We start from the raw sequence: 72,089 nt of genomic DNA, 5'->3' as shown, positions 1-72,089 counted from the left end.
GATCCAACTGATAAGATATAATTGCCCACCTAAACATACAAAGTCGGGTACACATCCATCTCTTAAGAATATTCCTAACAACCTGTAAAGGCAAAGCATGGAATCTTAACATCAGCTTCCACGTTCTCTCTTGGTGGCTACTTTTCCATAGTCCCTCCTCTCTCTTCCTCCTTTCTGTTCCAGTCTCCTCCTCTTCCTTCAAACTTTTCTCCCACCCACCCTTCTTTCTCATCCAATGACGGTCCTTGTTCTATCCTGTACTGGCACTCACCTGTATGACATCCTACAGAGAAATTATGAGTTCAGGCTATCTCTTGCCTACATAGAAATATGTACTTAGAAAGAAAGAGAGAGAGAAAGAAAGAAAGAAAGAAAGAAAGAAAGAAAGAAAGAAAGAGGAAGGAAAGAAGGAAGAAAAGAAGGAAGGAAGGAAGGAAGGAAGGAAGGAAGGAAGGAAGGAAGGAAAGAAAAAATGGAAACAATATTATATAAGTTCACTGGGGTTGAAACTCTTATCCCACGTGGGGGTAAAGGAGTTGACCTCAAATGGTTGGGAGAGGGGAATTTAAAGGAAAAACCATACCAAATCACAAGGAAGAACCTATTGTTTCCCATGATTGTTACTGAATCACAAGGAAGAACCTCCTGCTTCTCATGATTGTTCTTTAAGATTTTAATCTAACTTTTTGGTTAACCAGTTTCTGCTACTATGGTGAGCTGCTATTATGTTCAGCTGCTATTATGGTTAGATACTTTCTGGAACAAAGTGGCTGAACCAGCTGGTGCAATTACTCTTTCTATGATCACCTAGTTCCTGGAACAGGCAGATCCAGGGCCCGACTATGTTTCTTTCTTTTGGCTTCAACATTTGTCTAGGGAGCAATTTCAAATTTTTTCCCTTCATTCCCCACTTCTTTTTTTTTTATTTTTTATTAACTTGAGTATTTCTTATATACATTTCGAGTGTTATTCCCTTTCCAGGTTTCTGGGCAAACATCCCCCTCCCCCCTCCCCTTCTTTATGGTTGTTCCCCTCCCCATCTTCCCCCCATTGCCGCCCTCCCCCCAACAATCTAGTTCACTGGGGGTTCAGTCTTAGCAAGACCCAGGGTTTCCCCTTCCACTGGTGCTCTTACTAGGATATTCTGGTCTCTTCTTATTCATCACTAATTTCTTAGCTCCAGCTGACCAGCATCAATCATCTCAGTAATGCAAAGGTTCTTTTTTAGTAGTTCTAGTATCTTGTTAATCACAGCTGATTCTTCAGTCATTCTGTTTCCAGGTAAATTATACACATTTCTGAGTGGAAGTATTATAGGTAATCTAATTTAGTGTAAATTAAGTTATACCACTTATACTAGCAATTCTTCTAACAAGAGTCATAAACTTTCTAAGAAAACCCTCTATACCAGTCATGGCAACCTGTTAATCATGTTGCTGGTCATAGTAATTCAGGTGATTCCCAAAATCATATAGAATATCTCTGTTGCTTTGGTATCCTCTCAGAAACTGAAGGTAGGCCACTGTTAGTAAAGACCCTGCAGACTCCAGGCAAAGGACATGAAGAGCTAGATTAAACCTGAATACTTCCTTCCTATGGCCCACCTTTCACTTAACAGAAAGCACTATGTAAGCTATCATAAAGGGATCCAGTCAATAGTCTTGACCAACTGAGATGCCTATAAATCACATTAATGACATGTTGGCTTGATATCTATAAAGATTTAACTTATTTCTTGGCAGTAACCAACACATATCTAAGTAGACTAAAAACAAGCAAGAGAGTATCTTCATAGAAATAAGGGGAAGGGAGGAGGAAAGGGAGAAGGGGGAAAGGGGGTAACATTTGAAATGAAAATACATAGAATATCCAATAAAAATAAATTTTAAAAAATCTTAACAAGGTTTCCTGGGCTAGTTACGTGATGTCTCTAAGAAGAGAAAATGTCTTCAAGTGATCTTGATAAACATTGTCAATACTCCTCAGGAATTATCTGGTTAGTGATTCTCCAGCTGTGGTATAGTAGATTGTTAATTTCACACTTTAATATTCTCAGTAATAAGAAAGAAATTGTTTGCTTGATGGTGCTTCCAGAATTCTTAACTAATGCCAGAAGATCATACTGATAACTTGTATCACTTTCATACTTTGAGTGGACACCCTTTTATTGTGTTCTTATTGTTGTTTTTCCATACAAGACTGTTTATTTTCATTTCAATGGTTAAATATTTAAAGTGCCAAATCTGGACTAAGCACATAAGAGTTCTTTCATGAGCTGAATGTTCATTTATAGAAACACTTTACTGTTTAAATAAACAAGTTTATGTATATCAGCTTCATCATTAGCTTAGCATACTTTTAAGGCCAGAAAAATGATCTCGAAATATTGTCAAGCGTATATTTAAAACCTTAGTATAAAAGAACGTATTGCCTGCTGGCTGAAGAGATGGTTCAGCAGTTAAGAGCACTGACTGCTCATCCAGAGGCCCTGAGATCAATTCCTATCAAACACATGTTGGCTCAAAACCGTTTCTTATGGAAACAGATCCCCCCTTGTGGTGTGTGTGAGGAGAGTGCCAGTGAATTCACATACATAATATAAATAAAATCTTAAACAAACAAATAACAACCTATTAATAGGAGAGGCATATAAAAGAGTAACTTACACTGCAGGAAGCTATATGACATCCCACATCAGGTGTTTTTCTTGTTTGTTTTCTTTTTTATTTTCCAATTTGAGCGTTCTTATTTCTTTTTGTTTTGTTCATTTTTCTTTGCTTTTGTTTATTGTTACTTTTCTGTATTTTTTGGGGGGGGATTTCATATAATTCACTCCAATCCCAGTTATCTCCCTGTGTTTCTCCATATCTGCCTTTTGAATTTGAAACCTCTCTCACAAAATAAAATAAAAACAAAAACAAAACAATATAAATCCTTGCTGTGGAAGCTGTGGTTTGTCACTGTGTTTTACACAGTATACCCTTTTGTCCACCCATCTTTACTTGCAAATTTTCACTGCAAATAGTCCTTGGTCTGTCTCCAGGTATTTAGCTTTGAATACACCATCAATACTGGATCTTTACAGGGAAATACCTGGGCTATCCTGTTGTTGCCCTGTGGGACCCTACAGGTTTGGTTCTGTAGGAAGATCAAATTTTGTTTTTTCCAGAAGTTCATAGACAGGATGGATGCTGGAATGGGCCATCTCGGAGCCCTGGTTTCGGGTGGTAACTGACTTGCTCGGACTTATAACTCTCCTAAACCTGTGCCACTAGGGTCAGTCAGCCTTTTACTTGTGTTGTGCAGGCGTGGCCAAAGGAGAGATGACTCTGACCCTCTCTGCATGGGGTAGGCTGGAAATCTGTTTACACTTTAGCATTTTAAAAAGAAAAATTCAGAAATTTATGAAACCCATGACTTGAGAAAATAATAGAACAGAAACAAAACAGATGTTCAGGCTTCCACAGACATACTGTAGTTTCTAAACTGCAGTACAAACTACAGCGAATCCATGAGTTTGTGATTTCTTCATCTTTAGAGAAAATAGTGATTAGGGACCAAAAGTTAAAACCCTGAAACATATGAACCACAATGCCAACGAACCAGACTTCCAGGGACTAAGCCACTACCCAAAGACTATATGTGGACTGACCCTGGCCTCCAACCTCATAGGTAGCAATGAATAGCCTAGTAAGAGCACCAGTGGAAGGGGAAGCCCTTGGTCCTGCCAAGACTGAACCCCCAATGAACATCATTGTTGGGAGGAGGCCGGTAATGGGGGAAGGATGGGGAGGAACACCCATACAGAAAGGGAGGGGAATGGGTTAGGGAGATGTTGACCTGGAAACCAGGAAAGGGAATAACAATTGAAATGTAAATAAGAAATAAAAAAAACCTGAAACAATGACTACTTGATCACTGACATTTTACTTCAATACATGAGATTTATTCTGTTATTTAAAAGTAATTAATCACAATTAAGTTTTCCAAACTTCTCTCTTTCATGAATTTATGAATTGTCCTGTATGCCGAAAATTGTACCTGTGTACTTATCCTACAGTCAGTTTTAGAAATCTTATGCTTTTATTCATAAGAAGAAAATTTACCTCCATTTTATTTTACTTATTTATCACTTATATATTTCTACATGAAAGCAAATATTTAATAGGCATGAAATGCTATGAATCATTATTGATTAATTCTGTAAGTGTTATCTAGAAATCCATATGCCAAGTACATCTATAAACTTACATTTATTATTCAACTGACATGGATGGTGACAACAATAGTTCAATGAGAGGAAAGAAACAGCCAACAATCAAAAAGTAAAGGAAAGTTTTATGATATATTAAACAATATCATGAATAATAGGGGAAAGGAACAAGGAAAGGCAGCTGAGCATCAGGAAAATGGGGTGCAGTGTGAAAGAGATATAGGCACTTAATCTCTTTTTTTTCCATTTTTATTAAATTGGGCATTTCTTTTTTACATTTCAAATGTTATTCCCTTTCATGGTTTCCTGTCTATCAGCCCCCTAATACAAGCAAAAATTTTTTGCATGTGGTAAGTTTGGTTGACTAATTATCCAACAAAAGCAAAGTCCAGAGTGTTGCAGAAGACTAATGCTTAACCTGATAATATCTGGGGGTGAGGTTTTATGAAGGTAATTTCACTTTGAGTGGATAGATCTTCCCTTATTGGAGTAATGTCTGAAAGAACATCATTTCTGTTCTGAAAATATATTCATGGGAAGGGAATTCTGAATATTCTGAGAAATCTTGAAGAAAACAAAATAAGAGTCTCCCGATCTCAATTTCTTAAAAACAAAATAAAAACAAAGCAAAACACAGAATTGTTCTTGGATATGTTTTCTTGGCCCTTGAAGGAATAGGGGATCGGAGTGAGTTTATTTTAGATTATCCATAATTGGCTATTGATATTTGTTTGTATGACTCTACATACAAAAAGTATTTGCCAAGTGCAGCTTGTTCTTGTAATCATACAATTTACTTAGATGATTTTTCTTAACTCTCATAGTATAAATTGTTTCAAGGAAACTTCACTGTTTTTTGAGTTTTCTGTTCCATTTTCTCAGGCTTTGCTACCTTTAGAGTGGTAAAAATGTCTATTGTTTATATATATGAGAAGTCTAATAACTTTGACCCTTTTGGCTCCTACAATTAAGTGTATGGATGGAAGACTAGGGCTGGGATGTATTATATAAGAAAAGAAATTTTAAAAATGGAAGAGTAAAAAATTGTCTGATGTTTCTTTTTTTATATCACTGTATGCATGGATCCAGGCATTTGCCATCATAGTACACCAAAATACCAAAAACTTCACCTAGGAAAGAGAAGTCTTCAGAATTTTGAGGAAACACATTTATGTTGTTCATAGTTCATAATTATGAAATCTTCATAATAACTGAAATAGACTAAGATAGATAGTTGATTATATTGGCTTCATGCTTCATAAAGTTGATTCTACCACTTTAGAAACATCTAAGAATTTAGGGTACATGCCTAGCAGGCCCCAAGCTCTGCATTGAGTTACCATTACTTAAAACAAAACAATAACATAAATTAACCAAAGTTAATTTGTGATTGTTTATGTAAGCAATGACTTCCCTTATTAATATAATTTTTGCTTAATGTTACTGCCATAAACTTCAAATAATTATGGGTTCATTTAATTAGTTTATTTTCTACTTTAAGTCTCCAGCGTATAGTTCTTCATATAAGTGTTAGAGAAGTGGGGATATAGTAGAGCATATTTTTTGCTGTTTTATTTACGATAGTGACCTTCAATGTTGACTAACAATGATGACCCAATTCCAACATTGGCTTTTAAAACTTGTTTCCTAAAGGAAGAACTCAATGTATTAGCTAGTCTAGTAACACTTCTGCTGTTATTAACCACCTACAATATGGTATGTAATTCAGCTTAATAACAGTATTTTCAATAATGAAACAAGATCACTTTAGAGAGCCATTCTTCTTCTCATGGTAAGCAGAAAATATACTCATGAATCATGAATTTTCTTCCTTTGCTATTTTGTAATAACAACCTCCACTTCATTTGATACTCTCCCATTACATATTATAAGTGGATAGTATTCAATTAATAAATTGCAAAGTCATCTCTTCTTATCACTCTCATCTTGAAAGTTACATAATATTTTTGAGTTGTAAATAATTATTATTTGTGATTTTAATGGACCTATGGCTCCAGCAATATATAACAGAGGATGGCCTTTTTGTGTATCAATGATCCTGTCAAGATTCAATGCCTGTATGTAGGGAAATGTTGGAGGTATCTGGGGTGGAAGGGAGTGGGTGTGCAGATGGGGGAGCACCCTTTTAGAAAAGGGGGAGAGAGTGGGTTTCTGGAGGATAAACCAGAAATGGGGATAACATATGAAGTTTAAATAAAAAATCGAATAAAAAAATAAGAAAACAAGAAGAATGTAAAAGAAAGCTACATCAGTTAATAGAAAAAGATGCTGTTTCTTATATAAAAATAATAAATAAAAGTTTCAAATGTCAACCTTCTGATTGTATAAATTTTTATTATTTTTTTAAAAACTATCAACAGGAATATAAATTTATATGCCAGCATTTTTGATATAACATTATTCTAAAACAATTTTGGGATTGATGGTTATTTTTTTCTGTTTTTCTTCCATTTTGCTTTATTTTCTTTTTAGTTGCTTGTTTTCTTTATTTACATTTCAAATATCATCTGTCTTCCCAGTTTCCCCTTCACAAATCCCCTATTCCATCGCCCCTTCCCCTGCTCGTATGAGGGTCTATCCCCACCCACCAAACCATTCCTACTTTACTGCCCTAGCTTTCCCCTTTACTGGGCCATTCAGCCTCCAAAGGACCAAGGGCCTCCCCTCCCTTGATGCCAGATAAGGCAATCCTCTGCTACATATGCAGCTGGAACCATGGGTCCTTCCATGTGTATTCTTTGGTTGGTGGTTTAGTCCATGGGAACTCTAGGGGTCAGGTTGGTTAATGTTGTTCTTCTTCCTATGGGGTTGCAAACCCCTTCAGCTTCTTCAGACTCCTAACTCCTCCACTGAGGTCCTTGCGATCAGTAAGATGGTTGGCTTCAAGCAAAAGTAACTGGGTTTGGTGTCTGTTTATGGGTTGGATCCCTAGGTGGAACAGTCTCTGAACGGCCCTTTCATCAATCTCTGCTTTATTCTTTGTCCTTGCATTTCTTTTATTAAACCTATTATACATACATACGTATGTACATACATTCATATATGTATGTATATATAATATGTATGTGTTACATCATCAATCATAAAATTAATCATCCTTTAAAATTTCTATGCATGTATTCAATGAAATTTGATTGTGTACCCACTGCATTTCCCCTTCAAGCTCTCCTTGAGATTTCCTTCTCATATGTCATTAGTTTTTTGACAATCCACTAATTTTAATTAGTACTACCCATATTGCATGACTGTGAGATTGCTAACTGAAAGATAAGTAACCTACCCGTGTCCATATCTTGAATAGTTAATGACTCTTCTTCCCTAGAAATGTTCCTCAGTTTAAGATTCGATCTGGGATCATAAATCACTTCTGTTTAGATTTGGGTTGGCTTGATCTTCTGTGGCTTTTGTGCTATGATGAGTTTCATTGAACTAGTAATGATAACAATAAATTGAAAAAGAGGGAGAGACGACAGACAACAAGAAAAGACTCATAGTAGAATATTATTCATCAGGAGAAGCAAAATTTTAAAATTTATAGGTAATTGAATGTAGCTGGAAATAATATTTCTTATTAAAATAATTCTAACCCATTAAGGTAATTTTTCCAGGTTCTTTCTCATATATGTATGATAAATTTGAATATTTGGATACATATGCTAAAATTATAGTAGTCTTAGAATTTAGGAATTACTAAAGTACAAGGGGGTTATAAATGTGGAGTGAGAGAGACAGAGACAGGGAGAGCATATAGATGACAAAAAGAGGAAAGAAAATAATGTAATATGAAGTTTTATACATGATGGGAAATATGAGTTATAACTGAACCCAAGGCTTTGAAAAATTACATATAGTTACTGATTACTATAGAAAGTTTCATATATATATATATTCATATATATATATATATTCATATATATATATGGGAAGTTTAAATGGATTTACTTACAACGTGAGTAGTGATTATATTGCCTTTTCAGACACCATAGGCTATTTTATATTGGGCTAGAAATCTTTAGAATTTAGTATATCTACATAACATTTAGAATTTGATCAATGTCCATGAAATGGATAGATGACATATTCCATTAAGTAATTTGTTTTTCCTGAGACATGAAACAATATTAAAAGTAATAACTATGGTGCTAAACATTTGTAAGTATTTTAAGTGTTAATGATAGTTGCAACTCTGATACATTTTCAATGTAGCAAAATATGTACATTGCTGAAATTATATTTTGAAAACTCACTTTTTCTTGTTAACTAAATAATTATTTTTCTAATCCTTGGAAATCTCTGTTGCTGCTGCTGAATTGACATATGTACAGTTATACTCGGGAAAAATAGTCAAAATATTTGTTACTAAGAAGGTGGCTAAGTAAGTGTATTTAATTAACAATACCCTCGAAGGAGTGAAGGCTATTGAGTTTATAAATATACCAGTGGGAGTATTTAACTTAAGATATTTCAATGAAATTTATATTAATATTTTTTCTTTTACCGAGATCTTAATCTTATTCAGAAAGTGAACAGGGATGATTTTTAGCTAAAATGCATCCAGTGAAGGGGCTATAGAACCTGTAGAGAACACATTCAGTAGATAGGAATGGCCACTCACTATTTTTAACCCAGAAATGTTCCTGTCCAAAGGAAAGACAGGGTTTAAAAAAATGGAGCAGAGACCGAAGAAAGGGCCATCATTGGACTGCGCCAACTGGGGATCCATCCTGTCTGCAGACACGAAACCTTGGCATTGTTCCTGTTGCCAAAAGGTGCTTGCTGACAGGAACCTGGTGTGGCTATTCAATGGGAGATTCAGCCAGCAACTGATCACTGCAAATAAGAATGCTTGGAGCCAACCATCAGAAAGAGCTCGGGGACCCTGGTTGGGGAGATGGGATGGTGGAAGGACTGTAGTAATGTAGGGAGATTGCAACACCATAGGAAGAACAATGTTGGCTGGCTGGACCACCTAGTGTGTCCGTGGAGTGGACCACCACCCAAGGAGTGTACAGGGCAGGATCCATGATTCCAGATACACATGTAGCAGAGGATGGTCTTCTCTGACATCGGTGGGAGGAAATGTCCTTGGTCGTGTGGAGGTTTGGGGTCCCAAAATACAACATAGGGAGATGTTTGAGCGGTGGGGCAGGTATGGGTGGGAGGGGGATGGAACACCCTCACAGAGGCAAAGGGGAGGGGGAAAGGACAGATGTGGGATGGGGGATTGTGGAGGAAAAATCGCGAAGGGGATATCATTTGAGAAATATACAAATGAAATGATTAATAAAAACAAACAAACAACAACAAAAATGAAAAAAAAACAACAGAAAAAAAGCACTATATTCACTTGGTTCTTACCATCTTGCTCATCATTATAAAGAGCCAATTATATTTTCTTTTAGCATTATTTTGGGTTCCCAGACTAAACCTCCCCTCCCCATTTCTTTATTTTTCAGTTGTTTATTTATTTTATCCCCTCTATATATTCGTAATTTTTTTTTCGGAGCTGAGGACCGAACCCAGAAATATATAGGAATATATATTCTTATTCATGCTGCCTGTGTAGACCAGGATGATCTCTACTCACAGAAACTACTCTGTATTCTGGAAAAATATATGTATATATTAGCAAACCTTGGATGCACCATTCCTCTATTGTCCTTCTTGAATTCATTTCTTTTTGATTTTCCTCTCTGAAGTATAATTCTATGTACATAAAAATCAACTGTTCCCCTAATGGAACTCTTCTTCTCCTGTTGTTTTGTGATGGGCTCTTTTCACCTTCTGGAGTTACAAGCAATGTCAACCGAGTTTTTTAAATAAAATTGCATGAGTATTCTTTTCTTAATGCATTTTAAATTAGCAGAGAATTGTGTAATTTTCCCCTTTCTGTTTCTTGCTTTGATCACAATAAATCAATTTATATATATGTGTGTGTATATATTACATATGATATATATGTATACAAATATATACTATATATATATAATCTTAAAGAAATAACACAAAATGAGTACATTTTAGGTACAATTAACCATGATTTTTAGACAATGGACACTTTTTTATTCTCCATCTTTATTACCTTTGGTGATTCTTATTTACATTTTAATTGTTATTCCCTTTCCTGGTTTCTAGGCCAACATCCCCCAACCCCTCCCCTTCCGTTTCTGTATGGGTATTCCCCTCCCCATTCTCCCCCCATTATCACCCTTCCCCCAACAATCACTCTACCTGGGGGTTCAGTCTTGGCAGGACCAAGGGCTTCCCCTAGTGCTCTTACTAGGCTATTCATTGCTACCTATACGGTTGGAGCCCAAGGTCAGTCCGTGTATAGTTCTGGGTAGTGGCATAGTCCCTGGAAGCTCTGGTTGGTTGGCATTGTTGTTCACATGGGGTCTCAAGCCCCTTCAAGTTCTTTCAGTCCTTGCTCTGGTTCCTTAAACGGGTGTCCTATTCTCAGATCACTGGTTGCTGCTGGCATTCGCCTATGTATTTTCCATATTCTGGGTGTGTTTCTCAGGAGAGATCTACATCCTGTCAGTCTGCACTTCTTTGCTTCATCCATTTATCTAGTTTGGTGGCTGTATATGTATGGGCCACATGTGGGGCAGGCTCTGAATGGGTGTTCCTTCAGCCTCTGTTCTACACTTTGCCTCCCTATCTCCTCCAAGGGTATTCTTCTTCCCCTTTTAAAGAAGGAGTGAAGCAATTGCATTTTGGTCATCCTTCTTGAGTTTCATGTGTTCTGTGCATCTAGGGTAATTCAAGCATTTGGGCTAATATCCACTAAACAATGAGTGCATACCAGTGTTTGGGTTAACTCACTCAGGATGATATTTCCCAGTTCCATTCATTTGCCTATGAATTTCATAAAGTCATTGTTTTTTATAGCAGTGTAGTATTCTATTGTGTAGATGTACCACATTTTCTGTATCCATTCCTCTGTTGAAGGGCATCTGGATTCTTTCTAGCTTCTGGCTATTATAAATAAGGCTGCTATGAACATAGTGGAACATGTGTCTTTGCTATATATCAGGCATCTTTTGGGTATATGCCCAAGAGAGGTATAGCTGGGTCCTCAGGTAGTTCAATGTCTAATTTTCTGAGGAAACTCCAAACTGATTTCCACAATGGTTGTACCAGTCTGTAATCCCACCAACAATGGAGGAGTGTTCCTCTTTCTCCATATCCTTGCCAGCATCTGTTGTCCCTTGTGTTTTGATCTTAGCCATTTTGACTGGTGTGAGGTGGAATCTCAGAGTTGTTTTGATTTGCGTTTCCCTTATGACTAAAGATGTTGAACATTTCTTTATGTGTTTCTCAGCCATTCGGCATTCCTCAGCTGTGAACCTTGTTTAGCTCTGAACCCCATTTTTAATAGGTTTATTTGTCTCCCTGCAGTCTAACTTCTTAAGTTCTTTGTATATTTTGGATATAAGGCCTCTATCACTTGTAGGATTGGTGAAGATCTTTTCCTGATCTATTGGTTGCCGTTTTGTCCTAACAACTGTGTCCTTTGCCTTACAGAAGCTTTGCAGTTTTATGAGATCCCATTTGTCCATTATTGATCTTGGAGCATAAGCCATTGGTGTTTTGTTCAGGAAATTTTCTCTGGTGTCCATGTGTTCGAGATGCTTTCCCACTTTTTCTTATATTAGTTTGAGTGTATCTGGTTTGATGTGGAGGTCTTTGATCCACTTAAACTTAAGCTTTAACACTTTTAAACTAAAACATTTCAATATCTTTCTATTTTACTGAGAAATTTTAAAATACATAACTGCATTTATGTTGATATATTGCAAAATGTAGAAAGGATATTAAATATAAGACTTATGGAACAAAACATGCACAGAGAAGTAGCAATTTTTCCTGACAAAAAATTTTGCTTTTCTGATATCACAATTCCCGGTACAGAACGTCCATCCAATGACTTAAATTTAAAAACAGTTTTGAGGGTGATAACAATGCGACATCTTACCTTCTTTCCATCTTTTGTTTATATCTTGTGTGATGATTAATGATTAGCTTTAAATTAACTGCTTCCAAATCTCCTTAATTAAGTTTCTATAGGATTTAAAACTTTCTTTTCTTAGACAGAGATCATCAATTTATATTTCTCTCACATAGAGTGATTGTGTTATGAGGTTCTTGTAGTGAAACTTCATAGTTGCATTTCCAATCATCTTGTAGCTTCTTGGTTAGGTGAGTTTTCCTCCCACAGCACCTCCCAGATGCACACCGTATACTCAGACACTAATTAATCAAATCCAGTATTTCATCTGAAGGTCAACTTGTATCTATAGCAAAATGTTACACATGTTTGTAGACAACCAATCTTAATAAATTTACCCTTTAACATACCATTTGAGGATTAGAAGATTCTTTTAAATAAACAATGTTTTTATCATAGAAATTCTTTGTGTAAATATACTCAGAAAATATATGAATCACACATAAAACTTGATATAAAGTTGTTAAAATTCTTCATCAGAATTATGAAATGAAAGACCTTTTCGATTTCTTTTTTGTATTTCCCTTATGATTTATCCAATGTCCTTACTTGACACCAATGGGAGGGGAGACCCTTGGTACAGTGGAGCTTTAATGCTGAATTAGTGGGGAGGGAGAGGGTGAATGGGGGAAAACCCTCATAGAGGCAAATGGGAAGGGAGAAAGAGCAGATGTGGGGTGGGGCGCTTGCAGAGGGGTAAAGTGGAAGCAGGATATCAGTTGAGATGCAAAGAAATTGAATGATTAATAAAAAATTTAATTCAGAATAACACTGTAAGTTCATGTAAGCTATTTCTCCATTCATGAATAAGTTTTAATGAACAAACAAATAGATTTTTTTTACATAGTGTAGACTGATTTGGCTTAATATATTAATATAATTAGAGGGAAATACAGCTTTGCAATTTGATTAACTAATGATTTAGGTTTATTCTTTGGTTTGTAGAATTCTATTTTATGGATATCCTGAAATAATTTATGATTTCTTAAGGGATTTACAAAACTAATTACTCTCAAAGATTTTATATTAAATATATCATCTTTGAGAGTAATTTGTTTTTTATTAATTTTTTTTTCATAAACAACTTCCACAAGATAACACAAAATTTCTATTTTATAATTCTGGAGATTGGGAGACATAAGTCAAAATATGCTGAGTCTAACTCTTTTAACAATGCTAAGATTATTCTTCATGTTGGGGTTACTCCCAACCATAAAATTGTTTTTGTTGCTACTCATAACTTTAATTTTGTTACTCTTAATTATCATAGTGTACATGTATGGTATGTAGGATATCTAATAAGTGACCCCTGTGAAAGTGTCATTCAACTCCCAAAGGGCTATAAACCCCTAAGAATCGCTGTTTTAGGGGTCTACAGAAAATAATGACTTTCTCATCTTCATCAACTTCAACAGGGTGTATGCATTCTTAAACTCATAATTCTGTTTTTCTATCTCTCCATCAACATTCCTCCACTCATTAACCTACCCTTCTTACTATCTCTGAGTTGTTTCCTTGCTATTATGAAAACCATACAATTAGGTAACACAAATTTAATGAATCTTACTACTTGTAGCACCATTATTCACATCTATAAATCTGCACATCAAGAAAGATATGCATAAGTGTCTTAAATTATGGTTCATTTATTTTATAACTGTACTAAAATTGTACATTTATGTAAAGTAGTATACAGAGATAAAATTTAAGCCATATATAGTAAGAATATATTGGTAGATAAAAACAAACCTTCAAAGTGTAAAAATATCTTGTTTTAAAATAGTTATTATTTTGGTACATACTTTTTACATGAAAATTTTGTGAACTGATAAATTAAAATCCAAGAAAATTAATTATCTTTCTATGTGATGAATCCAAATGCATGGCTTAGAGTAAAAGAAAAAAGATTTAATTTTGCTTGGATTATTTCATTACTAAAAGAGGGACAAACAAGAGTGAGAATTGCAGCAGTCTACATCATGAAATAAATAACTTATTTTTAGTGTTTCAACCATAAACGAATGACTTCTGTGAACATTGCCTTACTAACAAAAGGATTTTCTTTAGTTCGTATTCTGTTAAACTATGTCAAATGTGTTCTTAATGCATTTTACATTACATATATCTCAAATTTATTGTGTTACCAAAATTGTTAAATATGTTTATCTAATGTTTTAGATATTTATATGTGGTCAGTTCTATTAGCAACTCTGACATATTGTCTTCATTTTTCTTTAAAAGTATCATTGTTTTCACTCAATTTACCAAAGTATTAATGTAACAGGCTTATTTAAAATCAATTTGCCTCTACTTCACCAAGTGTTAGATAAAGGGAACATACTTCATTACAATGTTAGGAATAAAAATGGCATCTATATTTCTAGTAGAAAATCTGGGTGAAGATGATTTTAGAGGATGAGATCATCAATATTTACTGCTGCTGACCATATTAGTTTACTCAGTGTTGGTTTTTATTGTGGGTTAGTACTAGTACAGACACAGTGTGAAGGATAATAATTACAGACTCTGGACAAAACATGACCTTAGAATTTAGTAAACTTAATGAAGAGAAGCATATCTGAAAAAACCCAGAGCTTTCCTAAGAAACTATCAATTGTTATATTTCCTTTTTGAATTTATTTTTGGTCATGCTTCTAGGAGTGATATATTTTGTTACTTGATCATACCTATTATGTCTTTAATTTTTTGATACAAAAGATGAAAAAATACGAATTAAACCAATTGTAAAATAATTCTAAGAAAGTTTTAGAGAGAGGGTAAAACCTTTCTTGTGTAAATACTACAAGTATCTGTACAGAAGCAGTGCTATTTATCACTGTACAACAAAAACTATACATGACCAGAGATGTGAAATCCAGAGGAAAACCTAGACACTTCAGCTTGTGAATATCCAAAATTTTATTAAATAAAAATATGTGGCTTTTGGATAAGCATAGCATACTCTAATTTATTCTTAATAATATAATAAGATGTTCCTATATTCTCCCTGTCAGTTGAAGATTGTTTTTCATGGCTATCAGTAGGGAAAAATCTTCTGGTACCTGGGGAACCTATCAGTAGTGATATACCTAAAGAAAAGTAACTCTGTGTCACCCAACAGCCATCAATCAAATCAGTTGGTATTGAGTGGCATAAAGGAAGATTTGGAGATAGGAGGAGGAGAAATGATAGAAAGAAAATGTATCTTAATTAAATAAAAATTAAATGAGAAATAAATCATATGAAAATGATCAGAAAATGAGATACGCATAGAAATGGCCATACCAACATTTAATTTACAGGATTTCTGAAACAGTACAAAACCATCAACACAAGAGCAATTAATCATAAAGACGGCTACACTCTAATTTCTAAAGCTTTGAAGCAGTTAACTTTTCTTAGAATATTTTATTCAGGATGTTAAATTATAAGGGTGTGAATATGATTACTAAAATAAAGTGCAGGTCAAGTATGGTGTGAAACATGATAGAATGTCCATTCTGAACTTCCCTAAAACTGTAATCATGAAACTAAGATCAAACTCTATTAACTCATTATACTAATAATAATAAAAGTGAAAGCTAAATATCACTTTTGATTTCTGGTAGGAATGCTTTATATAATATAATAATAAAAAATACTATAGGTATGATAATGCATATGTTCCCATTATATTTATTAACAGGCAACTAAAGTAACTTTGAGAGATTTTTATAGGCTAGATATCATATTTGATTTTGATGCTCCATTTTAACTTGGATCTATTTCTCAAATTTTTATTATCATTTCCATCTTCAAGACATTAGCTCATCATCATTATCCTTGAGATTTTACCACCTAATGAATCCATAAAGTTCACAATTTACAATGGTTCAATGTAGGAATTTTTGACCTTTCCATTGAATTTTATATGTGTACGTAAAAACCATACTTCAAACTTGAAATATGACCTCTTTCCAGGTTAGGTACATGCAGTAATGATGCTTGGAAATACTGACAGCGTTATTAAGCCAGAGTTCCCAGTTAGTCTTGCAAGCATAAGACTCAGGAATCAATATGCTACCTTAATTGTACTGTCAGCAGTTTCTTTATACATTCGCTCAATAAATTATTTAAAGTCTTCAACAGTTTACTGTTGCAAAATGTTCTCTGTCTGTTGGATTTTGCACAATTGTAGTACAAATGTAAGTAATACATAGGACACTCAATGGATATTAGATTAAGCTACAGTTTTGAAAATTTTCTGTGAAGTTCATAGTTGACATTTGCTATTATGGTTACAATATTTTTATTATAACTATAAACTAATGATTGTGTTTACCACAGATAGAATAAGACTTGTATGATTGTGTAGTTTTTTAAGATTTTAATCATTTATTGCAGAGATCATAATATGATTAAATATTTCTTCTTTGGCGTGTGTGTGTGTGTGTGTGTGGGTATGTGTGTGTGTGTAGATGTGTGTGTGTGTATGGGTGTGTGTGTATGTGTGTATGTATGGGCTTGTGTGTGTGTATGTGTGTGTGTATGGGTGTGTGTGTATGTGTGTATGTATGGGCTTGTGTGTGTATGGGAGTGTGTGTGTGCATGGGTGTGTGTGTGTGTGGGTGTGTGTGTATGTGTGTGTATGGGTGTGTGTGCGTGTATGAGTGTGTGTGTGTGTATGGGTGTGTGTGTGTTTGTGTGTGTGTAAATAAGTAAGTAAGTCGGTGTATACATATACAATCCCAATATCCCTCACTCAGTTTCTACAGTGTAACTTTTACATTTGTTTTCAGAGATGACTATTTCGTACTGGATAACCATATGCTGTGCTCTTCACTTTTGGGAATTGTCACAGTGAACAGATTTAACCATTAGCAATGGTCAGAATATTTGTGATTAGGTCGCTGTTTTTAAATTTCTTATGGGGAAAAGATTAAGAAAAATGATTGTTAATAATGTGCTTGTGGTTTTTTGATACTTCACAGTACTCTTGTTCTCAGTAATTCACTTTTTCCTGCTTAATAAAATAGTTGAAATATTCAGTTGCCCATGTCACATTGTTTGGAGTTTACAGTGAGTGTTGACTTTGATCAGTGTTTTTCTTGATGTCTTTTCAGTCAAGGGCTCATAAGTCTTAGAGACTTTAGCAACAGTGATATCTTCTTCTAAGATAGATCTGACATTGTCATTAGTTATTTGGTGAAATCTAAGCTGTTAGCATACTGTGTCTTTTCACTGGACATTAAATGCTGAAATTTACAAGGCAGTTTCTCCCCTCTTAATCAGATGTCTCTCTTCTATTTTAAGGAGCATCAACTTCTGCACTACATATTTAATTCTTGAATAAGCAGTCATATTTCTTTACCCGTTTGAGTCTCTACTTTGTCTCTACAATTTGAAACAAACCACATGGTTTTCTTAGAATTCTTATTCTTTTCATCTCCTGAGAACACATGGCATTCATAGCCCAGAGACTATGGAATCTGCAAATATCTACAACCAGTGTCATTTACTTGAGTGTTATTTTAATTAAACAACAAAATATAATTTCTGTTTCCAGGATTGTCATTTTATCTCATTTTAATGTCAAAGGTATTGTTCAATGAAATTGATATATGTCCATTTTAATTGGATTATTTCTAACTTCATGATTTTGAAATTAGGGGACCTCAAAGCTCTCATCTGCAACTTTCAGTGGCTCAATAATATGTTTGGTCAGAGTGTTTGAACCACCACACAGCTAAAGATGCTTCTCCTGGCCACAATGGCGACCTTTTCTATTATGTTATATTCTATTTACTGCTACCAAAATTGAAACACATAAATATAATTTCTTTTAGTTTGATACATTGCATATATTGACTTAACACATAACTGACATACTGAAGGAATTGTGCATGCAATGAAGAATAAAATATTAAGAGTTAAACAATATAAATGTAGTGTTAATTTTTACTTAAACACTTTTTATAATCTTAGCATTACATAGGCATATACTCTGCAGTCTAACTATGAATCAATATTTTGATCTAATTAAATAAGATAAATTTCGTTTTCAAAGTCCAAAAGTACATTATTCAAATCCTCAGTTCATTGTCAATAGAACCCAGAAAACTAACCCTGATTTTATTTTCAATGTTCAAATCAATGTCCAAGGAAATGGAAACTCACATTTTATTATGATATATATGAATCACGGGAATATGATTTATATAATCTATCAAATTAAATTCAGATTAAAAAATAATTTTATATCTCTTAAATGAATAAATATTATATATTTTTCTGTTCCTGTACAATCTCTTTACAAAGGTAAGTTTATTTGACTTCTAAATACTGACAGCTCCATTTCAGACATAAGACCATGGTTAGCAATGCCATGACACTATAAACAATTTACTTTCTCCTACTGTAAACTGGACATTCTATTCTAACTTCCCTGGTCAATGAATGTATCAGGGTATTCTTGCAGAGTTCTAATAAATATGGTCCTCCCTTATCTAGTGTTTCTACTAAATGTGTACTTCTTTAAGAGTGTCCTTGATTTGACATAGAAGAGACTCAGAGGCTGAGTTTTGTCTATAAAAATTTCAGTATAGTGTGCAAACATATATATCTGAGCAAACAGAAATACCCATAACTGTAAGTAAATTGAATTTTTGTGGATGAAAACACTGACTACAGTTTATAGTCAAATCTTATCTCATCTGAAATAAAACCTTAGACAATACAATCTTTCACAAAAGTCCAGATGGAGACATGGGATAAAGACATTGCACTACAAAAGGTAACTCAACAAATACAGATAATCATTCATATCATTTTTATAAATACTGATTTTTATTTTAATTCATTTATAATTTTTTCATTAGTTTATATACTTTTTTAACTTTAGATCTCAACCGCAGTCCCCTCCTCTTATTCTTCCAGTAGTACATATACAAATTCCTCTACCCATTACTACTCCCACTTTGCAGAGAAGTGGAAGCCTCCCTTAGGTTCTACCCTACCCTGGGACATCTAATCAGGACAAAGCACATCGTCTCCCACTGAGGCCAAACTAGACAATACAGGTAGGATAAGAGGATCCAATGTGTGTGTGACTATGCATGTGTTTGTGTGTGTTTGAAGTAAATGATCATACTGTGCCTCTGTCCACAGTTCCGACATCCTCAATGTCCTTAGAAAATTCTTCCAGTTTGAATCACATATCTAGGAAAAGAAAGCACAAAATTTCATATGCACTAACTATATTTTAGCATGACAATTTATTCTCTTCTAGGATATATGGGATAAGGGGATAATAGGTATTCAAGATGGCCACCTTAATTTCTTATCTTTCTAAAGCAACTTTTCATAAGACTCCACAAGGGACAAATGTTAAACCAGTGGTTACTAACAAAAGTGTCAGGATACTTATACCAGATCCCTTCCCTCCACTCCTAATTGGTGTCAAGACAAATAAAAAATACCAACTTGCTAACATGTATTTTACTTTCCTTTTTACTGTCTTGGTCTGATCTTAATGAGCATGAGGGTAATCTCCCACTCTGCGTCCTCTTCTATATTTATCTGCATATTTCTTTGCCTCTTCACCTATCTTCCATTTAAACTGATACCAGTCATTTTCTTTGTTGTCTCTAACCAACAAAAATGTTTACCTCCACTTGAGTCTGCCTTGAGTTACTAGGGTAATGGTGTTTTTGCTCAGAAGATAAATGGCTATACCAGTGGATTGTCTTTTATTGTTCTCTGTGATTTATAGTACATGTCCTTATAACTATATTCCAAGACCACCTCTGCAATTTTAGTTAAGCTAAAGTCAATTTTTGACTTTCAAACTACCCTTTGTAGCCATATGTCTGAGCAGAGGTACAAGGCTTACAATAACTTTGGAGTATGAAGTGTGTTATTAATCTACTTCTGTGGCCTTTTGAATTTCCCACAGTAAACCACATTATATTTTTCCACTATGTTTCTCATTACTAGAAGTTTGTTAACCAAGGCTAAATTCTCACATGACACAAGAAAAAGTTCTCCACTATCATGCCATAGGAATGGTTGAAGTGTTTGCATGTTAAGTCAGATGGCCCAAGCAAAATTCCTAGATCTTCCAAGATGGAAGGTTTCAATTTGTTCTCTGACATTCATAGGTACCTTATGGAACCCATGAATCTGACTTACACACACACAGGGAAAACTTTAATACATATGTGCACATATACACACACGTACACAAACACACATGCACACACACAAATTTGTAGGCTTAATTATTTTCAAAACCTATGACAATAAAGTGTACTTAAATGCTCCAACCTTCCTTCTAGACCACTATCCATGTACATTGTTTTATACACACTTTTAATAATATTAACAGATTTTTTTATTAACTTGAGTATTTCTTATATACATTTCGAGTGTTATTCCCTTTCCCGGTTTCCGGGCAAACATCCCCCTCCCCCCTCCCCTTCCTTATGGGTGTTCCCCTCCCAACCCTCCCCCCAACAGTCTAGTTCACTGGGGGTTCAGTCTTAGCAGGACCCAGGGCTTCCCCTTCCACTGGTGCTCTTACTAGGATATTAATTGCTATCTATAAGGTCAGAGTCCAGGGTCAGTCCATGTATAGTCTTTAGGTATTGGCTTAGTCCCTGGAAGCTCTGGTTGCTTGGCATTGTTGTACATATGGGGTCATGAGCCCCTTCAAGCTCTTCCAGTTCTTTCTCTAATTCCTTCAACAGGGGTCCTATTCTCAGTTCAGTGGTTTGCTGCTGGCATTGGCCTCTGTATTTGCTGTATTCTGGCTGTGTCTCTCAGGAGCGATCTACATCTGGCTCCTGTCAGTCTGCACTTCTTTGCTTCATCCATCTTCTCTAATTGGGTGGCTGTATATGTATGGGCCACATGTGGGGCAGGCTCTGAATGGGTGTTCCTTCAGTCTCTGTTTTAATCTTTGCCTCTCTCTTCCCTGCCAAGGGTATTCTTGTTCCCCTTTTAAAGAAGGAGTGAAGCATTCACATTTTGATCATCCGTCTTGAGTTTCATTTGTTCTAGGCATCTAGGGTAATTCAAGCATTTGGGCTAATAGCCACTTATCAGTGAGTGCATACCATGTATGTCTTTCTGTGATTGGGTTAGCTCACTCAGGATGATATTTTCCAGTTCCAACCATTTGCCTACGAATTTCATAAAGCCAGATTTTAAAATATGTTTTTTACTAAAAAGCTACTTAAGATTAGTGATCTTGTCTATAATAAAGATATGCAATTAATATTGTTGAAAGAATACATGTTGGTTGTGTGCCAAGCCTTTAAAAACTGAGGCATTTCTCCAGCCCTTTGTGGGAGGACCCTCATAAAAGCAGGGTAAGGTAGAATGGGATAGGGGCTCTACAGAGAGGAAACCAGGAAAAGGAATAACATTTGCAATGTAAATAAATAAAATATCCAATTAAAAAAAGAAAGAATACATATTGAAAAAGTGTTCACAGTACTATACGTCAGTATATGATAGCAGTATTTTGTTGTTTATAAGTCATAGTTACATAATGTAACTAAATTATTTATTAGTGGAGATCATTTATTTTGAGATTTTGGGACTTTTTTAAAGACCACAATATTAAAATTCTACAAAGATTGTATCTCCATATGACTATAAGTGATTTAAAGGAAATCTGGGCTGTCATATATTCAGAGTAAATGATAATTATTAGTAGAATTAGAAATAGTCATTCAATATTTGTTGTTGTTATTGTTGTTGTTTTGTTGTTGTTGCTGTTATTAGGATTTTTTGAAGGTCTTTGTTCAAAAGCCCATATCTGGAGAAAATTAAGAAATGATAACAGAAGTCAGTAGATGGAAAGTGCTAAAGGAATCTTTCCTTGAGATCCAGTGTTAGAAAAGTCACATTATTTTTTTTCCATAAAGCAATGATTAGGCCTTCATGCATTTCTTTCCCATGCCCTACCTTCTAGGGTGTGTAAGATTTTCAATCCTTTTCACACAGTATGATATTGTTGTCCTTAACATCATTTCAGTGTCTCTGGCAACAGTTCTAAATCTGTAAGACAAAATCACTTTGCAGATAGAATGACTCTTCCACAGGGTTGTCTAAGACTATTGGACAGCACAGCTTTTTATTTACAGCATGATTTATAACATTAGTAAATTATAACTAGTAAGTAACAACAGTAATAATTTTATGGTTGGTGGTCACCACAGCATAAGGGGCTCACAAGCATCATGAAGTTTAAGAACTACTGATATTTAGAAATTACTACAACAAAAAAATTAGAGAAATTTATAAGAGCATCAAAATTAATACTGAAGATATTTTAAAAGCACCATTTCACTTTGTTGTAAGTTGGGAATAGGAAGTATATAATTCAGGTTCCATGGCTTCCTTTTATTGGGAGTGACCAAATGTGAGATAAGTCAAGGGGGAACAAAATATTCATAGGAGGAGATATGGTGACAAAGTTTGGAGCAGAGACTGAAGGAATGACCATTCAGAGCCTTCCCCAACTGGGGATCCAGCCCATCTATATACGGCCACCAAACCTAGATAATATTGATGAAGCCAAAATGTGCATAGTGACAGAAGCCTTATATAACCATGTTTGGAGAAGCTTAGTCAGAACCTGAAAAATATAGAGGCAAATACTAGCAGCAAACCATTGAACTGGGAACTGGGTCCTCATTGGAGGAATTAGAGATAGGATTAAAGGATCTGAAGGGACTTGCAATCACATAAGAACAATACCTCAGAATATTGGACATTCCACTACCTGAGGACCCAGTTATACTTCTCTTGACCATATACCCAAAAGATGCTCCAACATACAACAAAGACACATGCTCCACTATGATCATAGCAGTCTTATTTGTAATAGCCAGAAGCTGGAAATAACCCAGATGCCTTTCAACAGAAGAATGGATACAAAAAATGTGGCACAGCTATACAATGGAGTACTACTCAGCTTTCAAAAAAAATGACTTTATGAAATTAATATGCAAATGGAATGAACTAGAAAATAGTCATCCTGAATGAGGTTAATCACAGAAAAAACAACTTGGTATGTACTCATTCATCAGTGGATATTAGCCAAAAAGCTCGAATTAACCAGGATCCAATCCACAGACCACAGGAAACACATGAAGAAGGAGACCAAAATGAGGATGCTCCCACTCCTTCTTAAAAGGGGAGAAAAAAATCCATAGGAGGGGATATGGAAATGAAGTTTAGAGCAGCCACTCAAGGAATGGCCATTCAAAACCTGACCCACATGTGGCCCATACATATACAGCTACCAAAACTAGATAAGATTGATGAAGGTAGAAAATGCATGCTGAAAGGGAATGGATATAAATCTCTCCTTTGAGACACGTCCAGAGCATGTCCAATAGAGAGTTCAAAACTAGCAGCAAACCACCGAACCTAAAACAAGACCTCTTTGGGGAGAATTAGAAGAAGTATTGAAAGAGTTTAAGGAGCTGGCAACCCCATAAAAACAACAATGCCAACCTACCAGAGCTACTAGGGACTAAACCACTACTGAAAGACTGACTGTACATGGATTGACCCAGGGCTCCAACTGCATATAAAGCAGAGAATAGCTTTGTCGGAACACCGGCGAAAGGGAACGCTCTTGGTCCTGTCAAGGTTGGAGTCCCAGTGCAAGGAAATATGGTGGGGAGGAGTAAGGGGGATGTGTAGAGGGAATACCTGTGTGGGGGAGGGAATGGGGCTTATGGGCAGGAAACCAGGAAGAGGAATAACATTTGAAATGTAAGTAAATATATTTAATAAATTTTAAAAAAAGAATAACAATACCACCAACCAGAGTTCCCAGGAACTAAACCATTACCTAAAGACTATACACGGACTGACCCATAGCTCCAGCTGCATATGTAGCAGAGGGTGGCCTGTTGGGCACCAATAGAAAGAGAAGGCCTTGGTCCTGCCCCCAGTGTAGGGGAATGTGGGGGCGGGGCCAGAAGGGGCGGTGTTGGAGAGGAGAACACCCTTATAGAAGGGGGAGGGGGATAGGATGGGGGGGTTATGAACTGGAAACAGGGAAAGGGAATAACATTTGAAATGTAAATAAAAAATGTCCAGCAAATAAAATGAGTCCCAAAGAAAGAACTACAAAAAATTTAAAATGATGGTGATGAATAATTTAACATTCTATCATAATTTACCTAATTTTACAAAACATTTCAGTTCATGATGAATATAAAATTGTTAATAGAGTGTTTTATCTTATATTATTTCAAATGAGTATGGTATATATCACTTTTCAATAGAAACCCATGTCATGTGACAGGAGGATCACAGCAAGACTAAACAGGGGTCTATCCACCAGTATTTAGATTTAAGTTCATGGAGCTAGAAACACTAGCAAGGCTAGAATTTCTCTCAGCTTACACCATCTCATCAGAATGTAGATACTAAATAAATTATCTACGCAAAAGTAAATATAATCCTTTAAATATGAGACATCACATTCACTTGAAGTTATATTCCTAATTTTCTACCTTATATGAAATCTCTTAAACAACACCATGTACAAAAGATCAAGCTAATACTAATAGAGTAATTCCAAGAATCTTTATAGAGTGAATATAAGTGTTAATCTAGTTGTTGTGTCTAGACATAAACCCATGCAGTCCCCCAAAACACATCATAGCCTTTCCTCCAAGTGCATAATCACTATCCTAACTTAAAGTATAAGGGGTGCTATTTGGGTCATAGGCATACATTTATTCCTTACCTTTCTAATTCACAACACCTTGAACTTAGTTTCTATAATTGTCTAAATAATAAATTATTTAGTTGAGAGTTAAGAATGTCTTTGTGGGACCAAAAATAAACTGGCTTATTCCTGTCAGGTAAATACAGCATGGAGCTGGCTGGTCATTCTGAGGTGAGTTAGCTGCTAACATATGCTGCTGGAGTCATGGGTCACTCCACGTGTACTCTTCGGTTTGTGGTTTAGTCCGTGGGAGCTCTGACATATCTAGTTGGTTGTTGATATTGTTGTTATTCCTATGGGGATGCAAATTCCTTCAGCTCCTTCAGTCCTTTCTCTAACACTTCCACTGCGGACCCACTTCTTAGTCCATTGGTTGGCTGTGAGTCTCCTCCAATATATTTCTCAGGTTCTGGCAAAGCCTCTCAGGAGAAAGATATATCTGTCTCCTAACAACATGCACTTCTTGACATCCACAGTAGTATATGGGTTTGGTGAGTGCAGTTTCAGGTCCAAAATTTGTATTTCTTCCTGTATGTAATTTGTATATGCCCAGGAGTAGTATATCTGGGTGTTCAGGTAATACTATCACCAATTTTCTGAGGAACTACCGGACTGATTTCCAGAGTGGTTGTAGTAGTTTGCAATCTCACCAACAATTGAGGATTGTTCCTATTTCTTCACATCCTCACTATCATATGCAGTCATCTGAGTTTTTAATCTTGGCCATTCCTACTGGTGTGAGATAGAATCTCAGGATTGTTTTGATTTCATTTCCCTGACGACTAAGGATGTTGAACGTTCCTTTTTTATTATTTTTTTATTGAAATTTATTTTTGCATTTCAAATGTTAACCCCTTTCCCAGTTTCGTGGCCATAAACCTCCTATCCCATATACCTTCCCTCTGTTTCTATGAGGGTTTTCCTCACACACACACACACACCCATCAATTCCAGCCTCCATGCCCTGGAATTCCCCTATACTAGGGCATCGAGTCTTGGTAGGGCCAAGGGCTTCTCCTCCCATTGGTGCCTAACAAGGTCATCCTCTACTACATATAACATGGTCTGTCCATGTGTACTCTTTTAATTGTGGTTTAGTCCCTGGGAGCTCTGGTTGGTTGATATTGTTCATATGAGATTGCAAACCCCATCAGTTCCTTCAAACCTTTCTCTACCTCTTCCATTGGGGACGCCATCTCAGTTCAATGGTTGGCTGCACGTGTCTGCCTCTGTATTTGTTATGCTATGGCAGAGCCTCTCAGGAGACAGACATATCATGCTCCTGTCAGCATGCACTGCTTGGCATCAGCAATGTTGTTTCTGTTTGGTGGCTGCATGTATATAGGCTGGATCCCAAGGTGGGGCAATCTCATGATGGCCTTTCTCTCAGCCTCTCCTCCAAATATTGCCTCCGTATTTACTCCTATGAATACTTTTCTTCCCCCTTCTAAGAATAACTAAAGCATCCACACTTTGTTCATCCTTCTGGAGCTTCATGTGGTCTGTGAATTGCATCTTAGGTATTCCAAGCTTTAGGGATAATATCCAATTACAAGTGTGTGAATACCATTTGTGCTTTCTTTTTTGTGATTGGGTTACCTCACTCACAATGATATTTTCTAGTTCCATCCACTCCTTTTGGTAGTATTTGCTTCTTTTAGTTCTAGAGCTTTAGTCTGATATTTTCAACTATCAGAAACATTGCATTAGTCATATTTACAAAAAATTTAAATTTGTGACCTTCTGTCTTGTACTATAACTATTCCAGAATAAATTACGAATATCTTCTATTTTCCTTAATAAAATTTAAGAATTCAGAATATTAAAAAAGTATTTTGATGACTAAGCAGTGGTAGTATCCTTACCTACTATGAATGAGAGTGTAGGTCATTCCCAAACGGTAAACCACAAAAGCATTGTGACTTTTTTCTACGTTCTATTTGTATGTGTGTAAGTTTTTTCGGCAATTTTTCAAAAGGTGGTTAAATATTTTCCTATTGATGGTGTTTGTAAGGACAGTATTTGATAAATCAAGGAATAAATATCTGACAAATAAATGCTTGAATTATTACTGAGTTATTAGGATTCTACATTTGTCTTTTTGCTTCATTATTTCACATACCAGTGATAAATGTGACAAGAAATGAGATGGTGACCAGAAAAAAGGCATGTTTCTTGGCATAAAAAAAATTGTCATGTGCTGTATTCATACATTAAACTTTTACATAATTAAGGTCTCTTCTGCCTGATTTTGATGAAGTGATTTCTTTTTGAGGTCACACTAAAACAGAAAAATTGTCACACACTTCTTTCCAGGAGCTGTGAGGCTCCCCTTGAATTGCCAGATGTACTTACTGTGTTACTGTTGCTTACTCCACAATTACAATTTCTGTATTCATTGCTGGTTGCTAGTTCTTGGCACAAACAGATTGTGTGATGGGAATCTTGGGGAACATTTATGATACTTGTGCTATTGCAGCTGCTGTTCTAAGTTTTGGTTTGCTGTTTAAGACACTGGCCTGGACTACAGCAGAGACAGACAATGATTTACGTGCTGAACGATAGTGGTGCTGTGATAGCCGTGGTGTCTGTGATGAATGGCAACATAGCAAACAAGAAGGAAAGGAGATGTGAGTTAGGAGAGAATGGATGGGATGTGACAGATTTAAAGCCCTTTCCCCCAAACACCAGCCAGTTTATACTGCGTGGTAAAAGTACACTATTTTAATTTCAAGAGGTTTTACAAAATGTCACACTAAGATTGTTTGATTCATAGTTTAAATACAAATCACTATCTACTTAATTTCATAAGACTTGGAAAAACTATTTACACTCATTTCTTGCAGTCACTGAAAGTTTTAATTTTCTTAAAGTAATATATATAATACTTTAAATAAAATAATGTAGGATATGAAACAATCACATGAATATTAGATTTGTTTTTAAGGTAACTATTGATTTCATGCAATATTGTATAATGACATAAAGAATGACAGTGATTAATAAACTAATGTGTTTTCTGAAATTTAATTATAGACAAGGATTCAAACAAGTTTATTTTATGTAATTTTTGTAATAGTGGATGCTAACGGAAATAAGGGGAACCATTTTGTGTAATTTCACACTACAGTTTTAAAAATTCAAATGTCCATTGATCATATAAACCACATACCTGCTTTGAAGTCTCAGGTGTCATGATAGAATAGGAGAAAGAAAAGAATGTAAGAGCTAGAAAAAGGCACTCAACCGGCAGGTCCCCTGCAGTTCAGATACCACCTGGACCTGAAGGGACCTGATCCACAGCTCCCTGCACGCAAATCCCATGGGAGGGAGAGCTAAAACTTCAGACAGACAGACACGCCTGGGAAGCCAGAAGAGACAACACTCTGCCCACATTTCTGACCAAAGAGGAAAACACTTAATGCCATCTGGGACCCCGGTGCAAGGGAACCCCAATAACGTGACACAGGCCCTCCTGGTTGCCGCCCTCAGGGAGAGCTCAAAAGCAGCCCCCCAGGAGGAACTTCAGTCATGGGACCACAGGTAAGACCACTTTTTATGCTCCAAGCAACATGCCTGGGGGACACAGGACACAGGCCCACAGGAACAGCTGAAAACCAGTAGACAGGAAAGACTACACGCCCGAGAGCAAAACACTCTGTTCCCATAACTGGCTGAAAGAAAACAGGAAAACAGAACTCTCAGAACACACAGGACTATAGGACTCTCAAGTCACTGTCAGAAACAGAACAAGGTAACAACAGAGACCACCTGATGGAGAGAGGCAAGTGCAGGAACCTAAGCAACAGAAACCAACACTAAATGGCACCATAAGAGCCCAATTCTCCCACCAAAGCAAACACTCAATATCCAAACACACCAGAAAAGCAAGACCTAGATTTAAAATCACATTTGATCACGATGATGGAGGACTTCAAGAAAAACATAAAGAACTCCCTTAGAGAAATGCAGGAAAACATAAATAAACAAGTAGAAGCCTATAGAGAGGAATCACAAAATCCCTGAAAGAATTCCAGGAAAACACAATCAAACAGGTGAAGGAATTAAAAATGGAAATAGAAGCAATAAAGAAAGCACAAAGGGAGACAACCCTGGATATAGAAAACCAAAGGAAGAGACAAGGGGCCGTAGATACAAGCATCACCAACAGAATACAAGAGCAGAAGTTTCCATAGAAATCATCGACAGAACTGTCAAAGATAATGTAAAATGGAAAAAGCTATTAGTCCAAAACATACCGGAAATCCATGACTCAATGAGAAGAATAAACCTAAGGATAATAGGTATAGAAGACAGTGAAGACTCCCAGCTCAAAGGACCAGTAAATATCTTCAACAAAACCGTAGAAGAAAACTTCCCTAACCTAAAGAAAGAGATGCCTAAAAACATACAAGAAGCCTACAGAACTCCAAATAGATTGTACCAGAAAAGAAACTCCTCCTGTCACATAATAGTCAAAACATCAAATGCACAAAACAAAGAAAGAATATTAAAAGCAGTAAGGGAAAAATATCAAGTAACATATAAAGGCAGTCCTATCAGAATCACACCCGACTTCTCACCAGAGACTATGAAAGCTAGAAGATCCTGGAGAGATGTCATACAGACCCTAAGAGAACACAAATGCCAGCCCAGGTTACTGTATCCTGCAAAACTCTCAATTAGCATAGATGGAGAAACCAAGATATTCCATGACAAAACCAAATCTACACAATATCTTTCTACAAATCCAGCCCTAGAAAGGATAATAAATGGTAAAGCCCAACATAAGGAGGCAAGCTACACCCTAGAAAAAGCAAGAAACTAATCGTCTTGGCAACAAAACAAAGAGAAGAAAAGCACACAAACATAAACTCACATCCAACCACAAATATAACAGGAAGCAACAATCACTATTCCTCGAATACATGGGCACTGGAAAAAAATTTCCTGAACAAAACACCAATGGCTTATGCTCTAAGATCAAGAATCGACAAATGGGATCTCATTAAACTGCAAAGCTTCTGTAACACAAAGGACACTGTTGTTAGGACAAAACGGCAACCAACAGATTGGGAAAATATTTTACCAATCCTACAACTGATAGAATGTTTGGATATATCCAAAATATACAAAGAATTCAAGAAGTTAGACTGCAGGGAGACAAATAACCCTATTAAAAATGGGGTTCATGCCTCATACGCTATCTGGCAGGAAGGGATAAGCCCCTAGCCCTGGACATTCCTGACGCCCCCGCCTGCATGTACTCTTTTGCTGTGTTTTAACCTCAATTGAATATGTTTGAAATAGCCAATTGTGTGTAACCATGCATCCGTGCCTCATTTGAATCCACCAATCAAGTCCCTGTAACCATGCATCTGCTTCTGTATGCCTGCTTCTGCTCCCCAGAACCCTAGAAAAACCCGTCCCTGGTTCTGCTGGGCGCGCCAGTCCTTCCGAGCTGACTGAGACGCCCGCAGGTACCTGTGTATCTGGACAATAAACCCTCTTGCTGATTGCAAAAAAAAAATGGGGTTCAGAGCTAAACAAAGAATTCATAGCTGAGGAATGCTGAGTGTCTGAGAAACACCTAAGATAATGTTCAACATCTTTAGTCATAAGGGAAATGCAAATCAAAACAACCCTGAGATTTCACCTCACACCTGTGAGAATGGCTAAGATCAAATACTCAGGTAGTAGCAAATGCTGGCAAGGATGTGGAGAAAGAGGAACACTCCTCCATTGTTGGTGGGATTGCAGACTGGTACAACCATTCTGGAAATCAGTCTGGAGGTTCCTTAGAAAACTGAACATTGAACTACCTGAGGACCCAGCTATACCACTCTTGGGCATATACCCAAAAGATGCCCCAACATATAACAAAGACGCAGGGTCCATATGCACTCATTGATAAGTGGATATTAGCACAAATGCTCGAATTATCCTAGATGCACAGAACATATGAAACTCAAGGATGACCAAAATGCGAATGCTTCACTCCTTCTTTAAAAAAAGAACAAGAATACCCTTGGAGGGTATAGGGAGGAAAAATGTAGAACAGAGGTAGAAGGAACACCCACTCAGAGCTTGCCCCACATGTAGCCCATACATATACAGCTGCCAAACTAGATAAGATGGATGAAGCAAAGAAGTGCAGGCTGACAGTATCCAGATGTAGATCTCTCCTGAGAGACACACTCAGAATATGGCAAATGCCAGCAGCAAACCACTGAACTGAGAACGGGACCCCCGTTGAAGGAATCAGAGAAAGGACTGGAAGAGCTTGAAGGGGCTCGAGACCCCATATGAACAACAATGCCAACCAACCAGAGCTTCCAGGGACTAAGCCACTACCCAAAGACTATACATGGACTGACCCTGGGCTCCAACTGCATAGGTAGCATTTAATAGCCTAGTAAGGCACCAGTGGTAGGGGAAGCCCTTGGTCCTGCCAAGACTGAACGGCCAGTGACCGTGATTGTTGGGGGGAGGATGGGGAGGAGAGCAACCATAGAGATGAGGAGGGGGAGGGGTTAGGGTGATGTTGGCCTGGAAACCAGGAGAGGGAATAACAATCAAAATGTAAAGAAGAAACACCCAATTTAATAAAGATGAAAAAAAGCAAAAAAAATTTATTTGAACAGCAAGAGTTTGAAGAGGAGCCTTAATAGAAAATAAAAGACTTAATTTTAAATAGGAAGGAAAGTGTGGGTTTATTTGGGAAAAGTTGGAGGATGGATGGTTTGAGTGTATTCAAAACATGTAGTACATAATTCTCAAAGTTCTAATTGTTATCAAAAATCTCGGAGTATAGAATGGAGATACATTGAAAGAATGCAATGGGGGTGCTGTAAGGGGGATCAATTGGGGGAACACCTAGTTGGGGTAGGGTTAGTGGATGGGAGCTAATCGACAAGAAACAGGGAAAGGGAAAAAATTTGAATTGTAAGTAAAGAAATATATCTAATAAAAATAAAGAATGATTCATGAGGGATGATTCAGAATATAATAGAGAAGAGTGGATCTAATGTATATGTATACAATGTGTGAAATAATAAATACTAATATTAAATATATTTTTAAATAAAACAATATGAAATTGGCATGAAGAAAATGGTTACTGTAAAAAGTATGCAACATAAAGAACTGACAATATTTAATAAAAATAATTATTAACAGAAAGATAGTATTAAATATGCTTAAATAATACATGGCCATTATTCAAGGATCAGGATTTTTAATAATTAAGTCTACATTTTATTATTCTACACTGTTCTAGATTCAGTGCAGCTCAAATGATGTCTGCAGGAGAGGTGGTAGGGGACAAAGAAGATGTATTTTGCTTGAAGTGCAATAAATTCTCTAAGAAAGAATCAATTCTGTGAAAGCCTGGTTTTTACATAATTTCCCATGTTCAGTGAGGAAGGGGAAAGAAATTTGCATGGTTTTAAACTGCAATGGAGATATCATCAATTTCTTTATAAGAACCAAACATATAATGGCAAGAATAAAATCCCGAGCCAAAATTATTACTATGATACATTGGGGATGAAAGGCAGATTATTTGTGGTGAAGTCAAAAGAGTGAAACACTAGGTGTTAATCCAAAAGGAATAGTTTCTGTATAGTGCAATTGGAGAATTGGACAGGAGTCGATGCCAACAATCTGAAGGTCAAAACAGTCACAGAGGGAGTGGGTGTGAGCAGGTATTGGAAACTCTGTGCTGCAAAGCACTTATGGATAGTGAATCCCTCAGAAGTTGACAATGATGATGGCAACTGAATTAAAAAAAATCAATGAAAGAAAGGGAAAAAAAAAGAATGACACTTACATTTTTATATTTCCCTGGTGTGTGTGTGTGTGTGTGTGTGTGTGTGTGTGTGTGTGTGTGTGCGCGCGCGTGTATCCATTTTCTGAGAATTCTCTTAAGTAATTTTAAGGAAAATGTAGAAAGTCAAGGGCACAGATGTTTCACATTAGCAGAATGGGGAAAATTTGGAGAAACACTCAATTTATTGTCACACACATCTTTCCCTTTCTTCTCAAAGCTGGGATTTTGGGGACCAAAAGCACAGAGGTAAGGCCAAGAAAGAAAGAGAGAAAGAAAGAAAGAAAGAAAGAAAGAAAGAAAGAAAGAAAGAAAGAAAGAAAGAAAGGAAGGAAGGAAGGAAGGAAGGAAGGAAGGAAGGAAGGAACAAGCAAGCATTTAATTGCATGGGGCAGAAAAAATTCTCTATGTTTACAACTAGGGATTTTCTTTTTTATTTTATTTTTTCATGTTCTTTTCATTATTAATTATTTTATATGTTTACATTTTAAATGATATACCCCTCCCTGGTTACTGCTCCACAACCTCTACATCTCAATCCCCTTCTCCCTGCTCCTCTTTGCCTCTGTAATGGTGCTTCTCCACCCATTCACCCACTCCTGCCTCACCCCTCTAGCATCCCCTTACATCAGGCCTCCCTCTCCTCCCACTGATGTCAGATAAGATCATCCTCTGCTACATATGGATCTGGAGCCATGGATCTTTCTAGGTATACTCTTTGGTTGGTGGTTTAGTCTCTGGGAGCTGTGGGTGATCCGATGAGTTAATATTGTTCTTCCTATGGGGTTACAATCCCCATCATCTCCTTCAGTTCTTCCCTTAGCTCTTCCGTTGGGGTGCCCGGGCTCAGTCCGATTGTTGGCTGTATCTGCATCTGTATTGGTCAGATACTGGTAGAAACTCTCAGAGGGCAGCCATAACAGGCTCTAGTCAGCAAGCTGTTCTTGGCATCAGAAACAGTTTGGGTTAGATGTCTGCAGATGCGAAGGATCCCTAGGTGTGGTGGTCTTCGGATGGCCTTTCCTTCAGTTTCTGTTTTATTTTTTGTCTCTGTCTTTCTTTTAGAGAGGGATATTTCTAGTTAACAATTTTGAGATGGGTGGGTGACCTCATTCTTCAATTAGGAGCAGTGCTTATGTACTGGAATTGGAATCTACAGGTCCTATCTCCCTGTTGTGAATTTCTGCACAAGTCATCTAAGTTGAATCCTGGCATCCTCTAGCTTCCTTGGAGTCTGGACTTTCTAGTGGCTACCAGCAGTTCCTCATTTCCCACTGCTACATATTTTTCCTACCCTCTGTACTTCTTTCCTGTCCCTTTCAATACCTGATCCTCTCCCCACTTTCCCTTCCCCTTCTCACTCCCTCCCAGGTCCCTGTCTCTCTCCCTCTACTTCCTATAATTATTTTGTTCCCCTTTCCATGTAGGATTGAAGCATCCACGCTCTGGTCTTCCTTCTTCTTAAGCTCCATATAGTTTTTGGGCTGTATGGTGGGTATTCTGAACTTCTGGACTAATAACCACTTATCAGTGAGTGCATACCATGTGTGTTCTTTTGTGTCCAGGTTTCCTCACTCAAGATGATATTTTCTACTTCCATCCATTTACCTGCAAATTTCATGAAATCATTGTTTTTAATAGCTGAGTAGTTCTCCATTATGTAGCATCTTTTGGGTATGTTCCTAGTAATGGTATAACTGGTTATCCAGACAGAAAATTTACTCAAGACCTTTAAGAACTGCATTATGAATTCTGACCTGAACTCTGGCTTAGAATACATGCACCTATGTGAGTTGTGGTAGTTTAAATGACAGTCTCAGGTACCATAGTCAGGAACCTAACACTTGGTCTCTAGTTGATAGAGATGTTTAACGATATTTAAGAGGTACAATTGTGAAGAAACTGGTCTCTGGACAGTGGCTTTGAGAGGTTAAGTCCTCATGCCCCTATGTGATATAGTAGTCAAGCTTGTCAAATGATAAGGAGATAGTCAATATGAGAACTGAAATAATAATTTTAATGCCATAAATAATAAGCTGTCAAGTGTGTATGTTGGTAAGAATGTTAAACTGGAATTGTTCTCATAGTTTCATATATTTTAATATGTGATACCCAATTGGTGGAATTGTCCAGGAAAGATTAGGAGAAGTTAACCCATTGGAAGAGTTCCATCTTTGTAATTCACCTTCTGGGTTTGAAATCCCATTTTGCCAATCCAATTCTCTTTCTCTGTCTGTTTCCTGTCTGAGGATTAGGCTGAAAATTCTTCTTGATGGCGCTGACATCGCCACAATGATGTCATGGGCTAACCCTCTGAAATTGTATGCAAGTCCCAATTAAATATTCTTTTTATAAATTGCCTTGGTCACCATTTTTCTTCATGGGAATAGAAGAGTAGTTTGCTTTTTTTTTTTTCTTTTTGTTTTTTGGGTTTTTTTTCGGAGCTGAAGACCAAACCCAGGCCCTTGAGCTTGCTAGGCAAGTGCTCTACCAGTGAGCTAAAACCCCAACCCAGTAGTTATAACATTATGGAAGGAAACAAATTCCAAAAGGGAGAATATCAGTATCTGCTACCTGCTATCATTATTCAGTGGTGAAGTCCTCTGAAGAGGAGTAACAAAGTCTACCCTTCACAGTCAATACATTTGGCTGATAGCAAATAATTTTCCTTACTCAATTATTAGGAAGTTAAGATGCTACCTTTTGATTAAATCAGTTTCTTTCATTGTTTTGTTGGAGGAACAAACGATACAAAAGATGTAGAGCAGAAAGTATGTCATTGCCTGACCTTGGGAACTTTTAAAGTTAGACTTCAAGAGAATTCTGATGGCTACAATGAATTATGAAGAAAGGAAAGAAAACTAACCAAAGCTAATAATTTTGGTGTTTCAATGGACAGCTATGGCACAGGATGATAGTAGAATGAAAAGTAAACAAAATTATCACAATTCTTTAGATTATTGAGGGCAATACACCTTTTGCAGCTTAGAAGAATGATTAAGGGTATCACTGCAAACAAAAAGAGGGAGAATAAAGTGAATGGAAAGATGGTTCACAGAAGATGATATGTATTTGCTCAGATGATGGACACTTGTCTAATTTCTTGCCCTATCTTGATATTAACTTTCAATCAATCATTATTGTTCTACAGAGTCAGTTCTAGGACAGCAAGGGCTTCACAAAGAAAACTGACTACAAAATACCAAAAAGAAAGGAAGAAAGAAAGAAAGAATGAAAAAAGAAAGAAAGATAGATAGAGGAAAAGAGATTTTTCTCTAGGCATTACATCATAGTTAAGCCAAGTAACATTGTTTTAAAAGATTTCATAATATTTGTATTATAAAACTCTCATTGAGAGATAATCATTGCAAGTTGAACTTCAAAAATATTAAATCCCTTCAAATGAATTGCTAATCAATAAAATCTAGTAACAACAATCATAGTTTTAGAGAAGGTACTAATATATATTTTCTAAAAATATGGTTCAATCTGAAGGAATAATCTGAGATTAACATCCAATAAACCTTGAGTATGAAAAGTTCATATATCTCAATGGACTTTTGCCATAATGGAGAGTTAACCACCATTAATGTATATATGTATTCAAATAGATCACATACATACACAACACACACACACACACACAGACACACACACACACACACACACACACACACACACACACACACACCTAAGACTGAACGCACAGTTTATTCTTCCTAAAAAGTCAATTAATAAAAGACACCAGCACACAGCACACAATAACCTGTGATTTAGTCTACTGAGCTCCAAGTTTTCCTACATTCTATCAAAACATATAGCTCAGATGCTAAGCAGATGTTCAAAGTAAATTCTTTGCAACAAATCAGTGAAATCAGAGCCAATAAAGGTAGAGATTATACATAAGATTAGCTATAAAAGAAGAGATCATCTACAGGAGTCTTAAATATGATTGAAAGGAATATGTCTCTAAACAAAGAAGGTTGTAGTTTGAAAAAAAAATCTGTACATATAAGAGCCAGAGATTTACCAAAACTAAATTTAAAATGTCAAACTAATTATAATTTAAATTTACAAGTTCAAAAAAAGATATACCTTCATGTTTAGTTATGAAGTAAAGTACTATGTGCTTTGAAATTATGGTTTAGATCGAAAGGCAAAATAGCATAATTCCCTACTCTCTAATGTGCACCTAACCTTTTTCAAGGTCTTAGTCTTTCTTAGAACAAGATATAACACAGAGGTCAAGCACAGAGGGGTCAGAAAAAAGAAGAAAGAAAAACATCATCTATTTTCCAGTGCAGAATGTTTGTTGCTAGACTACTGATGCAGTACTCACATTATGCTGACATATTGGGTCTTAAGACTTATGTTGAAAGCCTGGCAGAGGAAAATAATGAAGTGTAGTTGTTCATAGTCTTGAAGGATAGTTGGGAGCATTAGATCCATTGTCCTTGCTGACTAAATCACTCTAGTTTATTGGAATCTAGGTTAGAGGAGCGTTTCATGCAGAACCGAGTGGGGGCAGATTTAATATTGCTTTTGGGAAGGTCTTCTATACAAGCATCATCTGAGGTCTGTTATTTTTCTGAAAAATTAACATCAAGGTGGTTTGGAAAAGTCTGTGCAACTCTGTGAAGTCTGATAAGTAATACCACAGAGACTTTTCACCATCCAGCTTTTATTTCATTTCATTTCAATCTTCCTTATTGTAAAAAAGATTAATTTTGTTTCTTTCCCTCTATAATAACCTAGATCTTAGGTCCAGAAATGGTGACCATCGTCTAACTTGTGTGACTTAATTGCTGCATCCAATAATTTAAATTATTTATGGTTCTTCAACTTTCTAAAAGAGTAAAATGTACAGAAGTAATACTGGGGCGAATAGCAACTATCAGTCATCAGAGGACACAATGTCATATGGACACCACAAGGAAACCCACAGAATCAATTATCCCACGAGCTTAGGAGCCCACAGAGAATGAATCCCCTGCAAAGGAACCTGTATAGGAGTAAACTGGGCCCTCTGAATATATGTTATGGTTGTGTAGTCTTCTTATGGGATTCCTAACAATAGGAGCAGGGGCTGTTTCTGACTTTTGTTTTTCTGCCTGCTTTGGAGATCGTTTCCTAGTATTGGATTGTCTCATCCATCCTCAATACAAGGGGAGGGACCTAGTTTTACTTCACCTTGATATGCCATTGTTGGTTGACAACCATGACAAACCTGTTTTTTTTTTTTTGAAGAGAAACAAAGGAGAAATGGGTGTGGGTTAGGAGAGGGAGCAGTGAAAGGGGGGGGGACTGGAAGAAGAGTACAGAGGGAAAGGTGCCTCTGGATATAAAAAGAAACATAGGGGGAAAAAGAAATTGTGTGTGTGTGTGTGTGTGTGTGTGTGTGTGTGTGTGTGTGTGTGACAGAGAGAGAGAGAGAGAGAGAGAAAGAGAGAGAGAGACAGAGAGAGAGACACAGACAGACAGACACAGATAGACACAGACACAGAGAGACACAGAGAGACAAAGAAAAAGAGAGAAACCAGAGTAATATTGAAAGAATATTACTATTTTAGGTTGTAACACTATTAAACATATTGGCTTAAATTGGAAAAATGAGGAAACATGTTAAACCTTTAAAATTCCATCTAAATTCATCTGTGTGCTTAAAGATATTTATTAATAATAAACTTCTAGAACTTTATTAAAAACATGTTTTAATATAGTATTACCTTTACATTAAGTTGAATAACTGTCATATATAAATAGATATGTATTCAATTTTTCCAGAATTAATAACTATTTTTCTTTTATAACGTACTTGTTAAGTTTGTCAATAACAAGATAGAAAACCAAGTTGTAAAATTCCAAGCCCTAAAGTTTTATTGGTTTTATTAATTTTCAATAGCTGATGTAGTATTTAAATAGGATATTGTCATGCGAATGAAGGTTAGTCAAGTACACTTCTGAGATTATTTTTAACATCAATGAATTAAATTATGACTGCATTACATTTATGTAAATGATCTTTCCTCTCTGTGTGTATGGATGTATGTGTATATTTGTGTGCATGAATATATATGAAAGAATTATGCTAACATGATGATTAGTCACATTGATCAGTTTTCAGTGAAGAAGCCTCATTTTGTTATGTGCAAAATAGCCATGTAGTTTTCATATAGTTGTCTTTTTAAATTAAAGTTACTTGTAACATACTCTTTTTCATAATATTTATCCATTTAATCTAATTTAAGAATGTTATTTTCACTGAAATGTCCATATCATATTACTTTTGCAAATATCATATTCTAGATTGCATAATGGTAAGGCTTTAAAAATAATTGAAATTCCAATGATTGAGAGAATAATAAAAAATATATAAGAAAGCATTGAGAGAGAGTAATAACATATGCTGATATTTATACTATATCATTAGAAATGTAAAACGAAGTTGGAATAGGTGTAGAGCCTAGATATGAGAGGTATGTAATACATTCAAAGTTTATCCTCAGAGATAGGCATTCTTGGGAAGTTCTAGGATAATACTGGTGGCAATCTGTAGTAGTTTGATCTGGAAGGGCTTTAATATGTTTAGATATTTGAATATTTTATTCCAAGTTGTTGGAAATGTTTGAGAAGGATTAAGATGAAATGCCATTTTGGAGGATTAGAGGTTTTTGAGTCACCGGGGAAGTTAATCCTTTCAAATCTACTCCATTGTCTTATCTGTCTGTCTGTCCGTCTGTCCATCTGCCCATCCATACATCTATCTATCTATCTATGTATCTATGTATCTATCTATGTATCTATCTATCTATCTATCTATCTATCTATCTATCTATCTATCTATCTATCTATCCATCTGTCTCTCTCTTCTTCACTACTAATTGTGGAGAGAAATATAAATTCTCAACTACTGCTCCAGTGACATATCTCCTGTTTCTTGCCATTATTTCTGCCATAATGTTTATGAACTCTAACCATTTTCAAATATGAGCTCCAGATTAAATGGTTTCTTTCATAAGCTTTCTTGGTCATAGTGTTTTATTACAACCATAAAAAATCCAACTAAGACACAATTTATACTGTTATGTTCAGTAATGCTTATATTATCTCTCTAGCTACACAATTTGTTGAATAGAATTTGTTGCATTTTTGTTTGGTAAAGTTTATGCAGGACATCATCATTGTGGCACTGTCAGCCTGACTTTTGATTTTATTATGCAAATGGAAAGAAGCCCAGGAGACTAAAGAGAGACTGAGATTTCACTACCAATAATGTTTTACCCTGGACACTGTCAGAAGAAAAGGACAATGTATTCTGCCTGATCATCCTTGTGATTGAATACCAGGGGCTGGATCTGATAGTATACTGACAGGATTTCTTCATGATATTTTTCCTGAAAATTTGCTATTATTGCTTTTTTTTTTTTTTTTTTTTTTTTTTCATCTTTATTAACTTGGGTATTTCTTATTTACATTTCTTTTTTTTTTTTTTTTTTTTATTAACTTGAGTATTTCTTATATACATTTCGAGTGTTATTCCCTTTCCCGGTTTCCGGGCAAACATCCCCCTCCCCCCTCCCCTTCCTTATGGGTGTTCCCCTCCCAACCCTCCCCCCATTGCCGCCCTCCCCCCATAGACTAGTTCACTGTGGGTTCAGTCTTAGCAGGACCCAGGGCTTCCCCTTCCACTGGTGCTCTTACTAGGATATTCATTGCTACCTATGGGGTCAGAGTCCAGGGTCAGTCCATGTATAGTCTTTAGGTAGTGGCTTAGTCCCTGGAAGCTCTGGTTGCTTGGCATTGTTGTACTTTTGGGGTCTCGAGCCCCTTCAAGCTCTTCCAGTTCTTTCTCTGATTCCTTCAATAGGGGACCTATTCTCAGTTCAGTGGTTTGCTGCTGGCATTCGCCTCTATATTTGCTGTATTCTGGCTGTGTCTCTCAGGAGCGATCTAGATCCGGCTCCTGTCGGTCTGCACTTCTTTGCTTCATCCATCTTGTCTAATTGGGTGGCTGTATATGTATGGGCCACATGTGGGGCAGGCTCTGAATGGGTGTTCCTTCAGTCTCTGTTTTAATCTTTGCCTCTCCCTTCCCTGCCAAGGGTATTCTTTTTCCTCATTTAAAGAAGGAGTGAAGCATTCACATTTTGATCATCCGTCTTGAGTTTCGTTTGTTCTAGGGATCTAGGGTAATTCAAGCATTTGGGCTAATAGCCACTTATCAATGAGTGCATACCATGTATGTCTTTCTGTGATTGGGTTAGCTCACTCAGGATGATATTTTCCAGTTCCAACCATTTGCCTACGAATTTCATAAACTCGTTGTTTTTGATAGCTGAGTAATTATTGCTTTTTATATAAAGCAAAATAAAGTTATTTAATTAATGAGCAATATATATATATACATACATACATACATACATACATACATACATAGATATATCTCTTTGTGTGAAGTATTCAGTGCATCTTCATTCTGTCACAAATGACTATATCCCACAGCAAATGTATTCCACAAAATTTAAGTATATTCTCTCACAATAATGGGTAGTGGTAAAAATTTAAATTGTACAGATCACAAAAATTACTAATTTTATTTGAACATTCTATTCCAAAATAAACCTGTTAAAGAAAAAAAACTAAGTCAAATAGCATATCTGCAATCACAGGGGTTTTTGGGAGAGTTCCCAATCTCACACAATTTAATCTCTTTCCATTACTTAAGTTAATACTTGCAATGCCCTTCAATAGTTATTGCAACAATTGTAATGAGAAGAAAATTCTATATTTTAGATTTACAATGTTAAAGGAGAATGACTAACCTAAGGGATGTAAATTAAATAATAATGCAAAATTAGTCTTATGTCCTTGGCATGAAGCACCAAGAGCACACTGTAATTAATTGAAGCTATTTTCACACAGCCCTCATGCAATTTCCTTTTCTTCCCAGGAGTTGCTGAATCAGGCTCTATAGCAGAGTTGATGTATACCTTCTGTGGAAATGAGATGTTTTAGATGCACTGTTCTCGGATGCCAGAATGGATGACAGTGTGAGATATAACCCTTTCCTGTTTAATGCAACCTGAACCAATCTACATTCTAGAAGTCATTTGATTTCTCCCCTCTGCACCACTATCAGATAGCAACCTGCTCTCTGGGGACTCCATTCATGCTGAGATTGCATGAGCTAGTGATTACACTGTTGAATCAGCCTGTAATCAATCTTGCATCCTACTGATCTTCTTTGGAATTTTTCTTTTGATCACCAACTAATGGGAAGCACAGCATGGTAAAGAATAATATAGCTGCGTCTAATTGTAGCTCCATTGAAAAGGCCTCTGGGTACTCTTGTGTTCACCTTTCAATGAGAGTGTTTATAATGCAGTCAATTTGGAAAGTCAAAACAGATAATTATTATAGAGTTAACCTGATTTATCAGGAGTATAAATGCATCATTTTCAAAATTTATGAGTTCTCAAAACAAATGTGATTTCTCAACATGAAAATGTGCTCGGCATTCTCTGTTCAATGTCTCTATTCAAGTCAGTCAGTCAAAGAGTCTTGGAGAAGCAGTTTGTTGGGCTTCATAATTCAGTGCTACTCTCTGTGACAAAGGAAAACATGTAGGTCATGATACCAGAGATTGAAAGTTCACTATCATCTCAAAGTTATTCTCAGTAATCTCCATATGCAAAAAAAACATAACATAGCTCAGGTCTCAGCTCTTACCACACTGAATGTGAATGTCTATGCAGCAATAAGCCAGTCAACTAAGAAATGGCCCGTAAAATGTATAGCCAAAATAACATGGAGAGCAACTCAATAAATAAATAATATTATTTCATGTTTCTTATAGATGTTTTAATGATAAATTTGATTTTGAGATATTTTTATGTACTCATACTTATGTCAGGTTTTGTCTATTCTTTGTCTAAAAGCAAAAGGCGATCCTGTATTTGTTAGGTATTTAAATTTCATGCATGAAAATAATAAAATATATTCCTAAATTTAAAAAAGGTGATTCTGTAAGTTGTTTCAAAGGACTGTTATCCCCCATTTCAGGAGCATGATGCAGGGAGATGGCAAGTTACTGGTCCCCAGATAACACATTGAAACTCCAATTGAAAAATAATAAAAATAAATAAAACAAAGAAGTAATCAGAAGAATCCGAGAATGAACTGAGTATATAAAATTGCTTGGAGATTCCTCCTTTTGAAAAAGTAGAGAAGATAGAAGAAAAAGGAGGGGCAAACATCAAAAAGAGAAATTTGCAACAGAGTAGAGAAAAATTAAAAGAAATTAAAAGAGTAAGAAAAGAAAAATAATAAAACAGTTCTGAAACTTACTGCAGATACAGGGAGTGGCTCTTTTCTGGCATCTTTCAATAAACAATATATCAACCTCTATGTGAGGATTCTTGCTCTATGTGTGAGTATAAGAGCATCTCATACCAATTAATTAAACATTGAAATCATAAATTTAAAGGGAGAGCACAGAGAGGTAAATTGTGGAGGGGAGGAATGTTGAAAGGAGAAAAATGAAAGGGAGAAATGTAATTATAATCTCAAGAGAAAAAATAGCACCTCCCTATTACCTCCATGTCTATTGAGGAGGTTGCCCTGTATATAAATACCTACGATTAATTTTGAGAGGTTGAGAAACTTCCTGAAATCATAAGTCATCCCTTGGTAAAAACAACTGAGTGAAACCAAGCATTGATAGCACATACCTTTAATCCCAGCATTTCGATAAAAGGAGAAGGCACATCTCTGTCTGTCAGTTCATAGCGTAGGGAACCAATTCCGGGACAGCCAGGGAACATACAGAAAACATATCTCATAAAAGAAAACCAAACCAAACCATACAAAGCATGAGATAAGTGAGTGCTTTAAAGGTAACTTTACTCTTACAAATGGGATGTGAAAAACACAATAGCAAAAGGTCAGTTAAGACAAGCAAATATGCAAATATTTGTGACAAACTGTCAGCTGGTAATTATTTTAATTTGATTTCACTCATCTTCTTGGTTCAAGATTTTCATTGATATATATTCATGATATATTTCAGGCATAAACCCCATGCAAGACCTTACAATGAATCAAAATAAGATTGTGCACATAACTATTTCTGACATGCACAGAGGATTTCACTAAGATGGAAACTCCATCCATTGATATTTGTGCAATTAATTCGTAGCATAAGTCTGAAATCTTGCGAAACCCAGAGGGTTACCGTGATATATGTATTTGGATAAGATCATACTCATTGTATTTATATTGCTTAATATTGTGATAAAATACTTTGGATACTATATATGCAAAAGTAACCTTATTAATTCATGAATTTAGTGTTTGTATTATGCTAAATGGATTATAAAATTCTTACTAATAAAATTTTGTATCATTTTAATTATCCATAAATGAAGCTATACATACCTTAACAATCATACATGCCCAGTTACTCTCCTGTTAGACAGTAGCCCACATACATTTACCAACATCAGATATTTTGTTAAAATAGAATCATAAATTGGGGGGATTTGGTGACTTTATTTGGCATAATGGTCTCATCCATCATCTCTATTTAAGTATGTACCAGTGTTTTATCCCTTTATGGTCAACTCTCAGTTTCACTGTGTGTGTCAAAGTGTGTATGTGTGTGTGTGTGTGTGTGTGTGTGGTGTGTGTGTGAGAGAGAGAGTGTGTGTAGGTGTGAGTGTGTGTGTGTTAGACTACCGTAAATAATATTGCTGGAAACATTTGAATAAAATATTTCACCATGGTTTATTTTCAAGTTTTATGCACACTTACCTATATTGAATATTATTATCCCACAGTATAACAATGTGTTTATATTTTTCAAAATTTTACTGAGCTGTTTTATAGCGTGACAGTATTTTACTTATATGTGTAGTGATAGCTCCATTTCTTCCATGTCATGCCCTTACAGCAGATATGTAACTGCTTATTTTTATTAAAATAAAAGTCTTACAGTGGGTGCAATGTAATATGTCACTGGAGATTTTGTTTTTATTGAACTTATATGAATGAACTTAAATTCTTCAGAAGGTTTTGTTGGCCATTTGTAAGTAATCATAATTTTATGATTTTTTTGTTCGAAACTTTACCTCTCCATTTTTGTTATTGTCATGATTTTTACTACTGCTGAAGATCAAACTCAAGGTCTCAATGAACTGTAAGCAGTCAATCTATCACTGAGTGTTATCTCTAGTACCTCTAGATCTCATTTTTTATAGTCATGAATTTATGTATGAATAATATACAAGTCCCTTAGCTTTTTTATTTTTTTTTTTGCAAATTAAAGTATAGTTTTCCATTCCCTTTCTTTTTATAGTGCTTCCCATGAATTTCACCCAGAATATCTCAAGTTCATGACTCCTAGGTGTTTAATTGTTGAATTTCTAAATATTTATATACAACCTACACGATCCATATTATGTATATATGTATATATCACTTGTATGTATATGACTATAGGGCTGACCATTTGCTATTAGATAAAATATTTGGGATTTTCAGGGGGAAACCATTTATCCTTCTATGAGCATTCCTTAGGTGTCTAAAGTCCTTTGTATATGATTAAGTTCTCAAGACATTTCATTCTTCCATCTTGGCATTAATATTGGTGTAATTCTTCTTCGGGCTTCATGTTAACAATAATCTCTGAATTCTTTGAAAAGTTAATACAATGTGTTTTGAACATATTTGTCCTTCTTACCCAAATTGTTTCATAACCCTCCTCTCAACCTCGTTATCACTTCTGACCTAATTTTGAGATTTTTCCTTCCCTAACCTTTAAGTTCAGTTCATGTTCTACAGTCAGTGTTGTGAATGGAGCCTGAAAATAACCAGTTTTTCTTTTCTTTTCCTTATTAATGTAATTTGACACGAAGATAAATATTGTCTATTCAATGCTTCAATGGTCTGATAATATCATTTTCCAATAGTTTTACTGTTGTATATTTTGAATGTATATGTAAGAATCAACCTGAGTTCATTACTGACTTGTTATGTTGTGAAATGGGATGCTAATGTCATTAATTTTATAGCTTTTCCAATTGTCCCCGATGTACGTTGAGAAAATGTTATTCTTTTCCAGTTGTATGGCATTGAGACATTTGTGGAAATTGTAAATTTTCATTTCCAATATTTATTTCTCTTCTATTTATCTACATATTCTTCTCCTATGATAACCTTTATCTTATATTTGCTAGCTGGAGGCACTTAGATTAAGACCTATAGGCTACTCCTGCTACAGAATGATTCCAGGCAAGCCTGGACTTCTTAAGACTCTTTAAAAATAATACATATAATATGGCAGAAATGAAATTAGTATTTGCTGTCCCTTCTAGACACATCCTGGATTATTACTGTACCTTTATGAATTACATGCAATTGCTATTGTTGATAATTTTGGAAATAATATAATGGAGTCATATTTGTTATGTGTGAATACTACTGTATTTGTAGTTGCTCACTATATGCAGCTAATAACCAAATATACTTTTTCTCAATTGCCTTAAGGCTATGTTTCTTTCCAAACATATAAACTGATACAAAATTGTACATAGGCACAGACATACATATGCAGACACATACATTATGTACATATATAATATATCATTAAGAATGGAAGACTTTGTTTTCGGGAAGTGTCTTACTTTATATCCTGGCTACTATTGAACACATTAAGTACCCATCAAATTCATGCCAATCCCCTTGCCTCTGCATTCCAAATGCTGGATTTTTAAGCTTGGCATCATCCTGAACAGTTTAATAGAGATTGTTTTAAATTCAAAATATTTACATTCCCTTAACTTCTCCTTGTACACACTACTGTCAGCTTGACCATGTCTCTAACAGCCTCCTTCTTTGTGCTTGTACTCAGACTATTTTTTTTAAATATGACACCCTTCAAAAATTGATTTATAGAAATTGCTGCTAGAAATGAACATTCATTTTCTTCATAAATATTTTCTTTTGTTTTGTTTTATATATAAGAGGACATTCTATTTATTTAAAAATTATGAATGTAAATTTATAATCAGTCAAACGAATGTGTCTAGTAGTGTGTCAGTAGTGAGTGTGTGACTTTAGAGAAGTTATTTTATTGCTTGAAAAATTATTTAATGATGGAGACTACAGAGGTAGAAAAACTAGCTATGATTTGGCAAAGGGCCACGAAAAAAAAGTATATACCACAATGAATGTGATGCCTTACTAAGCGAATATTAATGATAATGTTTCCCAGTAATTGCCAATGACATGAAATTAGTTAAGTCATGGTCTTGTGTTCATGTTATTCACAGTCCATAGTGAAAGAATACATAAAAATCACGTAAAACAAATTGTTGGTATTTATAAGAGGAATGCAAGTAAATTTCAAGGTACTCAAAAGTGATTTCATAAATTCATTTGTGTCCTAACCAACAGAATCCAATGGGGATATTATTTCCCATTACATAGACAATTAACTTCCATTATCCATCTTGAGATTGCATTATCTTGCGAGCTACACCTCACTGGTGACTTAAATTAAGCAAGAAGAAAGAAGTTGGCTAATTCGTCCCTTTGTATTTTTATTATTCAAGTCTATGAAGATGTTAGATGGTGTTCACTTTAGTTCAGGGATTTGTGAATTGCTTTCTTTTTGTGATTATCATACTGATTACTGTTCACTAAATTAAATTTACATATCTGCTGAAATTAGAGTAAAGAGATTTTTTTTTAATTTAGCTTTAAGAATATCCTATTATACCACAATGGAACATTTTCGTTATTTTTCAGTGCTTGCTACTTTTATGTAAACACATATAATTTCGACACAACTATAGTCCTTGTAGGTATGAGGAATTTCAAATGAGAAAATACCCTACCACATTTAGTGCATAGGCAAGAGTATGGTGAATATTCCTAGTGATATATTGGTATGGGATGGCCAATGTCTCTGTAGGCAGTCTCATCACTAGGCTGGTGGTTCTGAATGATATAAAAGAGCAAAATCAGCAAACAGCACCTTATGATATAGGCTTTAATTCCTGAATCCTGTATTGAGCTCCTGGCCAGACATCCCTGGATGATGAACTCCAAGCTATAAAATGAAATAACCCCTTTTGTCCAGAGATGAATTTTGTCATCGTGGTTAGTCATAGCAATTGAAGCGCTAAGGCATTTTCCTTGTCCTTTTAAAATATGAACTCTCATTATCTAAGATTTATATTAAATTAATTCTAATTTGAGATCAAATTAAAAAATTCATGTTAATCAATGGGTCTGAAAAGTTCTGAGACATTTGTATTTTATTCTAACAATTTAAAATATAATTTGAAAAATAACAGTAATTTAAAGCCAAAGAAACATCAACTAAATTTTAGTCATGATGGTCATATTACACTGTGAAGAACATGCTTTTGGAGAATGTGTCCTCTTCATAATTTAAATCAGGTGATAATGCTAACCTCATTAAATTGTTCTGATAAATAATCTGTGCTGGTTAATAATAAATTTGCCTAGTTATTGTGTTCTTACATACACACAGCTGTTTAGAGTTAGCATTAAGTCTTTAAATGTTGTATATTATATTATATAAAGTTATTTATTATTTCTCAGATTACTGTGCTGGAAAGACACTTTATTTGAACACTGTATAGTGTCACTAACAGTGTTAGATACAGTTCAATGCTACAAGCTATTTCTTCTCAGTTGAAACATTACCTCATACCTGAAATGAGGACTGTAAACATGAAGTTTGAGACTAGCCAGATGGCTCAACAATTATGAACCCAAGTTTCATTCCCATCATTCATTTAAGGCTCTTTATAACTCTCTGTTGGGATCTGACATTCTCTTGTGGTATTCGCAGGCACCTGGAAGTAGATAGTATACACTTACATAGTCATATAACCATACAAAATTTAGACTGAAAAAAGGTAAAAATAAAAACTCAGATAGTTAATAAAATTTATTAGATTGAAGGAGCCCAAATAGTGGAATTCACAGCGCTCTCCTTGAAAGTTCTGTAAACACTAAAGGGTTAGGGGACCACATAAAGAAACATTAGTTAGATCTGCCTTTTTGATGCCTGGTTTCCAGCTCTCATGTGTTTTTGTTCACACTTGGGTGGGATTCCTGATGATACACTTGCCTTTTGCCTTCCATGCTCCTATAACTACCATAAGTTCCATCCTTCATTAAATGAGACTTAAATGGAATAGCTTTCTTTGTCATCAGTGCCTTTTCTTAGGTAAATAGTTGTTCATTTATATCTTCCCCCAAACATTCATGCAACATCATCTCATTGGTCCTTTACTTATATACATATATATCTTTAATGATACTACAGAAAAGTTCAGGCCTAGCCATCGGTATCTAAAATAAGCAAGATTATTAAGTGTACTTGAGTATGCTATATATGCTTTTGTTATAAATGTGTGCTTATAATTGGTCTTGCAAACACAATTTCCTAAAGGACCACCTATTGCTCTGTGATATGGGTCATATCCCTTGGAGAGAGGGCCCAGAAGAGATGAACTAGATCAGACATGAAATCTTTCTTCCAGAATGCTCTGTAAAAAATTTCAGAGGAGAGATGCAACCAACGGTACTACCCAGTGGTGAAGCCTATGAACCAAAATGACCAGCATGACAATAAATGCTGACCAGTCAGTGGTTGAGCAGAAGAAAGAATAGAGCAGAAACTTCTGCCAGTCGTGGGGGAAGAGAAAGAAAGAGGGAGATTCTGAAGACCACAAGGAGGAGAAACTCCTGGAAGACACATTGGAGAAAAACATTTGAAACAGATAGAGCTACAACGATATTAAACTGCAAGAATCATGGGTCTGTGGCTGGGGCTGGGGTGGAGGTTGGGGTTGGGGCTGGAAGATAACCAAATTAGTATTAGGAGTTAATATGAATAATTTAACTGTCCAGCTATTTAGGTACAGCTTGAAATAAATCTTGGTTTCTCTCTGTGGTTATTGGGAATATAATTTCAAGAAAGAAAGCCACCTGATTAATTTACCACTTACAATTATAATAAAACTAATTCATTTTACAGACTGATCTTTAATGTATAGGTTGTTATTAGTTTGCAGCTATTCTGACATACTACCAGAACCTCACATTCACATGTACTTACCATATTCTTGCCCATTTATTGTATACATCCCATAAAAAACAAACACAAGAAAGCAAACAAACAAACAAACAAACAAACAAACCTCCTTCCACAAATCAGTGCAGTTCCAACGTCTTAAAACAATATGATCAGGTTCTGTCATAGCAGTAACTGCAATCTTCTCCTAAGATGACTACTTCTTTATGTTTTAGTCAGTTTTCTCGTTTTGAACACCAACTACCAGACAAAAGCAACTTAAAAGAAGAAAGGTTTATTTTGCCCTGGATTTTATCCTCCAAATAAGGAAAATATAGCAGATCAACATGGTTTACATTAAAGCTGCAAAATGTTTTAAATTGGTAAAAGGAAACACCAACACATTGACCTCTTTCTTTTTCTTTTATTTTTGTCTTTTTTCCAACATAGCATAAAGTTCAACCACTTTCTAATGGTATTTTAATTTTAGATATCCACTGATGGGTTAAAACTATATTTATGAAAGAGGCTCTGTGGATTATCTTTTCTCTGGAAATGTTTGCATTTCTAGGGATGTTTCTTTATTAATCCCATGTAATTATAAATCTACTCAATTTGACATTCTGTTTTAACTATTATCATACCTTCAGGCTTACTTTTGGTTTCCTGTCTAATGAGATAAATTGGATATTTTTCCCAAAATTCATAATTATTAGTATATTATGTGTGTCAGAGATGGAGGCAAAAACAATAATGAGATCATTTTAAAGTGAGGCACTTTCATTTAGAAGTACTGATCTTAGCACTCGGAATGTTGAATACTCTTGATTTTTTTACAAGAAACCAACTGATTGGGCTTTAGATCATTCAAAATATTAATTTTTAGCTGTAACACTATATAGATCAGAAATCAGCACCCAATTGTGAAACATACACCATAGCAATAAAGTAATAATTGCTCTTGTCGGCGTATTATCTGTCTGGGTTTTCCTAGAATACAGACACTACAATGTGAGATACAAAGGCATACAATTCATATCTTTGATGACAAAGGTCCAAATCCATAATCCTATACATACATATTATACATTGACAATTTTACCTGAGCTTAATCTATAAGAGCAGCTCAGTAGATCGTGAAAAAAACAAAGCTTCACAGTTAAGCACAGATTTCCTATGGGTAGTAATTTCATGCTTAAGTCTCCTGGGGGCCAGAAGACAAAAATGTAGTTTAAATAACAAGATATCCAGCAAGTGGATAATGAAGATAAAGAAAAATACAAGGATCTGTTTTCTGGTGATTTCTACCTGGGTTTTCTGCACATGTTGCTAATAGTCAAGTAAGCACAGAGATACCAAATGAACACACAACCCAAGCATGAATCAGAGGTTGTTATTGATAGCAAAAAATGTACCAACAGTTTATAGAAAGTCTTATGAGGCTTTCCAGTAAGTGGAGCAGTCTCATGAGTGAATTTGTCAAGGGTCAATAATGCTAAGTTAAACGACTAGATTGTCTTTTATTACAGATGCAGGTTGCCATTGAGGAGTTTCTTACGTGTGTACAGACTGTCAATTATGTAGATCAAATTGTACTTCAGTGCCAAAGTATAAAGTAATTGAGATTTCTTCTTGCCCTTCTTAACATTGTGCTAAAGGACAAGAGGAAACTTTATTTAAATAAAGTTAGACTTTGTTTTTTTGCAAGCAAAATATATTAACAAATGTTACTTTTGCCAATGAAGAAATATAAGAGTATTCTGTTTAATAATCTTCATTAGATTTATTTTTCTCCTGAAATGAGGCAATGGTTTATTACATACCATACATTAAGCACTGTAACAAGTTCAATATTATAGATTATCTTTTATTTTATTTTATTTTTTAGATATTTACTTTATTTATATTTCAAATGTTATACTTCCCGGTTTCCCCTCCGGAATGACCCCATTCCATTCCCCCCACTTCCTGCCTCCATGAGGGTGTTCCCCTACAATCCCATCTACTCCCTCTTACCTCCCCAACCTGGCATTACCCCATACACTGGAACATTGAGCTTTCACAGGACCTCACCTCCCATTGATGCTTGACAAGGCCCATCCTGTGCCTCACATGCTGCTGGAGCCACGAGTTGCTCCATGTGTACTCTTCTGTTGGTAGTTTAGTCCCTGGGAGCTCTGGGTTATCTGACTAGGTGATATTGTTGTTCTTCCTATAAGGTTGCAAACCCCCTTAGTTACCTCAGTCATTTCTCTAACTCCTCCATTGGGGACCCTGTTCTCATCCGCTTCTGCATTTGTCGTGCTGTGGCAGAGCCTCTCAGGAGACAGTTACACCAGGCTCCTGTCAGCATGCACTTCTTGGCATCCGCAATAGTGTCTGGGTTTGGTGACTATATATGGGATGGATCCCCAGGTGGACCAGTCTCTGGATGGCCTTTCATTCAGTCTTGCCTCCACATTTTATCTCTGTATTTCCTCCTATGAGTATTTTGATAGAAATTGACAGAAACCATTGGATTGATACGTGGCATCACCACACACACCAGTTACTGGAAACTTAGCAACATTTAGTTTTTTAGCAATATTATATCTTATTTATATGAAGACAGAGAGGTTTCATAAAAACTTAATTATGTTATGGAAACTCAATGAATTTTGTCTTATATATTTATTTAAACAATATAGATGAAAGTTTTAAAATTTTTCAGTAGATAAAAAAGAAAATATCGGAATATAGCTTGGCTAAAGACAAATTTCTTTTGCTCTATGTTTGAAAGTAGTTTCCCACATAGACTATAGTACACACTTAGTAAAAATTCACTTGGCTCATACTTTCAGCAATGTTTTGGCCTCAGCTTTCCATGTGTTTAAATTAGAATTGTTTGTCACTACAATTCCTGGCTAATTTGCCCTTTTAAAGCTTGAAAATGAAAATAATCGTCTTTGAGTAGTAGTTATCCTATTTCTGATACTGTACTGGGTAGAACATATCTTTCTCATATATTCCAAGTTAAAAATATCAGCAATAGGAAAACTGAAAATGTATATTTCCTTTTTCATAGATAAATATGGAGGAAAGTTGAGGTTATATATTTTCTTATATTATTTTCATTTTCATCTTTTTATTAATTACCTTTTTGTTGATTCTTTTTGAATTTCCCATTGTGCACCTAAATCCTACTTATCTTACCTTCTCTTCATACATGCACTCTACCATCACAATTTCCACAAGGGAAAAATAAGTATACATAAGTGACCCCAAAAGTCGCACCAGAGAACTCCTAAACCTGATAAACATCTTCAGCAAAGTGGCTGGATTTAATATTAACTCAAACAAACCAATAGCATTCCTCTACTGAAAGGATAAACAGGCTGAGAAAGAAATTAGAGAAATGACACCCTTCACAATAGTCACAAATAACATAAAATACCTTGTGACTCTAACCAAGCAAGGGAAAAATCTGTATGACAAGAATTCCAAGTGTCTGAAGAAAGAAATTGAAGAGGATCTCAGAAGATAGAAAGATCTCCCATGCTCATGGATTGGCAGGATTAATATAGTAAAACTGGCCATTTTTCCAGTAGCAATCTACAGATTCAATGCAATCCCCATCAGAATTCCAACTCAATTCTTCATAGAGTTAAAAAGACCATTTTGGAAATTAATTTGGAATAACAAAAACTAAAGGATAGTGAAAACTATTCTCAACAATAAAGCAATTTCTGGGGGAACCACAACCCTTTACCTCAAGCTGTATTACAGATCAAAAGTGATAAAAACTCTTTGGTATTGATACAGAGACAGGCAGGTAGATCAAGAGAAAAGAACTGAAGACTCAGAAATGAACCCACACACCTATGGTCACTTGATCTTAGACAAAGGAGCTAAAACCATCCAGTGGAAAAGACAGCATTTTCAACAAATGATGCTGGGCCAACATGCTAGTCAGCATGTAGAAGAATGCAAATCAGGAGACATCCATATCAGGCTCCTGTCAGCAAGCACTTTTTAACGTCATTAATAGGGACTGGGCTTTGTGACTGCATATAGGATGGATTCCCAGGTGGTAAAACCTCAGGATGGTCTTCCCTTCAGTCTCTGCTCCATTCTTTGTTCATGTATTTCCTCCCCAAAGTATTTTGTTCCCCCTTCTAAGAAGGAAAGAAGCATCCACATTTTGTTCTTCCTTCTTCTTGAGCTTCATATGGTCTGTGAATAGTTTCTTAGGTTTCTGAGCTTTTAGACTGATACCTACTTCTCAGTGAGTGCATACAATTTGTGTTCTTTTGTCATTGGGTTACCTCACTCGGGATGATAATTTCTAGTTCCATCCATTTGTCTATAAATTCCATGAAGTCATGTTTTCAATAGCTGAGTCTTACTCCATTGTGTAGATGTATCACATTTTCTGTATCCATCCCTCTGGTGAGGGACATTTGGGTTTTTTCCAGCTTCTGGCTATTATAAATAAGTCTGCTATGAACATAGTGGAGCATGTGTCCTTGTTACATGTTGGAGCATCCTTTCAGTATATGGCCAGGAGTGGTATAGCTGGATTCTCAGGTAGTACAATGTATAATTACCTGAGGAACTGCCAGACTGATTTCCAGAGTGGTTGTACCTGCTTGCAATCCCATTGACAATCGAGGAGTGTTCCTCTTTCTCTACATCCTCACCTGCCTCTGCTGTTACCTGAGGTTTGTATCTTATCCATTCTGACTGGAGTGAGGTGGGATCACAGGGTTGTTTTGATTTGCACTTCCCTGATGACTAAGAATGTTGAACATTTCTTTAAGTGCTTCTTGGCCATTCAATATTTCTAAGATGAGAATTCTTTGTTTAGCTCTGTACCCCATTTTTAACTTCTTGAGGTCTTTGTATATATTGTATACTAGCCCTCTATTGGATATAAGAAAATATCCAATAAAAGAAACAATTCAAAAGTGATTGTAAAATGAAATTATAGTTTTCCCTAACAACCCAAAAGTCCTACTCTTCTGTAAAATAATGATTGTTTTTATAAAATTCTTAATGATTTAAAAAAATTTTAACAAGTTAAATAAGAAAACCTCATTGTGGAAGTTGTAGTGTGTCTTAAAACATACTCTTTTGTCCACAAATCTTTGCCTTTAATTGTTCATTACAGTGTGACTTGGGTCTGGTTCCAGGCCTCTGACTTTGGCTACACTATCAGTCCTCACTGGGACTCCATTCCAGTATCCTGCTGTTACCGTATGTCCTGGAGATCCTGCAGCTTTGGATCTGTAGGACCATTCCCTTCAACTGCTCCAGGACTTCACTGATGGTAGATGTTGGGGTCATCCAAGTCAAAGTCCTGAATCTGAGGCTGGGTAGTTATTTAACTGGTAAATTTAGAAGCACTCCTGAATCCATGCCAGCAGGGTGACATATTCAATAACAAGATCAGAAGGGGGCAGATCCAGCTCTTCTGCTCTATTGCCCTTCTGATAGACTCAGGTGCACCCATACCAGCAGGGCCATCTCTATATTGGTGCCTTCAAGAGGTACAGGGACTCTTCTCCTGAGTTCTTCTGAGGCAAGGGAATGGGCCAGATCTCCTACTATCATATTCTTGTTGCTGCAATCTCACCAAGCAAGGTCAGCTCACTGTGATACTCAGGCAAGTTACAGGACCTCCTTTGCCAGGGAATGTTGGAGTCATTGAGGGACAGGGACAGCTCCCCTGCTTTGATGACTTCAGGGCCATCTCTTCAGGGCCATGTCTGCCAGAATAGTGATAATGTTTTAAGAAACAAGGATAGGGCTGGAGAGATGGCTCAGCCGTTAAAGGCTAGGCTCACAACCAAAAATATAAGAAACAAGGATAAAGGGCAGTGATAACATTTGAAATGTAAATTTAAAAAATATCCAATCTTAGAGTAGTAGAAAGAGGGAAATCATAAATGGGGTATATTATATGAGACAAAAATGTAGTTTCAATTAAGGGAGGGGGTTTGGAATGAGTTAAAAAAAAAGAAACAAGGATAAAATATTTTAGATTTGAGTACCATAGTCATCTGTATCTGAATCAAAGCTCTCAAACACATGTGTTTTTCTCTATGCTTCTGCATGAATTAGCAGTGTGTTCGCACAGCTGCAGTGTTAGACTGATTTTGCCTTCCACCTCACATGACTTCACTGAAAAAATGAAAGAAAGGCTTCTGAAGTAAAGAAACAATATGATATCTCATTTGTATTAAAATACAGAGAAAAGCTAAGCAAAGGGCTGTCCCTTCATTTTCAAGTGCATTTTTTCACTCATGGTGCAGATCACAACCCTTTAACCTTTCTTTCTGTAATCCTTGCCTATGCATCTTATTTAAAAATACATTATTACTAAGTTAAGAGTCAATCGAAACAACTACACTTTTGAAAATACAGATATTCCCGTCTTCATTTCCTATACGGATTATTTTATTTTGTTAGATCATATACATTATTTTTAAAAGACTTGTAAAAGAATCACTCCAAATTACTTGATAACCAATTTTGTTTATCTAATTTTGATGAACCAAATTAGAATCCAATTAAGGCTTGACTTCAAACATTATACACTCAAGTCTGAACCATATCACAAAAAAGAAGTTTTAAAATTTGTTATCTCTTTATAATTAAGGAAAATTCAAACTATAGAACAGTTCCAATAATAGCTTTGCTTGTTCTGCTTTTCATTCATATTCTTAACGAAAATATCAAGCTTGAGATTGTTAAACAGATCTATAAATATGTTACATTTCATAATTAAGGAAATAAAATTAATTTGGTTATCTTTCTGTTGTATTTACCCAATACATTTCACATTGCACCAACTGAAGCTTTCAAGAGAGCTACATCACTAAATGTCTGGTGTATGTATTCAACATGAATAGCCTCTTCAGAAGCATCAGTTGTATAAAATATGCTACACATAAAAATTACTAAATTCCTAAGACTTCAGATGTGTTCCAGCTCTTTTCTAATCCAAAGAAACAAGAAAAGATGCAGTGAAGGGGGAAGAAAAGTAAGGTCTCATATTTCCTGCTTCTTCTTTTCAAACATGTCTGTGAGAAACAATGCAGTGAGATAACTTATATGGAAGAAGATTGGGGAAAGGAGTATGTCACTTCTACACAGATGCTAAGAGCAGATGTCTCCTATGAATTCTGGGCCCAGAGTAGTTCTAATGGCTGTAGACTGTAAAAGTGAAATGTTTTTGGTTAAAGGCTCAAAATTCTGTTCAGTATCATATCCGCAAAATAGCTGCAGGCCATGGAAGTGCTTATTTTGTCTCAAGAACCACTAGCTCTCCAGAAAATCATATAATAAGCTTGGTCATAAGATCACGATATTAATACACTTCAGTGGGTTTCATTGATTATCCTGACCAGAATCACTAGCAAGCAGGTTAGAAATCGGTTGACTCAGAGGTTGTGAAATGATGAAGATCTTAGGCAGTATGATGTCAATAATTTCAAGTGCAAATTTCTATCCATCACTGCCGTTTATGATGAGTATATACACACATATATCAGTAGGTTTTTACACTGACATAATGTCAACTCCACCTCCCGCTCAAACAAATTAAAATTTTGGCTCAGATCAGGTTGGACTCTAACCCTGTACACATTCAACCTTCTTTAGAAATGTTGTATAGTTGTTTTCTGTTTGCAGGCCATGAAAGTGCTTATTTTGTCTCAAGAACCACTAGCTCTCCAGAAAATCATATAATAATCTTGGTCACTGTTTCTTATCAGCTCCTACAATGTGCAATCTCCAGAAAGGACATCTAGTTCTCCATTAACACAAACAAGCCTCCAACAGATCAGAGTCCCATGCTAGTTCTTAGGCTGTTCCAGTTAACCCACTCTCTTCCCTTTGCAACAAAATCCTTATCATCATTAGGCCTCTTGCACCATTTTTGCTATATTCTCTGCTTTCAGAGTTCTGGTAATTCCAAGACTGATGCTTTCATAGCTTTTTCTCTCTGTCCCTGAAAAGCAGCCATGGAAAAATCCTCCTGAGCCTGCTGGTTATTCTTTTTCTCATCTTGAATAAAATCATTTCACTATCAATGGAATGTGTGTCTTGATGTTGTCTTTACAACACTGCTTGCTTACATATAATAGATAATAAATATTCTATCCTAATATATTATATACTATATATTATGCATAATATATATACACTAAATGGAAATAGGTAAAGTAATTAAAATATAAATTTAAGTAAAACAGGAGTGCATGTGTGAGCACTGGAAGAATGATGTAAGATGCTTCTTTATTAGGTGGATGCACGACATGGCAACATTGAAAAGCAGAACTCACCATGGTACATTTAAACATTCTTTAACACCTAGTTCACAGGCTCTCTTGGACTCCTTTTTACTTGCTAGAATTGTCTTGGAATAATTCTTATCTTGCTTTTCATTGTTCACTGCAGTCCAACCCTGCTACAGGCTCTGCACCCAGCAGTTATCCCAGCTAATTATTTCTGTTCAACGTTTTCAAGGACCTTCATCATTGCATGTCATACTCTCAGGTAATTGGAATGAAGTAAGTCCTAATGCAGGTAACTGTTTGCCAGTCCTAGCTCCAAATAGTTTAAGAAACATAAATAAGAAATTCCTTGTAGGCACATGCTCGCAAAAAAGGAGAGAAAGAAGAATGGGGAGGGGAAAATAAAACAGGTAGGTTTTATTTTAGACCAAATAATATATAATATAAATTACATGGAAATATTTTTCAGTCTTCTTATTTGCTATATTCCTTAATGTTTTTTTTTATTTCCTTAATAATTTCACTTCATTTTGATTCTTTTTTTTGTAAAGGCAAAGATTCAGGAAAAGTTAGTGCCATTTATATCCACGATATTTGCTTTTATTTCATCAGATTTTCCCTGTGTAATCACAACAGTGCATGTCTCAGTATCCTCTAGGCAGAGCTACACCAAGTGTAAACATTCCTAATGAAGTAATCAAAGATTCGCATTTAAATTCAGGGATTAAAAAATTCTTCGCTCTTTTCCACTATTTGAAGTCAGAAATCTCCTTACCTGTAGGTTTGGTTTTACCTTGTATTTTTCAGTTAGTTATAAAATGAATCTATCTCTAGTTGCTTGGCTTCATTACTTTAACTGCTTTGTAAAAAAGTCTTTAAGGGATGTATTCAATCTTAGCCAGAGGCTTTGATTCCTGGGACAAATGAAGCTTTTCTTTAGAAAGACAAACTAAACACAAACAATATATAATGATGTAATCGTGAAACACCATTTCTAGATGAAGAAAGAAGATGGAAGGATGAGCTTGAGTCTTCTCTCTCCTTTGCCTTTCACCCTGATGTTAGTATGGCCACAGCTGTAGGGATTAAAATCAGTACAAAAAACATTATCTTGCTGTTCAGTTAGTCATGTATACACACAGTTCTGGCTGAACTGAATATCAAGGAATTGGGCGCAGAACACGCCTTTCTGAAAGCTTTCAGAGTCAGGGGAAGATCATTTTCATGCTATTACTTTGTTCTGGAGACCACCTGAATGCAATACTCTTTCTTTATACTCCTCAAAGTCTGAAACAGCAGGGCCTAACATCAATAAATAGATCACTGACTACCTTGTCTCCCTTTTGAACATATAAAGATTCTTCCAACTACTCTGTATATATCCAATAAACCCTAGATATTCTATCTACCTTAATGTTAACTGAATAGCACATTTATTTCAAATTACCCATGTTTATTACCATTACGGGCCTAATGAAACATAATGGGATACCCTTGAGGAGCCCTTTTAGAATCAAAAGGTGATTTTGAGCATTCCCCTTTTGTTAAGGTTACCCTACTCATCTCACCTTCACAGGTTCTGGGTATTGGTTCTTGGCATCTCTGAAGTACAATACTTTTTGTAGCAAGAATCCACCTTAGCTTGGAGAAGGGTTCTGAGGAATGATTTTCTAGGGACAGTGAAAAAAAAGACTCGAAGTTAAATTGTGGGTCTAAGCTGGAGGCCTATGTTCTGCTAGAGACAACATTAAAGCCTGATTTCTCTCTGTTCTGCTTTCTTTCTCTCTACTCAATATTTTATCTCTCTGATCTGCTTTCTCTGGAGATCTCCAGATAGCTCTTTCCTCCTATGTTCTATTTGTTCCAACTGTCCAAGCAGTTCTCTCTTGCTATTCTAAAAATATTTCTCTGAATAGCTATCCAGCCATTTACTCAAGGTTTCCCTTTTATTATTGTATGACTCAGTGTACTATAAACCCAGACCCTTAATTCTTAAGAGGCAAAAAACACACATTTTCTTTTAACTTTGAAGAAAATTCAGAGACCTGCCTGACTCAGTTAATCACAGATGATGAACTATCTGGGTAGAACCCTGTTCTGAAATCATAATTTCTAACAAACAAGAACCTAGATTAGTTCAGTCCCAGGCTGAGCTTGAACTCAGGAATCTGCCTGCATTTACATCTTTCTAACAAGTTGGCTCATTAATGCAGCTGCCTACATTCCTTTAGATTCATGGAGCCCCTCCTCCAATTCATACTGTATCCTATTTGCATTGTTGAGAAAGTGTATATATATATTGAACTCACTGTTTTCCGCAGCTTTAAGCTGTACTGATGGTTCCAACTCTTATCATTTTGCTAAGACATGAGTCCCCAACTCTTATCATTTTGCTAAGATATTAGCCACACTTTGCCTCCTGGACTTCTGCTGTCTCTGATTATCATGGAGTCATTAACATCAACATGGAGGACATTCCCTAAATGAGGAATGTAACATAAATATGTATATTTTTATTCAAACAAGCCTTATGGCTATATCAGCCATTGACACTAGACTCTTGTGGAGGCTTAAATCTATTGGCTCTGTCCCAAGGGAAGGAATCTTGTATTCAGTCCCCACCAAGGCTATACTGGCCCTGGCACTGTTGACTACCATGGTCAAACCTGGTAATCATTCCTTGCACCTGTGTGAGAGGTCAGTGAAACACTACAGAAATCATCTTAGCTGACATCTCCCTACAGAAAGCTTGACGAGTGTGAACAAGCATCTTTACAGTGCTAGGTTAGCTGCAAAAATTCTACCAAGGACATTTTCTTTCTTCTCCAAATCCATCCCCAGTGTAGCTTATTTTTAGAACTCCGTTTACCAACAGGCAAAAATCCATTTTTCACCTTTTGAATCCTGGCAGACATAGCCACTTGCTCTGATCAGTGAAACATAGTAAATGTCTATTTCTATAGTCTAAGCTAGGGAAATAAACAGAGAAGTGGCCCAGTCATACACATCCTCAATTTCTCAGCTTCTATTTCCACACCTGGTAAAAAAAAAAAAATCAGAAAAGATTGCCCAGGGCACTAGAACCATGTAGTCAACTGTGCTATAACCATTCACAATCTAATATACAAGTTCAACACAACATGAAACTTACATCTTTTACGTACTGAATGATGTGTTGCTGTGCTGGAAGAAACCATTGTAACAATATATTACTGCAACACACCATACCAACAATACTCCTAATGGCATTGAAAGACATGTTCTATGCTAGACATAACATCTTGATATTGAGTGAGAGATTCTATTATTTATACTCCACTCCTTATTAACAACCTCTACATTAATAATATTAAACCTATTTATTTCTAGCTATTTTGTATTTTATGTGCTTCAATTTAACCAGCATTCTTTAAAATGTGGTCCTCTTGTATTTGAAATCTAGGTAAATCATGAATGTATTTTTGGAAGTATATCAGTACTTTACCTAAACCAATATAATGCATTTAACACTTTAATATGTTATTTAAATTGCTTCCTTTTATGTTTTAGAAACATAATGCTCAGCTTCATGCATCATTGGTAAGAATATTTTGAAAATTCAGGAATGTAGAACTGAGGTGAAAGAATTTCAGACATCAAGAGAAAGTTAAATGATGATAGAAAAATGTTTATTATGAAGCCAATCAAATAAAAATATTTTAAAGAATTGCACTAAAACAATAAAACTGCCAATAATTAATATTAAACTAAAAAACTTCTTAGTCCCTCAACAAAAAACTATAGCCATTCATATTTCCATTTCACATTTTTTGTTATAATATTTAAAATTTAATATATTATCTTAAATAATTTATTAGCAGGATTTCTGTTATTTAACATAATCAAAACAGTGACTATATATGCATATATGTGCAATTAATTATATTAAAGTAAATTAACCTACTTATAGGTTTTATTTTTTTAGCATGATACACAGTACACCATATATATTAACCTTGCACCTATAATGTCCTACTATTAACTCTATTCATGCTGCACATTATCTCTAAACTTATTCATTCTGTACAACTCCAACTGTTTTTCGCTCGGAATACACTGTCATAAAACATTTTTTAACTTTTTAACTAGGCTAACTTATTAGGTACGTGAACTATAGTGCTATATACTAAAGATAATTATCTAAAAGTGGGAAAGCTGTCAGATCACCAGCAGTCAACTGGTTGCTGCTGAATCGCAACTTTCCCACTCGGTGCTTTGATGCCCTGTAAGAACTCTTTCAGTGTGTAAGCTTTTATTCCCTTATCTGCTATGTTAATAATGATACGAAGTTATAATGTTACAAAGGATGTTAAATATGTTAAAATATGCAACTGCTTTGTGTAACAGCAGTTTTGCAGAGTATTCTGTGAAGCTGTTCAGAGAGCATCCTTCTACAAAGGTTGGGAAAATACAAAAAATTACTCCTGGAAAGTGACCATTTTTCTTTCGGGTAGCCTTTTAAACAAGAGATTAGGAACACTACAATTATTCCGTGGATCCTTAAGATATTTCATACGGGGCCGTTAATTTTCAAACAATAAAATTTGCACACAATTCTTAGACATTCTGAATTTCAGATGTTTCCCACTTGCTCACAAGGGTAAAAGTTGAAAGAAACCTGACAGTAGGAGGTAAAAGAGTAACATAAATCCATGCTGGGACTGGCCATCTTCAAAAGAGGACTCTGCAAGCCAGGAAGATAATACTAAAGCTAGATAACCTCTGCATTTCCAAGAAGCATTACTATGAGGAAAATTTGTTGCAAATAATTTACAAGGCTTTTATCGTGCTATTTTAAACAACTTTTCTCACTGGGAAGGGAAAATCGATGTAAAATGCATACTTTTATTTAGTACTTTGTGCTCACCTTCTGTGGGAAGAAAATGCTTATCTCAAAGCTGTCCTTCATTTTTGTTAAAGCTTAGGACACAATTTCATCAGACATCAAAAAATATGAAGAGAAGAAGGCAACATTTGTGATGTTTCACGATAATATTGACTCGTAATTTATTTTGACATAGATGATTCGATGTCGATTACAATTTCTGATTATCTAGAGCTTAGCTCTGTATCATTTGAGTAATAAGCATTAAAAATGTGAAATTATTGCAGTGGTCATTTTGACAGAATTAATAATGTCAGAATTGCAGCTTAGTTAGGTGAGTGAAGCTAGTATATATTTATTCTCAGTGTCAAGGATTAAAGATTAGCATTTTAAATATGACTGAAAACACAGGAGAAGGAAATTTAGCAAAACAAGGTGAAGGAAGTTGACAAAATAAGTTAATAAATAGTAAGCCTATGTACATTAATATATCAAATTGAAGGATGAAATTACTGAAGAGAGTAGTGATTTTGGAAAGATTTGCCTTTTACGCAATGGAGATGTTTTTACTCTAAAGCCATAACTCTTATCATAAAAGACTGAGTTCCTAGAATAAAGTTCCTACACCCAAAAGATATGGTTCTAAACCAAAGGTTAAAAGCAGATGAGTGGTTTCTCTTTCCTGATTATTATAAAGGCCTGGCCTTTGTGCTGCTTCTTTCAACAATTTAAGCAGAGAACAGAGGCTAAGTCCCAGTAAATTAGAGTCTGGTTGATGTAGAAGAAGATAGAAAGATAAACAAACAGACAAATATAATTAACCAAGACACCTTTCCAATCAAAGGGCATTAGACACAAAGACATTGTCAAGAAAATAAGTTCAATTACCATGAGAACCAACACCAGTGATGTGGTGATCAATGGATGTGCTTCAGAATGGAAAAACTAAGGACGATCATTTAAGCTGTATTGTTAATATAAATTCTGATTTATATTATATTATATTTAACATTGATGTCATGCCAAGACAAAACAGAAACATCCATAAAACAAATATCATATCTTTCACATGTGTGTTAGTAGTATTATCTGTTGTTTTGTAATGAAAGTAACAGACATATATGAAACCTTGTTAGCTATATATTACAAGATTCAGTTACAGATACTGTAAAAAGATGGTCAAGATTGTCTTGTCATTACACATGTAATGCCCCTTTTCAATGTCACATTTTCTGAAGCAATAATCTAGTTTGTATTTGTCATGTTCTAGAAGAGCCCATGTGGCGCTGGTTTTGTCTTCCAGTGCAAGGGCTAGCATGAAATTGTTACTATCTTTAAGAGGGTAGGCTTAGGGAGGGGTCCTTATGACTTTGTGAATACTTCATTCAGAAGAGAATGATGAAGCTTTGTGGAAACACTGAATTACTTCTTTAAAAAGAGTAATTGTAAAAATGGTGATTCTACTTACAGCCTTCTGCAATGCCTTCTTGTGCTTTGATCTTTTATACTAACATGAATTTGTATTGTCATCTGCCATGAAACAGTCCTGTTCTCTGTTGCAATTGTCAGACAAATAAACTGATCTCATAAATAAATCCAACCTCAAGAGTTTTGATAAAGTAGCAGAACATTGACTAGGTGATTCCATTTCTTTTGATGTAGTCAAAAAAGTTCATAATTGTGTTTTCATAATACAAATAGGCCCAAGGTTTCAAATATATTTCCAACATATTATTATTTATAAAGTTATTTTTCATGAGCTAACGTTCTGCAATATAATATTATTTACATATATTACCAACTGTCATTGGAAATGTTACAAATTTAAGATATCTCCAAAGCTGTCTAAAAAGTATTTTTAAATTTCAATTTATTTAATATACCAGCCACAGTCATCAAAAATACCATAGAAAGTTAAATGCTAAGAACACATATTCAGCAAGAAAATATCACTTATCTCAAAGTTTTATGATTGAAAAATTGATGCAGCATTCAAATATTCTTATGGTATAAAAGTTAATTCAATGATAGTATCAAACTTAAGTTACACTAGTCAGTACTTTATATGTTTCATTGATAGTACACAGAGAACATTTATAGACCATTACATATTACTTTAAAATTAGTTTTAGATGCTGATTTTTTGTGTTTGTTCTATTAAAAATTGTGGAGGACCGTCCTCACATTCTCCATTGTAAGATGGCGCCGATATCCGGCAGGATGCACCTAATAAAAGGGCAATACGCAAGCGCCTGGTAAATTCCTCACTCAGGGGGACACGTATGCTGTGGTACGTCATCTGGCACATCTGGCAGCGACCAGCCAGAGAGTGACATGTCCTAGGCGAGGATAGTTTCCTATATAAGGGATGGTCTTTCCCTCACTCGGGGTCTCCGTATTGTAAGCTTGTGCTCTTGCTCTCAAGATGCATTAAAGCTATTTCTGCAGAAGGATCCTTTGTGTCCTGCGTCATTCTTGCTGGCGAGACGTAGCATGGGACATTTGGTGCCGAAACCCGGAAGAAAGATCTCATCAGCACCTCCGGAGACCCCTTGGTGACAAGGAGGATTCAGAACTGCAGGTAAAAAAAAATACGTTCAGAGAGGCATGCCTTTCTTGGATTTTGGTCTGGGGTTGTCGCCGCCTTGGGAAGGATTTGTTGAGGCTATGGTATTTGTTCTCGGAGCCACCCTACTCTTTCTTATTATTATGTACTGTTTTCACCATTTCCGCTGCTAAAAGGACAGCAGCTGGAGGCGCGTCTCAGTCTACCGTAAATAAGTGAGCTTCGCGCAGCTCCCCTTTACTGTTGGGGAGCAGGGACGCGATAGCACCGCCTGGGAAGTGCGCGTAAGACTCCCATATATTAGAGAGCGGCGTGTCTGTTTCTACTCATGCCTTGTCAGACGGACGTAGATAAGCCGCTGGGCATTATTGGTCCCCCATGGGATCCTCACAGTCTGTGATCACGGCTCTGGAAACGGTGCTAAAGCAGAGGGACATTAAAATTGGAGGAAGAACACTTAAAAACTTTGTGAAAGAAGTGGACAGGGTGGCTCCGTGGTTTGCCTGCTCAGGCTCGTCTACAATTGCCTCATGGGACAAACTTGGAAGGGACCTAGACAGAAAATTGGCAGAGAAAGATCTGCGTCTAGGAACTAAAGCCATATGGAAACTAGTCAAAAATTGCTTAGCAGATGAAGTGTGCAAGGCAGCAGTTGTAGGAGGGCAGACCACACTCGATATATTTCGAGACAGTATGTCAGAAACTGAACGTGGTGAGAGATTAGACGCGCGTAAGAAAAAGGACGTCCTGAGAAAGAAAAAGAGCCCTCCCATTAAGTCCGCGGATAAGGGAGTGTTAAAGCTTTCAGATTCCGGCACTTCCCTCTCTACACAGCAACCGGGAGGGGGAGCCAGCATATACCCTGTGAAAGAGCTAGAAGCGCTGAACCTCGACAGTTCTGGTAGCTCTGAGAATGGAATCTTAGATTCAGAGGAGGAGGCTGAGTTAGATGAGGAAGCAGCTAGATATGAAAAAGAGAAATATCACCCCGAGGAACAAAAGAAAGGTAATAAAAAGCTTCTGCCGCGGCAGTCGCCAACCGCACCCCCTCCGTATGAGGCGTGCTCTTGCGCATTCTCTTTAGTCCCCGATAGGGTGAGAAGGAAGCTGCGGATGACATTCCCGGTCTTTGAAACCCAGGAGGGTGAGCGGGTTCATGCCCCAGTCGAATATAACCAAATAAAAGAGCTGGCGGAGTCTGTCAGAAAGTACGGAGTTACAGCCAATTTCACCCTAACCATTCTTGAAAGGCTGGCTCTAAATTATTTGACACCCGCCGATTGGCAGATGATTGCAAAAGCGACCCTTGTGAACATGGGCCAATATATGGAATGGAAAGCACTTTGGTATGAGGCGGCTCAAACACAGGCCAGAGCTAATGCCACGGCGTTAACGCCTGAGCAGCGAGAATAGACGTTTGAACTCTTGACAGGACAGGGTCGCTTCGCAGCGGACCAAGCTAATTACCATTGGGGTGCTTATATTCAAGTCTCCAGCTCGGCCATTAAGGCCTGGAAGGCACTCACTAGGAAAGGCGGGGCCTATAATCAACTTACTCGTATCATCCAGGGACCTCAGGAACCGTTCTCAGACTTCGTAGCCAGAATGACAGAAACTGCTGGACGAATATTTGGTGATGAGGAGCAAGCAGCACCGCTCATAGAACAGCTCGTTTACGAGCAAGCCACCCAGGAATACCGGGCGGCTATAGCACCTAGAAAAAACAAAGGATTACAGGACTGGCTCAGAGTCTGCAGAGAACTCAGCGGGCCTCTTACTAACGCAGGCTTGGCGGCCGCCATTCTCCAGTCCCGGCAACGCCCCCTTAAAGGGACAGATACAAGATCATGTTTTCGATGTGGAAAAATGGGCCATTTAAAAAGAGACTGTAGGATAACCAAGGGAGACAGGAGGCCTGCAACTATCTGTGCCCGATGTGGCAAGGGCTACCATAGGCCTGACCAGTGCCGCTCAGTGAGGGATATTAAGGGAAAACTACTCCCTCCCTTGGAAGCTCAGCCTAATGAGATGTCAAAAAACGGATCGTTGGGCCCCCGGTCCCAGGGCCCTCAAAGATATGGGAACCGCTTTCAGAAAGCCATGACCCTGACAGAGGAGACTCCCCAAGAGGTGACACAAAATTGGACCTGTGTGCCGCCTCCGACTTCTTTCTAATGCCCCAGCTGGGCATTCAGCCAATTCCTGCTCAGACTGTGGGGCCTTTGCCCCCAGGAACCATAGGCCTTGTCCTTGGGAGAGGATCTCTCGCCCTACAAGGACTGATTGTCCATCCAGGCCTTGTTGAAGCTCAGCACTCTCTTGATATTCAGATTCTTTGTTCAAGTCCCGATGGGGTTTTTTCCATAAGTGAAGGAGATAGAATAGCACAGTTATTACTCCTTCCGTGCTCCCAAACCACAATACAGGATACCAAGGGGCCCATGGGGTCCACTGGTAATGATTTGGCATATTTGGTGGTTCATCTTAACAACCGCCCAAAATTGAGCTTAGAAATTAATGGAAAGAAATTTGAAGGCATTCTGGATACTGGGGCTGATAAAAGTATAATTTCCTCAAAATGGTGGCCTCAATCATGGCCTACCATAAGATTTTCTCACTCGCTACAAGGCTTAGGCTACCATTCGTGCCCTAAAATCAGCTCTGCCACTCTAACTTGGACGACTGTCGATGGCCGACAGGGACAATTTGTTCCCTATGTACTTCCCCTACCTGTTAATCTTTGGGGGAGAGATATTATGCAGACCATGGGACTAACCTTATCTAACGAATACCCCCCACAAGTGGCCCACATGATGTCAAGAATGGGCTATAAGGAAGGGAAAGGCCTAGGGCGATTAGAACAGGGCTGTCTCACGCCCATTGAACCAGTCGCAAACCCCCATAAACAAGGCCTGGGTTTTTCCTAGGTGCCATTGAGGGTTCTATGCCCATACCCTGGCTTACAGAGGAAGCTATATGGGTTCCTCAATGGCATCTATCCTCTGAAAAATTAGAAGCTGCCACTAAATTGGTTAATGAACAATTGCAGCTTGGTCATTTAGAACAGTCCATTTCACCATGGAATACTCCTATGTTTGTGATAAAGAAAAAATCAGGAAAATGGAGACTTCTCCATGATTTGAGATCCATTAATGCACAGATGCGTTTATTTGGCTAGATCCAACAAGGCCTACCCTTACTCTCTGCCTTACCTAAGCAATGGAAGATAATAATTATAGACATTAAGGATTGTTTCTTTTCCATCCCCTTGTGTCCACAGGACAGACAGAGGTTTGCATTTACTATACCAGCTACTAATCATCTTGAACCTGATAAGAGATTTCAGTGGAAGGTCCTACCTGAAGGCATGGCCAATAGCCCCACTATTTGTCAGCTATATGTGCAACGAGCCCTTGAACCTATAAGGAAGCAATTTCCATCTTTGCTTCTGGCTCATTACATGGATGACATTTTAATATGTGATAAAGATTTAACAACCTTACAGACCTCATATCCCATCTTAATCAAAACATTGGGACGATGGGGACTACAAGTCGCTGTAGAAAAGGTTCAAATTGCAGAAATTGGCTCATTTCTGGGATCGGTCATTTATCCTGAAAAAATAGTTCCCCAGAAATTAGAGATTCGCAGACATCATTTGCATACCTTAAATGATTTCCAAAAGTTATTGGGAGATATAAATTGGCTGAGACCATTTTTAAAGATTTCCTCTGCTGAGTTGAAGCCCTTATTTGATATTTTGGAAGGGGACTCTCATATCTCCTCTCCGAGAGCATTGACCCCAGCCGCAAACCAGGCCTTACAAGCTGTAGAAAAGGCCTTACAGGATGCTCAATTGCAGCGCATTGATGAAACCAAACCTTTTGATTTGTGCGTTTTCAAAACTATGCAATTACCAACAGCTGTCTTGTGGCAGAATGGGCCTTTATTATGGATCCATCCCAATGCATCTCCTGCTAAGATTATTGACTGGTATCCCGATGCGGTCACTCAGCTTGCACTCCGCGGGTTGAAGGCAGCTATTACTCATTTTGGGAAAGAACCCAAAACTTTGATAGTACCATATACAGCCATTCAGGTTCAAACATTAGCTGCTACCTCAAATGTTTGGGCAGTGTTAGTTACTTCCTTTGCTGGACAGATAGATAATCATTATCCTAAACACCCCCTATTACGTTTTGCTAGATCACAACCTGTTGTTTTCCCTCGCGTCACATCCCACAGACCGTTAAAAGAAGGGATAACAGTGTATACGGATGGGTCAAAAACAGGGGTGGGAGCATATGTGGTAAATTCCCAAGTGTTCTCACGACAATATTTTGAAACCTCACCCCAAGTGGTAGAATGCCTAGTGGTTATGGAGGTCCTTGAAAAATTCCAGATGCCTCTAAATATTGTTTCAGATTCCTCCTATGTGGTCAATGCTGTTAATATCCTTGAAACCGCCGGCGTAATTAAGACAACTAGCAAGGTAGCAGAGATTTTCCAAAAAATCCAAATTATTTTAATAAATAGGAGATTCCCTGTATATATTACTCATATACGGGCCCATTCTGGACTCTCTGGTCCAATGAGTTCAGGGAATGATTTGGCTGACAAAGCCACAAAAATGATAGCTGTGGCCCTGGCCTCTCCTCTAGAGGCCGCTAAAACTTTTCATGGCAATTTCCATGTTACCTCGGAAACTTTACGCCGCCGCTTCTCTATAACTAGAAAAGAGGCACATGATATAGTCACCCAATGCCAACAGTGCTGCCAGTTCCTCCCAGTTCCTCACATCGGGGTCAACCCAAGAGGAATACAGCCATTGCAAATCTGGCAAATGGATGTTACTCATAATTCTACTTTTGGAAAATTACAGTATGTGCATGTATCTATAGATACATGTTCTGGCATTCTACATGCCACCCCACTTACAGGAGAAAAAACAACACATGTCATTCAGCACTGCCTTGAAGCATGGAGTGCTTGGGGAAAGCCAAGATGTGTAAAAACTGACAATGGCCCTGCCTATACATCTCAAAAATTCCGTCAGTTTTGTGCTCAGATGCAAATTACCCATCTGACGGGCCTGCCCTACAACCCTCAAGGACAGGGAATCATAGAGCGCGCTCATCGGACGCTCAAATCATATTTAATAAAACAAAGAGGGGGGATTATGATAGAACTCCCCCCAACACCCCGAGTGGCCACTGTTTTGGCCCTTTTTACCTTAATTTTTTTAAATCTTGATGAAGCTGGGCAAACAGCGGCTGAGCGACATTGCTCAGAGCCCAAAAGGACAAAAGAATTAGTTAAATGGAAGGATGTATTGACAAACGAATGGAAGGGCCCGGATCCTGTTTTGATAAGATCCAGGGGAGCTGTTTGTGTTTTTCCACAGGATAATGAAAATCCAGTTTGGGTTCCAGGACGACTTACTCGGAATATCAAGACAGAGGACCAAGAAGATGACAACTCTGGTGATCCTCATGCTGATCCAGGGAGTGCCAATAAAAGTGCAGAGCGAACTAAGGTGGGGAATTATGTCAACCTTCCCCTTCCCGATGCCGGTGATGTATAATGCCCAATGTTTCCACGTTTCTTTACTACCAACAAAGAGTTGGGACTAGCCTATTTACCACTAGATTCCCAAATAGAGCAAGTAAAAGAAAATAGGATTATTCCTCTTAAGGGCAGCCTTTGTTTTGGCATATTCAACAAAATATCTTCTGATCTTCCGTGCATTATGTTGAGTAATCAATCTTCTGCTTGGTTAAGGGAGGCCACATGGGGAACTGGTGAGGAAGACATTGTGGCTAACACCACGGTTCTCTATGGTTGGTGGCCTTACATTAACTCCTCCACCTGCCCTCTCCGTCAACCAAAGTTGGCACCCTTTTGTAGAGGGACCCAGGATGAAAAACTTACTTTGCCGTGGACTGGTTGCCAGTCCTGGGACTCTGCCTGGGCAGTCCAGAATTTTTTCTCCTTCTCCCCTGATTTGGGAGGCGGAGTGAACATCACCACCATTGATCCTAGATGGTCCAATAATAATCCCTTTGATCAATGGATGCTTTGTGGCATTAATGGTAGCTGCACTGATCTTACGCCCATGGCAATGCTACTTGGAGGAAAGGGCGAAAAGGGACGGTTATCATTTTCCTGGACGGGGAATATCCACCCTTCAGCCTCTGTCTGGACAGCTACTCGTATAAAATATAAACCTTACTGGAGCACGGGGTTTAACCCTGCTCCGGTTTGTGTCTGGCCGCCATTTGTGTGGATTATAAGTAATGCCACTAAAGTTTCTAAATTGAATTGTACAGACGGTTCATGTTTTTATGCCCTGTGTTGGGATGCTAGCCAATATCCCATAGCGGTAGTTACCCGTATGCCTCGCTTTATCCCGGTCCCTGTTGAGACTCCGGGGACCCTGACCTTATTTAGAGGAA

At 36.6% G+C, this 72,089-nt stretch overlaps 1 pseudogene; it reads left to right on the top strand.

Annotated features, from left to right (window-relative positions):
• The first annotated feature begins 27,526 nt into the window (after positions 1-27,526).
• On the top strand, positions 27,527-67,809 carry LOC120096514 (endogenous retrovirus group K member 6 Gag polyprotein-like; annotated as a pseudogene).
• Positions 67,810-72,089: the final 4,280 nt, after the last annotated feature.

The sequence above is a fragment of the Rattus norvegicus genome, chromosome 14, assembly GCF_036323735.1.
Source record: "Rattus norvegicus strain BN/NHsdMcwi chromosome 14, GRCr8, whole genome shotgun sequence".
In the NCBI taxonomy this organism is placed as follows: Eukaryota; Metazoa; Chordata; class Mammalia; order Rodentia; family Muridae; genus Rattus; species Rattus norvegicus.
The sequence above is the reverse complement of the archived record's forward strand: the minus strand, read 5'-3'. Positions and strand labels throughout refer to the sequence as shown.